Consider the following 72,089-nt stretch of genomic DNA (forward strand, 5'->3'; position numbering starts at 1 on the left):
TCCCATGATCTGCTGTCTGAAGATGGGGAACCAGGAAAGCTGAGGGTGAAATTCAGTCCAAAGGCCTGAGAATCAGGAGTTCCGATGCCAAAGGGCAGATGAAGATGGATGTTCCCGCTCAAGAAGAGAAAATAGAGTTTGCCCTTCCCCCATCTTTTTGTTCTATTCAGGTCCTCAATGGATTGGATGATGCCCTCCTGCGTTGGTAAGGGCTATCTTCTATACTCAGTCTACTGATTCAAATGCAAATCTCTTTCAGAAACATCCTCGGAGACACACCTAGAAACAATGTTTTACCAGCTTTTTGGACATCCCTGAACTCAGTCAAGTTTACACATAAAATTAATCATCATACCACCCCATTTGCCAACACACCAAAACACATGCACATATGCATATATACACAAATGATGAAGAAAAATCAACTTAAATGCAATAAATTAATATTTTAACAGATAAATGTTTATTAAAATTAATTTAAACTTTTCTCATGTAAGAGTTGTTGATCAAAAATGTAAGAAATTTTTAAGGCAATACAATATCAAAAGAAAAGCTTTCAAAAAAAGTATGAAACATTCCAGATGATTTCGGTTACTCCAGATGAGGCTTAGAGAATCTAACCTTTTTTTTTTTTTTTTTTTTTTCAGATTCTTGAGGATGATGTTGACATTTAGAATAGACAATAGAATTATTAATAAGAAGAATCATGGAGACAGATTGTGGAAGTCCAGGTGGACTGATCAGTTGAGTTTCCCTGAATATTTCTCAGTAGAACCCATAGGACCAGTATCTTCTGTAGCAAGATGGGTGGCAGCCATATCCATACCCGCCGTAGCCACAGCCTAGGCCACCATAGCCACAGCCATAACTGTAGCCCAGGCCACCATAACCATAACCCAGACCTCCATAGTAGTTGCCGTAGTAGCACATGGTTTCAGGAGTAGAGGATTTGATTGAGGTGCAGGGAATCTGTTTCCTCAGTTTGAACATCACCATCTGCACATGCCCTTTTATATGCTTCTCAGTGGTGGGTGGGACACATCACAGGACTTGTTGATCACATATTTTCTACTAATTTACACTAGCATACTTCCTGAATCTTTGTTTCATTAGACAATGTGAGACTCTTGTAAGCAAAATGACTTTGTTTTTGAGTGAGCATTCCTATGATCAAATCATGTGCCTTTCATGTGCTTTAGTTATTCTTATTTTAAAACCTTTACTCAGCCTTCATTTATTTAGCTTAAAATATCTGACTAGTTTTTATCTAGTTAACCATTTACTAGCTTCTAGAATGTTGACATTCAAAAGCCTATCATTAATTCCACATATATTATGTGCAGATCTTCTACAGAGTGAAAAATAACTTTCTTAACAATAGGGCTTACTCAGTAGAATAGATAAACTTTTCCATATTTGTTATTTACTTTAATAAGTAAATTTCATGCAGCCATAAAAGCATATAGAATTGTATTTTGAAACTTCATAAACACATCTTCAGGATTTAATAACTGTCAATATTCCACCATCAGTTCCTTCTCTTCCTGTATACTTTTCATAGTTGTTATTTTTGATGAATATTTTAAAACAAATCCAAGACAAATATCACTTTTCTGCAGTGTGTATCTCGGTCACAAAATCAGTTTAAAAACATTTCCATATCTACAATATCATTATCAACAGATGAAATTTTTTAAAAGTTTTCTTAGCATCCTCTAATCTTAATCATGCTCAAATTTCCTTGATTGATTCACAAATATATTTTTAAAGTCATTTTTTTTTTGCACTGGGACTCATTACATTTAGACATAATGTCTCTAAACTCTTTAAAAATATGTAATAGTCTCCAGTGATTTTTTTAAAACATACTTTTGAATAAACAATATTATTATTCTGTAGAATTCTTAAATTTTGGATATGGCTGATGTCTTCCTGGTTTTTCTTTTCATATATTCCTCTGTTCATTATACCATTTGTGTCCTGGCAGGTAGATATAAAGGGTTGATGTAATTCTGGTCATTCTCCTTATTTTTGACAAGAAAAATACTTTATAGGTGCTTTGTGTACTTTCTTTATTATAATATTAGGAGGCATATGGTATTTGATTGTCTTATTGCTTCACATTTAGTAATGCTGGGATTGTTAATTGGGTTCATGTTACAATTTTCCTCATCAGTTTTCATTTACTAATTTCTGCCCCTGATGATGCTACTTAGACCCATTATTACTAGTAGTTCTAAAATATTGATTTTTGAACGTCTGTCATTACATCTCAGACCACCATACCTGTCGCCCAGGCCACCACAGTAGCTGCTGCAGTAGCATGTTGTTAGAAGGGGGGAAGGTTCAATTGAGGACCAGGAAATAAGTTTCTTGAGTCTGAGTGTCACCACCTGCAAAAGATTTATACAAAGTAAATAGCAGATGGGACTAACCACAAACAATATTGACCTCGTATTTCAGATTAATTTACAGTAGAGCTTCTCTTGAATCTTATTTCTTCATTATGTGAAGTGAGTTCCTCAAGCTATGATTACTTAGTTACGATGCCTGGACTCTTAAGATTAGGAAGGTTCTATTCTATTTTGAACAGTCTTTTCCACTCTATGTGAACTACATAAAATATATATTTAATATCTTGGATCAGGCTTCATGTAATTCCACGAATATATAAGACCTCATTGGATTTTTTCCTTGTTTTTATTTGAGGAATATTAACTTTCACTACATAATCAGATATGCAGTGGATGGTTGGAAGAAGAAGGTTACTTGAAGCCACATGTCTATAAATTTTAAGAATTGTTTTCAGCTGGAGCAAAAGATTCTTCACCCCAAAATAATGTTTCTCACTGATTAATGGCATTGACTGTTTGGTTAACTACAAATACACTTCTATCCTATTATAAAGACACCTCCTCTTTCATTATATTTATATTAATTTTCAATGTCTGTGTTTGATCATATTTTGTGAAGTTGACCATTTACCCATGACTCTGACCATTTAACATTTATTTTATATTATTTTCCATTAATGTATCATGGTTCCACATTCAGAGATTTTTTGATCTATTTATTTTAGAAACTGATGGCATTTTATGCATTCATCTGTCATAGTGTGATCAAATCTTACTGACATAGATGTGGAAAATGAGGAAAGCTCAGTTTAATGGTGTTGGTGAAGTTGTTTTCTCTTCTGTCCTCCTTCCTCATCACTTTTAGTTGCTTAGGGTTTCTTTTGCTCTGTTTATTTTGCTGGAGAGCCTCTGAAAAATGCATATACAGATTAACTGAACAGTAGCAAGGGGGCACTTGTATCATAGTACAGATGTTGTTATGCTTGGCAATCAAATGGTTGTTGTTCTTAGTGCATATAGAAAAACATTTCCTGTTTATAGAAGAACATGCTCCAGGTTTTTGTGTTTAAATGAATGTTTAATTTTTATAACTGAGTTGAAGCTTTTTTTTTGTCTACATTGGTTGGATCCAAGTGTGAACCAAAAAGGGGCATGGTGGTGGGGGTATAACTCAGGGGTAGAGTTCATGCTTAACATGCATGAGGTCCTGGGTTCAATTCTCAGTACCTCCATTAAAAACAAACCACCACTACCACCACCACCACCACCAAGACATTGTATGTGTCTACTTGGCTGAAATCTACTGAAGCAATGGTGGGCACACAGTATCACTTAAGAAGGGTATCATGAATATATGAGAGAATTGATGACTTTTTCTAATTATGCATAAAAACCTAGTTTTGTCTTATTTTGTTAGACAATTTTAAGCACACAATCCAGTTCTCCTTTCAGAACCATCAGAGGGTGATCTGATATCATTTTGTCTTCCAGGTATTCATGTCCATAGGAAAGTAAGATAAAGGATGGAGGAGTACAAACCTTCTACTGCTACTAACTTCATTTTCCCCTCTGAGCTTGCTCTTGGATAAGTATGAACAATACCAGTTGGACAAAACAGAATTATTTGGGAATTGAGGCTCTGGAGAGAGACAGGTGTGTATACATCTGAATAGCTATGCTTTTTAATATGCTCTTAATTTTAAAGCTTTTAAAAAGTCATATAAAATATTAACAAATAATTGTCAGCCTTATTCATGAATTAACTTATTTTCTGTTTATTCATTTAAAAAACCCTGGAAACAAAAATAAGAATTTGAATTCTTACTACTGCCAGGCACTTTTGTAGGTACTGGAAGCTACATGTAAATTCTATCACTGGTGCTATGTGTCCTTAGCATTATTTGATTTTTCTCTCATAACATAGGCTATGGTATTTTTAGGAAGCCTTTTGAGAAAATTCCATTAAACCAGAGGGGTATATAGATGAAAATATTTTACATATTGAGAAAATGTGACATGGCTTTTAATACTTTATGATAAACCATAAATGTCCTTATTTAATCTTATAACCCAGCTTTAAAATTAATTAATATAAATTTGCAATTCTCAAAGAATTGCTTAGCCATGCATATTATTTTTAAAGAATAATAATACCTGCAAAATGCAGCATGTTGATATTTCATATTGATTAAGTGGCTGGCCTTTAAAATAATTGGGGGGGGGGAAGTTTATAATTTCAAATGAAGGTCAAAATGACACAAAATGTTAAGTCAAAATGACTCTGCAACAGACTGATGTTGAAATTACATTATTTTGATTTTTTTTTTTGATTTTTTTCTGATAGAGTCTGGAGGAAAGTTGTACTCAATACAAAAATAAATTTGATATCTTCAAAAGAGACATTGAAAATATAAAATTCGAAATTACTGTTCCACAAAAGCAGTGGTCTAATTCCTTTCCTTTCCTCTCCTCTCCTCCCTCCCTCTCTCCCTTCCTTCCTTCCTTCCTCTCTCCCTCTCTCCCTTCCTTCCTTCCTCCCTTCTCTTCCTTCCTTCCTTCCTCTTGCTCTTTCTTTCTTCCTTTCTCTTTCTTTCTTTCTTCCTTTCTCTTTCTTTCTTTCTTTCTTTCTTTCTTTCTTTCTTTCTTTCTTTCTTTCTTTCTTTCTCTCTTTCTCTCTTTCTCTCTTTCTCTCTTTCTCTCTTTCTCTCTCTCTTTCTTTCTCTCTTTCTTTCTCTCTTTCTTTCTTTTTTAATGGAGATACAGGAGATTGAGCCCAGGACCTCGTGCATGCTAAGCATGTGCTCTACCACTGAGCTATACCCAGCCCGGTTAGTTATATCCACTCCCAATTTCTAATGCCTGACACACAGAAGTGGTAATGGGATGGCACTTTCTAGAGATTCTCAAAGACAAAAATGATGTGCAGACTAACTGTGTGTGCTACCATCACCCAGATATGGGATATGGAGGGTAATTTAAAGAATGTAAAGCAGAATATCCAAGTACAACCACCAAAAAGCGCAATCCTAAATATCCAAATGTGTGATCTAAAGAAATAGCCAAAGTACATAGAATATGATGATGAGAAATAAGAATACTGTTGAAGGGTTTTATTCATTAATGAAACTCAGTGTATGGGCTGCTCTTTTAGTATGATTAGGGGTAGATGAGTGCAGTGAGTACAGATTCATCAAAAGCAAGTTACATTTAGAAATAACTTATTCTTAGGCTTAGAATTTTTTGCACAGGAAGAAAGGCAGTGTTTCTGTCACAACAGTACTCTCACACAGGTGCGTGCAACAGACACAACAAAAGTAATGATAGACATGCAATATTGTCAGTACAGAAGATTTTATTCAAAATTGAAATGAATTTTTTCTCACATGAAGGATGTTGAACTAATACATATGCAGAGTAATAATTGTAATGCAGCCACAGGAGACACATTTTCTGTTATAAAGGAAGACATTCCAGGTGATTTTACTGAACTGAGATGATGGATGTAGAATTTAGACCAGTCTTTCCTTCCCAAGTAGCCCAGAATGAGACAATCACTATTTCATAACAAGGAGGACTCAGAAACTGGAGTCAGGACACATGAGAGTCCTGGAGTGTCTCCAGAAATTTCTCAGTAGAATCCATAGAGCCAATATCTGACACAGCAAGTTGGGTGACAGCAGCCAAACCTGCACCCGCCATAGCCATGGCTGTAGCCACAGCCATAGCCACAGCCCAGGCCTCCATAATAGCTGCCTTAGCAGTACATAGTGTCAGGAGTTGAAGGTTCAATTGAGAGTCAGGAAGCCAGTGTCCTCATTCAAGTCTGAATGTCACCCTTCCCAGGGCCTTTTATACACCTTCAGTGGTGGGTGGGGCAAGCCACAGGGAGGTGCTGAACTCATTAATTCATGCTAATTTACATAAGAAAAATTCTTTAAGTCTTTTTTTTTGTTTTTTTTTTTTAAGGCAAAGAGACTCTCACAGGCTAGATTTTTTTTTTTTTAATCTTTCAGGTCAGGATTCTCACAATAGAACCATATGACTCAAATAATAAATAATTGCTATATTTTCAAATCTGTATCAAACTAGTGAAAATTCCTTGACCAGGTTTTATGCAATTTCTAAAGAATGCTGACTCCTCATGTGGGTTTATAGGTTCATGGGCAGATACTTTAACTAAAGTAAGAATTCTGTCAAAATGCTTATGTATTTTTTATATGATTTCTCTCCCCAAGAAAAAATATTCTTTCAATGCTTCATAATGGATAGACTGACACATTTTATATTCAAATGCCATAAAGGCACCCGTACTTTAATGTGAAATTTTGTTACTTTGTTATTTCTAGGGAAATTGCAGTCTTGTTATAGAATGAAACATTGACTTAACATGTTCATTTTTCTTACTAGGTATTAAAAGGACGTGGAGAAATTGGAACAGTTGTCCACTGTTGGTGGAAATGTAAAATCATGTAGCCACTATGGGAAAAAAGGTATGGCAATTATTCAAAAACTTAAACATAGAACTAACATAAGAACCAATTCCACTTCTGGGCATATATTTAGGTATATAGTCACAAGAATTGAATCAGGATCTGAAAGAGATGCCTGCACTCCCATGTTCAATGCAGCATTGTGATAGCCAAGACATGGAAGCAATCCAAATGTCTACTGCTGGATGAGTGGATTAAAAAAATGTGGCCTAGACATACAATGGAATATATTATTCAGCCCTAAAAAAGAAGTCAATTCTGCCTTTGTGACAACATAGATGAATCTGGAGGACATTTTGCTAAGTGCAATAAGTCAGTCACAGAAGGAAAAATAGTGCATAATTTTTCTTACACAAGGCATTTAAAATAGTCAAACTCAGGAAACAGAGAGTAGAATGGTGTTAGACAAGGGCTGGGGGAAAGGGAAATGAGGAGTCGCTGTTCAAATTGTATAAAGTTTCAGTTGCACAAGGTGAGTAAGTTCCAGAGATCTGCTGTACTGCATTGTGTCTATAGTTAACAATACGGTATTGTGCACTTAACAATTTGTTAGAAGTGGAGCTCTCATGCGAATTGTTCTTACCTCCATAACAGTAAGAAAAAAAACAAAAGGGCAGGAGGAATCTTTTGGGGTGACATATACACTTATTACCTTGATTGTGGTGACAGTGTCACAAGTACAGTCGTATGTCAAAACGCATCAAACTGTATATAGTGCTTTAAATATGTGCAATTTTTTGCTTATCAGTTGCACCTCAATAAAACTATTAAAATTTGATCTTTCTACAGAGAATGGGCAGATTGGATTTTTTGCTTTTCTTTGTCACATGTGTCAAATTTGTTTGTTTCAAAGTAGGGTTCCTCTTTCATCAGTTCCAGCAGAGGTCTGGAGACTTCTCCATCCATTCACCACCACCCACCACAAAGTTCCTCAGTGTTCCATTGATCTTACAGTAGCCCTGGGAATCTGGAGTGAAGTAGCCCCACAAAGCAGCTGGATGTCAGCAAAGGGGACATATAATGGCTTGTAAGAGTTTTGAATTCTGCTCTGCAGCCAAATAGAAAGGGAGTGAGTCATGCAGACAGAGAACACTTCTCACTTAAGAAAAAGCTTAGATTGTTTCTTAGCAGAGTCTATGTACCAAGTTAGACTTGAAAATGAACATTTGCATTCAGTGTATGAAGTGTTCTTACTAACTTTGGCTGGAAACTAGATGGAGGAACTACATGGAGGAAGCTGATTTGGAAAAAGCTGAAGGGGGAAGGCACAATGACTACAAGATGGAAACCTAGCTATATGATGATGTTCAAATAGAATCTTTTGAAAAGTAGCACAGATAAACATGACTGAATTAATACATTTAATCCATTATATAGTAAAAGGTGGTTTTGATCTACCCTACTGGAATACTCAAACACTGGTTCATGTAATTCACAGGTCTTCAGTCTCTAGAGTCATAATACAGTTGAGTGAGGACTGAGAGTGTCTCTTTTCTTCTTATGATAAGACTGCCCTCCACTCTAAGGACATACAAAGAGATCATCAATACTCTGGGTGAAATAGCATTATTTGTACATCAAGACCCTGGAGATACTTTACAGTTCTACTTTGCCATCTTCTGCTAAAGTAAGATATGAAATTCCAGGGAGATATTTTCGGCATCATTCATGGTCATTAGTTTATTCAAAAATACGTATTAGGCACAATCATGTGCCAGCAACTCTTCTAGCTGCAGGGCTTTGATGCTTTATCAATGATATTGTGTGGAATAATATCTTTTCTATTATTCATTAATTGAAGATGAGTCAGCTGTGCGAAGGCCTTTGAGAAGAATTCACCATCCCAGAAGAAAAATTGGAGGAGAAATTTTTGAATCAGTTGTTGAGACAATGAAATAGGACTTCTTAAAGTGTAAACACATTTCCTGCATTTTCCTATTGAAGGTGCCTCAAATAACAATGTATTTTTGAAATATCCAGAGTGCTTCCAACCACGTAGATTGATATCTGGAAATAGTGTCTAGACAATGAGTGGGATGTTCAGAGATACTGTTCATTGATGTTGTATTAATGGAGGTTCCTTTCTCTCATTTGCTTAGGGGAGGAAAGCTGGAATGATTGAGAAAGCCAGTTTTGTTTTATTCAAATTTGAAGTGGAAGAACAAGATGAATATCCCTAATGTGAGTGAAAGGTGATCCGGCTTGCTGAAACATTGTTTATCAAGAAAGGAGCCAGAGGCTTTTTCTGGTAGATCTCATTACTAAAATGATAACAAACTCAACAAGGATGCAGGTATGTGTTGTACTCTTCTGCTGCTGAACTCAGAGGAATAGCAAGAACTATGAGAGGCAGAATAAACCACTTACATACACCCTAAGGCACAAACCTGAATGATACAACCTAACTGCAGAATTGTAGAAAAACAAGCCAAGGACAGATACCTCCAGCACATGTCATAGAAAACAAGGCTAGTATTGTGTGAAATGGTACTTAACTTGTTTATGTATGAATAATAGTGCTGCCTAGAGTGTATATAGGAATCCATTTTTAGATACATGTTGTCATAAAGGAACTGATGGTCATATCCTTACCTTCTTTAGAAAATGATCATCTCAGACTAACAAAAAAGGCAATGTCCAAAGGCAGATTCCCCACAGCGACATACAGATTAATGTAAACAAAGTAAAATAAAAGTGAATATGAAAAAGCAAGTTCATTGAAAAATTAGCTTACTGTTCACTAGAAATTGACACATTGTGACTGACTATACCCCAATTTAAAAAATTAGCTTAAAATTTTCCCACATGAAAGATAATTGATCAACAATAGAAAAGAAGTAAATTGGTAACATGATAGCAAAGATAAAGCTTATCTATAATTTTTGGCACATTCCTGGGTATTTTCATCAGTTGAGAAGTATATCAGACTTGCATGTGATGTTTTGCAAGTTACCCTGGATAAACTTGTCACAGTTCGTGTAGAGACTAGAATTATTCTTGTGATTAATTAACCATGGAAGCAGAGTCAAGAAAACACAGATGAAGGAGTGCATCAGATTGAGTCACTCTGGATGCCCCCCAGTAGAATCCACAGCAAGATGGGCAGTAGCAGCCATGACACCACCATACCCGCAGCCAGAGACAGACAGACATCATCTGCTTGTGGAAGTTCACGCGATTTCTGTAGCGTATTTCAAAGTTGAGTAATACAACTTCGTGAAACACTTGTTTAAGTAAGTAAGGAGAGGGCCTCCAGCAAATATTATTAACTGTTTTTCCTGGAATCCAATAATCCTGTCACATATCCTTAGTTAGATATTCTTCTTGTATTTTGGAGATCTTCTCACTCTGAGTTTTATTATTAAAGTCTATTTTCAGGTTCCTTGAAATGTCAAATTTCAAGTCCTTCGACCAAATTTTTCTTATTTTTTTCTCACAGTAATAATTTCCCTTTCATATTCAGATATGCAATCAAGGAACTGAGAGCATATCTATTTGAGTGAGGAAGGGATAAAAGTGAGGAGTTACCTGAAGTAAATTATCTTTTGAATTATGTAATTCTTTTCTTTCAGGCAAATGACTCTTCAGAACAAATAATATTTTCTACTGATTATTGTCAATGAACTGACTACATTCACTCACATTAAAATGCTAATATAAAAACCTATATCTTTTTTTATTCCTCTTGGGAATTTTATTTATTCATCAACCATGACTTTGAATCATATTATATATTTGAATCATACTCATATATTATCTGAGTATACCATTATATTATGCAATTAAGCATTTATTTAGAAATCCAAGCATTAGTATCAGGTCTCCTTCTACATCTCAACTTTTGAGTTCCCATATCCTCAACTTGGTTTTAAAGTCATCCCTGAGTTTCTCCAGAAACGTTTTCTTGAAATAATGGAGAAAGAAATGTGTGATACAAGTTTCTTATATATGCTGCTGTGTTTAATCTGTTGTGGTAGCACATCATATATAGTATATATCTGGAAAACTCCACTGTATATTCATGAGTTTATTAGGTTAAAAACACAAATAAATATGTTATGAAAATAGTTTGATGCTTATGGACTCCTTGAAAGAGCCTCAGGTTCCCACAGGTGTCAACAGATCACTCTGAGAAGTCCTGGTCTATAGCAGTGTTCTTTAAAATTTTAGGTAAGAAAACCATACCAGTAAGTATTTTGAGCTTGTATCCACAATTTGAATGTAACAATTTATTTACAGTTTTTATATGCATTAATTAATAATAAATAATCATTAAATATAAAACATACAGAATTATTGATTAGTCAGAATTTACATTATAATAGATTATGCTTTAATACATTAGAAAATTTTTGTTTAAAATTTCTGTGATACCCAGATTTGAAGTTTTGGTCCCCAAGTCAGTTTATTTTAATTATTGGAAAAATACATTATTTGCTGCACCCAGCAAATCATTTTTTTTAAATTTTTTAAATAAATTTTAATCCCACTATTTATTTTGCAATTTGTTTTTGAAATTTGGCTAATAAATTTGTATCTTTTTACATTTTGACAGATTGTTTTTACAAATTAAGTGAGAGATTTTTTTAAAATACAAAGGGAGTCAAAACCTCTAAAACTCTTCATTTAGAAAAATTTAAAAACAGATTAAAATATACTATATTCACACTTAAATATTACACAGATGTTAGAGTTTTATAGAGAGTATACATAAAATTTAATAATGTCACAATGGAAACTATCTCAATCTTTTACAAAATGCTCTTTCCCAACACAGCAGCATGCCTGGCAAATTTTAGGAGCTGAGTATTGATGAATGAATGAATGATTGAGTACACGAAATTGACTTCATAATCAAAATGGTCTATGATAAAGAGAGTTACTAAAAACACAGCCAGGTTCCTAGGGCTGGCATAGGGTTCCCTATGTTCACTTTCAGGCTCGACACAAATTCTCTATGAAAGACATCAGGCAACTGGAAGGCTTTCTAGTGATGAAGTTACCAGCAAGCAGTCAGAAAGCAGATGCCTGAAAAACTCACAGAAGCACCACTTAAAATGTGGGTGTGTACCATGGTGTTCTAGGGAAACAAGGACAGTCAGCCTCATGCAGCTACCAGACTTCAGGTATGTTGTTAACCATTTTGCTCGTGAATTAAAGGGAAGCCAGATTTATTGAGGAGGAAGCAATCAACTATGTCACAGGGAAGCTCAGCTTTACAGTATGAGATATATGTAAAGGGACAAAAACTAGAGGGAAAAAGGTGGAGGAAAGCAGTGTCAGTCCCTTGGAATAGTAACTACAGACAAGCTTTTACCTTACAATCATCCATATGCAATGATGGTGAAAGTAAATAAACATGAACACATACCATATTTGCAAAGAGATTAAATTTATTGAAAAATATACTTAGAGATTAAAAGGAAACTTCTGTTGCATTTAAGAAAAAATATTCTTTATGATCTTGCACAATGGAACCAAGGAAAGATGACTTCCCTAGTTCTTTCATCATAGTCTGGATTTAGATTTTTGCTATTTCAAAGAGACAAGATGAATAATACCAACAGCAGAATCCATGTTTCACAAGAGGACGAATCTGGTGGGTTCATGGCTCTAGAATTTTTCAGTAGAACCCATATGACCAATATCTTCCATAGCAAGATGGGCGGCAGCAGCCATATCTATAGCCACCATATCCATGATAGCCACAGCCAAGCCCACCGTAACCACAGCCAAGCCCACCATAGCCACAATTCCCATAGTAGTTGCTGTAATAGGTCATGGTGTCAAGAGTAGACAGTGTAGAAGAGAACGATGGTTTCCTGAGTTTGAATATCACCATCTTCACAACGTCTTTTATACTTCCTCAATGTTAGGTGTGGCAAGTCATATGTAATGTTGCCCTCAAAACAAATTGTTTTGCATTAACCACAAACAACACCAACAGTGAAGTTCTCATAAATCTCTTATTTCATTAGGCATAGTGAAGCTTCCACAGCCAAGATGACTCCACTGTTGTGTCAAGATTTTCACAATCAAATCATATGCTTTGAATGACATATATTGGACTTAGTTTTGAAACTCTTTCTTATTGAAGGCTTAAATTTAAATTCCACCATGAGATTCTATGAAATCAGAAATTATGCAAACTGCAATTAATTAAAATTGTTTTGAGGTTATTAATACCCTCAAATTCATCTGCCCACTGCAGTTGAGGAAGTCACTCTCTTTAGTTTTGGGGAAATAGAAGTGCTAAGAGGAAAAGTTTACTGAAAGTACGAGATGTGTATTATTGCCCAGTATTTCTTTACAGAAAAAAATACACTTTTAAAATACATAATTCAAGTAACATTTTTACAGGATACAACTTTACAAGTATTTCTCATATTTTACCAAATTTTATCTTGACTCATCATTTCCACTAGAAGCCAAAGCATTTATTCTTGTTCCTTCCAGCTAAACTCAACAAAATTCAATGGCATTCTAGTTGTTAGGATTACATTTTCATTTTATTAAAGGTTTTGCCACTCTTTTTTCACATCCTGAAGCAGACTTTAATGTGCAATAGAATGCTGTTAATTGGGAGGGAGCACCTCCATCTGTCCTGTGCTGAAATCTTTGGCTGGTATAGCTCATATTGCCATTTTCCATTGACATAACACAAAACCTATTCTGGTCAGTCGATTACCTACCATTCAGTGCTACATCTTTGTGGGTCAACAGCCAGAAAAGTCTTTCACTGGTCTAGGAAAATCAATGAGTCTGCATTCAGATTCCTTTGAGTGGGCACCAATTGTTGCATCCTCTACTTGCTTGTGTTAAGTTTGTTGGGTAACTCATGGGGCTTGCTCATTCCTAGGAAAACCAGAGTGTGACTTTTTCTACTTTTAGATGCATAGTCTTAGTATAGAGCTTCTCTTCCTTCAGCTTCAATGACACAAGGCCCTTAAATAGAACTTAAAAAATTTTTGAGTTCTCTTGTTCAACTCATCAGCATACCTATGAAAACAATTATAGGATGAAATAAATAATTATAGCCAATGTTATTCTAGTACCTATTATTTGTTACACACTGTTTTAGGTGCTTGACACATATCAGCTAATTTGGCTTTCAAAATTATCTTGCAGGATAGGTATTATTATTCACCATCTCGTTTGAAGGTGGGATAACTGAAGCACACAGTTATAGTGGTCATACAGCTATAAGTGGCAGAGGTGAGATTTGAACTCAAAGAACAGATTCCGGAAGTTTTCCCTTTTTCCTATTATGCTCTACTGACAGCTATGAAGTCATCTTTTTAAGAAAACAAGTTTAGCTGGCTATTTCACTTAATTATTGAATTAAGAATAATCTAAGCTTCATTGCATAAGAAGATAATAGGTCCATAAGTAATATGTTCTCATAGCCCAAGAAATTTAACCAAGAGTTCATGGTCTACTAGTGTCATGAGAGATACCCCTGTTAGTATTATCATTTAAAAAAATGAAATATCTATATTCACCTTTGAGTCAAAACAGAAATATTACAAATATGTTGAAATTTGAAGAAAATTCTTTCATGAAAATGCAGCTTTAGAAATGAAATCTCATAATTTTTATTCTGTGGCTATCGATTCAGAATATTAATTTAAAACTATGGAAATATTTTTTTAACATTTTTGACTGATTTATAATCGTTTTACAATGTTATGTCAAATTCCAGTGTAGAGCACAATTTTTCAGTTATACATGAACATATATATATTCATTGTCACATTTTTTTCTCTGTGAGCTACCATAAGATCTTGTATATATTTCCTTGTGCTATACAGTATAATCTTGTTCATCTATTCCACAATTTTGAAATCCCAGTCTATCCCTTTCCACCCTCTGCCCCCTTGGCAACCACAAGTTTGTATTCTATATCTATGAGTCTATTTCTGTTTTGTATTTATACTTTTTTTTTTTTTTTTTTTTTTTAGATTCCACATATGAGCGATCTTATATGGTATTTTTCTTTCTCTTTCTGACTTACTTCACTTAGAATGACATTCTCCAGGAGCATCCATGTTGCTGCAAATGGTGTTATGTTTTCAGTTTTTATGGCTGAGTAGTATTCCATTGTATAATTATACCACTTCTTCTTTATCTAGTCATCCGTTGATGGACATTTAGGATGTCTCCATGTCTTGGCTATTGTAAATAGTGCTGCTATGAACATTGGGGCAGAGGTGTCATTTTGAAGTAGGGTTCCTTCTGGATATATGCCCAGGAGCAGGATTCCTGGGTCATATGGTAAATCTATTCCTAGTCTTTTGAGGAATCTCCATACTGTTTTCCACAGTGGCTGTACCAAACTGCATTCTCACCAGCAGTATAGGAGGGTTCCACTTTCTCCACAGCCTCTCCAGCATTTGTTTTAAAAACAGAATCATAAAAGGAAGTATTAATGTAAGTAAGAAATAGAAGTCAATTTTTCTCAGGCCTGGTGTTCCAGAATTTCAAGTTATTGGGTTTTTGTCAATCATCTCATGAAGCTGAGTGGTACTTTTTGGCTTTTCATAGTAAACCATCTCTCCTGTGAAAATAAGGGGGATCCTTAAAGGAAAAAAAACAAAACAAAACAAAACATGGGTTTGGAACAGCAGAGAAGAGATAGAAAAGCTCAAGGTAAAGGTAGGTTATCATAATTTGCTGAATGTCAGCCAAAATAACATATTATCATTGGTTGTCTTGGGTAGTTTAGAATGTCTACTAAAAATGCTATCTTGCCATAATGGTTGGTTAGAAATGGATAATTTGAAGATCTTATATAAATAGAGTTTTGAATATGAGACAATTGATTCTTACTAATGACTCAAAAATGATTCAGATGTGACTCAACATTAGCAACTGTCCTCAATACCCCTGAGGCCATGATTTAAAACCAGGAGTCAACAATTTACTCAGATTGGTCCTGCGAATTAGCCAATGGTATGACTTCTGTGATGGTTCCCATTCACACTGAGGGTATATAAAAGGCTCTCTGTAGGGAAATTGTCCAGACTGAAGTTGCCTATCCTCCTTCTTTACCCAGAGACAATCCCAAAACCAACACCAACACCATGTGCGGCTACTATGGAAACTACTATGGGGGCCGTGGCTGTAGCTGCTGTGGCTACGGAGGCCTGGGCTGCGGCTATGGGTCCTGCTATGGCTGTGGCTTCCGCAGACTGGGCTGTGGCTATGGCTGTGGCTATGGCTTTGGCTCCCGCTCTCTGTGTGGCTGTGGCTATGGCTGTGGATCTGGCTTTGGCTACGGCTCTGGCTTTGGCTACTACTACTGAGGATGTCATGGAAGACTCTCATCCTCTGCACCTGGACCTCAGGATTCTCCAAGGTAGTAGTTATCTTTTGTGCCTTTTCCTCGGTAGTAGTTATCCTGCATCATGGAGGTCTAGTGTGGCCTGTTGTTGATTTATCATCTAACCTACAAATTTCCTGAATTTACCTCAAGAAGTGCGAAATGGTGAAATTCACCTGTGACCTCAGAGTTCTGCTTTCATCAGGGTGATGGTGTCAAGTAACTGCCTTGACTTTCATGCTGGAGCTTGTTTCTCTGTTGACCTAATAAACTTATTCAATCTAAACAGAAACCCTGGTTTTTATGTCAGTTATTTGATGTTCAGTGTTACCTACAGTTTTTTTGTCTGTTTGTTTCAGTTTTCAAGAAAGCTAACAATTATGTTCTTTGTGAGATATTCTCTCTTACGATTTTTAGGCTGGTTTCTTTACCAATTCAAATATCAATTGTCTTAGGAAAGTATCTTTTTTTTTTTATGTAGACTTCAGTTTGCTCTTCTGCTACTCAGGTAATAAGATATGTTATGCTGGATAACTCTTAACACTAACCCAAGTATTTCTTATATCCATTTTAAAGATATGAGAGATATAACCTAAAGAATAGTTTAACAATGTATTAGATCTCAAGCTAGTAATAGACTATACAATCATTTGGCATGCATAGTGGGCCATAATATTCAGATAAAAACACTATTTCATATACAGGCTGAGAAGCTTCAGCATCCCACAAGTTTTCAGTTCAAGATGTTGTATGGGGCTGTGGTCACATCTGAGGTTTAATTGGGGAAGGATCCACTTCCAAGCACATGCTATTGTTGGCACATCCCAGTTCATTTTAGCTGTAGGAATAAAAGGATTTTTTTCTTGCTGACTATTAGCCAGAGGCCCTTGCAGACTAGAAACCATTGTCAGATGCCAAAGGCTGCCCACAATTCCTTGCCAAGTAAATTCCCAAACATGGATATTTGTTTACTCAAATCAAGGAGGGAGACAGACTCTGGCAAGATGAGTGCAACAATCTTGTGTAAAATAATCACATAAGCACATATAATCACATACACTGCCCTATTTTATTGGTTACAAAGCAAATCACAGCTCTCATACCAGGAGGAGATCACATAAGGGCATTTGCATCAAAGGGCAGGAATCAGGGGGGCATGTTTAACGTCTACATACCTCAGACTCAATGCTGTACTTTTTTAATAGGAATTAGGAAGTTGTTCACCATTTTCAGTGCTCTTTAACAATTTTTACAATATTAGGATTATCTTGTCCTTGAAGATTTGATAGAATTCTGAGAAATCATCTGGGACTGGGCTTTTATGTGAGGTATTTTGTTAATAATTTTCTCTATTACTTTCAAGGAAATTGGTCTGTTTCTGATCTCTAAGACTAATAGTGTCCATCTTGGTAATCTGTATTTCTTTAGGAAATTACCCATTTCATCTAGATTTTCAAATTTATATACACAGAGCTCTGAAAAGTAGTCTCATATGATGATTCAAATTTCTTCTATTTCAATGTCCATTTTTCTCGTTATATATTTTGCATATGGCTTCTTTATTTATTTTTGTCTTCATCAAGTTAGCAAGTAGTTTATAATTTAATAATTTTGTTAATTATTTCAAATAATGGCATTTTGGCTCATTATTTAAGTCACTTTTTCATATTCTCATTAATTTTTGCTTTTTGATGTATTTCTGTCTTTGTGCTTTCTTTGGTTTTCTTAGTTTTCCTTTATGAATTGTTTTGAGCTGAAATATTAATTTACTTTTATTTTTACTTATAAATGTTTTCAGCACTATGAATTTTCTCTAAATAATTTAAATTTTTCTCAAAGACTTTGTTATAGACTATTTTCATTACCACTAATTACTTAAAAATTTATAATTTTATTTTTATGTCCTCTTTTATCCCAACAATTTCTTTAATAAAAGACTTTTTACTTTCTAGGATAAAGGTGTGTTTTTTTTCCACCACTTGATTTTATTTTTAAATAAATTTTCTATTCTTTTTTTTCCTAGTAATTATCAGTTTTGTTGCATGACAATAGCGAGTATTTGTTTTCAGTATTTTTACTTTACAAAACATAGTAATATTTTCTGTATGACATAATATATAATAAATTATAGTGGATGTTCTGTGGGTGCTTGAAAAGAAGTTTTATTTTTTATTATTGGAATATAAAAGTCAATATATAACCATAAAAGCTATCTTATTGATTATATTGTTTAGGTCTTCTCTCTGATTACCTATTTTTTCTACTTGACCTGTCTTATTCTGAGATCAGTACATTAAAGTCTTCCATTATTAGTGTATTCCTATCTACTTCTCCTTGACGTAGATGATAGATAGATAGAGAGATAATGATTCTTCATGAAGACAGTTTCTGTGTTTTTCATGTAAATAAAATACCTAGAACTTCAATGTATCTCTTGTTTACTAGAGCTTTTGGACAAAAATATTGGGAGTCAAGTTCCTAGGCTCTACAATTTTCTTAAGGTACCTATAAGCATGCTGTATAAATATTTAATAAAATTTACCACTGAAGACAATGGAGCCTAAAGTTTATTTTGTGGAAAGTTGTGTTTAATTATGAATTTTTTAAACTTTTTTATTGATTTATAATCATTTTACAATGTTGTGTCAAATTCCAGTGTAGAGCACAATTTTTCAGTTATACATGAACATATAATTATTCATTGTCACATTTTTTCTCTGTGAGCTCCCATAAGATCTTGTGTATATTTCCCTGTGCTATACAGTGTAATCTTGTTTATCTATTCAAGAACAGTCTACTCAAGCAATAGAAATAAAAGCAAGAATAAACAAATGGGACCTAATGATACTTACAAGCTTCTGCACAGCAAAGGAAACCATAAGTTAAACAAAAAGACAACCTACGGAATGGGAGAAAATTTTTGCAAATGAAACCAACAAAGGCTTGATCTCTAGAATATATAAGCAGCTCATGCAACTTAATAAGAAACACCAAACAATCCAATCCAAAAATGGGCAAAAGACCTAAACAAGCAATTCTCCAAGGAAGACATACAAATGATCAATAAGCACATGAAAAAATGCTCATTATCACTAATTATCAGAGAAATGCAAATCAAAACTACAATGAGGTATCACCTCACACCAGCCAGAATGGCCATCATTCAAAAATCCACAAAAGACAAATGCTGGAGAGGCTGTGGAGAAAGGAGAACCCTCCTACACTGCTGGTGGGAATGCAGTTTGATGCAGCCACTGTGGAAAACAGTGTGGAGATTCCTCAAAAGACTAGAAATGGACTTACCGTATGACCCAGGAATCCTGCTCCTGGACATATACCCAGAAGGAACACTACTCCAGGATGGCACTTGCACCCCAATGTTCATAGCAGCACTATTTACAGTAGCCAAGACATGGAGACAGCCTAGATGTCCATCAACTGATGACTGGATAAAGAAGAAGTAGTGTATTTATACAATGGAATACTACTCAGCCATAAAAACCGACAACATAATGCCATTTGCAGCAACATGGATGCTCCTGGAGAATATCATTCTAAGTGAAGTAAGCCAGAAAGAGAAAGAAAAATACCATATGAGGTCGCTTATATGTGGAATCTAAAAAACCAAAAAAACCAAAAAAAAAGCATAAATACAAAACAGAAATAGACTTATAGACATAGAATACAAACTTGTGGTTGCCAAGGGGGCAGAGGGTGGGAAGGGATAGATGGGATTACAAAACTGTAAGAATTTATTTTTTTATTAGATACAGTGTTATTCAAATTTACTGGAGTCAGTTTTGGCAATTGGTGTATTTAAAGGAAAATTTTCATTTCATCCACGTTCTGGAAATTATTGGCTAACATCCTTCATATTATCCACTTATGTTTTGAGCCTGTGGGATTTTAAAAGATGTTGATCCTTTCATTCTTCACACTAGTAATTTATATTCTTTCTCCTGTATTTTTGATTTATATCTAGAACTTGTCGATTTGATTGATCTGTCCAAATTACCAATTTAGGTAATTATCGATTTTCTTTATAGCTTGTCCATTTTCTATTGAATTAATTGCATTCATATCTCCATTTTTCCTTCATTCTTCTTACTTTATATTTAACTTTCTCTTCCTATTTTGCTTTTGAAAGAAGCTTAGAGAATTGATTTTTAAAATGTCCTTCTTTCCTAACAAATATTTAAAGCTGTAAATCTCAGTTTAATCAATTCTTTGGTGGTAAGCCATATATTTGGTTATTTAAAGGGAATTATTTCCAAATCAAGGAATACTGTTCTCATGTACTTTACACTCTTCTGTTCTCTTCAAACACATCTTGGCACTGAGGAGCAAAGGTGGGGAATCTTACTGTAACATCATTCCACCAAAAGACACACAGCAGGTGGGCTGGTGAAATTATTTCTGCACTTTCAGGCAGCAATGGACCAGTGGGACAGCCAGTGGTGCAAGATAAACCAAACAGACCAAAAGACTACTGCAACAACTCTAAAAATTATGAATCACAGCCCACAACATACCTCAACCTAAACAGGGTGACTTCTTGCTTTTAAAAGAGCTTTAAATAGAACCAAGAAGCTTTTGATACACATAATTTCTCCACATTATTATAGCAAGAAACATAAAAATTACAAATTGAATGAGAGAAAATAATCATTTGACCTTAACAATAAGTTAACCAAATGTTCAAATTATCTGATACAGATTTTAAAGTAGCTATCATAAAATGTTTTAGGAATCAGAATCTCTAGAAAAAAAATAGGTTGAAAGCAAAAGGATATTGTGTGTGTGTGTGTGTGTGTGTGTGTGTGTGTGTGTGTGTGTGTATTAACAGAAACATTAAAAAGCTTGAGTGGGTTTAACAATACCAACTAAATGGATTTTGAAATAAGGAATTTTAAAACAGTAAGAGAGAGACATTTTGCAATAATAAATGTGCCAATTTATCAAGAAGATAACAAATTTTAAATTCAAATATATTAAAACAACAGAGCTTCAAAATCCAAAAATCAAAAATTGACAGAATGGAAAGGGACAAAAACTGCAACAATAATAGTTGAAGATTTCAATATCCCACTAGAATAATGGATAGAACAACTATGCAGATGATTATAATATAAATAGTTGAAGAACACTATAAACCAACTAGACCTAACAGACGTCTAGTAAATACCCAATTACAAGAGACCACAAATTTCTCTCAAGTACACATGTGGAATGTTCTCCGAGATAGACCATATGCTAGGTCAAAAAGAATGAATTAATTAACACATTTGGGGCAAGTTGAGATCTTGGTCAATCTCACAATTTGATCTGTATTCAGAAAGTCATTGTGTATGAACTCAGTTTCAGTCTTGGCATCCACAAACTCTAGCATTAGTTACTAAAAAATTAATAGATATTGTTGATTTATATCTCATCATTGTTCAAATTATTACTAATGCTTAATAATAATAAATTGAGTGAATTAGGTAAAGTTACTGTAAACAACTTTACTGAACATTACCCAGACTACTAGGATTGGGGATGCACTTTACAGACTCTCTTCTGGATCAGACTTGCGTTTGCATTATTTCAGTCTACCCAAGCCACTGCCTTGTTATGAGACATAACAGATAGCTTTCCAAAAAGAAAGCAGATTGACCCATTGAAAATTTCACTGAAAAACACCTCAAATTCTGTCTTCCTGACAGAAAGCCCCCTGTGCAGCTACAATGCACCAGATGAGTTCAAGTACATACTGTCAGTAGGAAAGGAATCAGCAGTAATATAAAATTTAGAAGAAAAAAGTTACATCTTCCCAAAGGCATATTCAAATACCAAGTATAGAGAAAGAATGAGATGCTAAAGAGACAGCATGAAGTAGTGAGCAGGGAGGTACCACTTTGCCAATATCAAAGTTTGAATGTTCCAAAGATAAGGCTTTGATGAGATCAAGGCAGATAATAGTAGCCTCTGGATATACTTACAAAAAACACATAGTAGAAAAGCAGTGGTTGAATATGACTTTTCAACCACACAAATAAATTGTCAATAAAGAGAGTGTATATAGAGGCCAACAACTTCTAAACAAACACACACACAGTCGGAATAAATCTACATAAATGATATACATGAAAACATTGTATGTGTGAAAAACAGAGTACCTTTAATGAAAATTTAGACATTTTCCCAAATGGAAATGGTTAAGATTGTATTCAATTATAACAGTAACATAGATCAAATGAATATTTTTCTAAATGGTTGGACACTCAGGCAATTCCATTAAAAAAGGTCTGCTGATGCATGGTAGTCTAAGATTCAGTAGCCATTACTGAACAGACAAGGACATTCTTATTATGGATTAATGCAGGAGGTACATGTGGTGCCTCATCAGAGAATATCCTGAACAGATGAGCATCTAGAACTTCTCAGTAGAAGCCAGAAGACCAGTATCTTCCATAGCAGCATGGGCGGTAGCAGGCATAGTCATAGCCACTGTAGCCACAGCCACCGTAGCCACATCCATAGCCACATCCCAGGCCACCATAGCCATAGCCCAGGCCACCACAGTAGTTGTTGTAGAAGCTCATGATGTGAGAAGGCTCAGTCGAAGGGCAGAGTCAGTTTCTAGGGTTTTATGTTTATAATCTGCCCAGGGCCTTATATACTTATGGAGTAGTATATGGGGCAAACCACAGGCTCTCTTGTATTCATGTTTCAAACTAATTGTTGTTAAAATTATCTCAAGTATTCCTCCTAACCAGTATATCCAAGCCAAAACAACTCTGTTTTGTGTCATGATGCTTATCATGAAATCATATGCCTTTAATAAAAGATCCATTTCCTAATTTGGTGGCTTGTTTATCCCAGATTCCAAATTTAAACTGTGTTACTAGCTACCATGAGATTGTATAACCCATACAGATTCTACCTGTTGAAAATCTTATTTTCATTTAATATCTACCTTCTATGTGTATATATGAAGCCTTAGGAATAAAAGGGTTGCTTTAACAGGAAAGAGAAGAATGGAAATTTTGTGGGACAGAAGACATGGTCAGCAGGATTCACTTGTAAAACATTGAATAATTCAGTCTTATCACTTTTTGAGGAGTAATATATTTACTTCCCTTTGGGTTAGACCTTACATAAACATGTATCTATAATTCTACATATGACACAAAACTAGGGAAAGACCCTGAAGTTTAACCCCATTAGTTAATCCTGGATGTATAGGAAAGGAAGGAGTCATTCTATCAGAAATCTAAGTTTAAAAATGATCCCAGAAACTCTCAGTGTTTTATTGATGTGATGTACCCTCTGATATGTCATGCTCAAAAAGGCACATCTCTTTTGGCTTTCTGCTGAAATGTATAACCTCAGCATGCATATGAGAAAACTTCAAACAAACCCAAATTGAGAATATTCTGCTAAATATCTGATCAATATCTTTAAAATTGTCAAGGCCATGACACTCAAGGAAAGAAGTGTAAAAGAGAAACTGGCACTAATTGGAAGAGAAAAAATAATACGCAACCAAAGGCAATGTGATTGGATCCTGAAACAACAACAACAAAAAGATAAAAAGGAAAAAAAATAAAATAAGAATTCATAGTTAAGAGTGTGGTACAAGGTTGACTTTATTGGTTTGATAAAAGTACTATGAAAGATGTTAAGGTTGGGGATATTGAGTAATGAGTTTATGAGAGTTTTTTTTAATATTTTCATAACTTTATGCAAATCTAAAATCATTTTAAAATATGAGATTCAAAAGGAAAACATAACTACTCTTCCATTTATTGAGCTGAATATCTATGATGTCTTTCATACATCAAACTTTTTAAAGAACCAACTGTACACTGGGCACTATTATAAGCACTGGGAATGGAGCAGTGAATATGACAGATGAAGTCACTATTTTTATGGAGCATATATTCTGGATCACGCTGGGTCAGGCAATTCAAGACAGACAAAGATTTAAAAATGAATATTTTCTGATACTGATGTGGGTATATAAATATTTAATGAAGGTGAATTAGGGGAAATTAAAAGAGTTATTGATGAGGGATTACATAACACTGTGTGGTCAAGAAAAGGCTGTCTGAGAGAACTAAGAGAGAAGGTGAGATATTTTTGTTATTACTTCAAGAGCTCAAGGGCGGAGAGTTTATGGCGGAAACAACAAGGTCATTTTGAGGCGCTGAAATGCGACTAAGTTCTGTGAATCATAATGGAGAGGAAGGGCTGGGCCATGTGGCTATGTTTTCTAAACCTTGGGTTGACAGATGTAACAAATGAAAATGCAAGACATCTAGTTAAATCTAAATGGTCGATAAACAAACTATTTTAGCTTAAATATTCCCCTTGCAAGCTTTTGGAAATTCAATATTCTGAATTTTGAAATTCAACATTCTGAAATTGAAGTTTAATGGCATGCTTGGTGTCTACTCTAGCCATTCTAATGTGGGAAGACTTTGAAGGATTTTCAAAAGGAAGGTCACAACCTGATTTATGCCAAGCATGCTTTGAGATGTAGAAAAAATAATGAAGCAGGCTGAGTAGTATAGAGAGCCTTGAATGCAATTTGTCTTGTTAAATTTCTAATGACTATTAATCCATGGAGATAAGGGTTAATTTGAAGACACACACACACACACATATATGTAATATATAATATATATGAAAAATATAATATATGAAAATATGTAATATACATGAAAAATATATGAAAATGAGATATATAATATATATTAAATATATGTGGAAAAAATAAGATTGAAATTAACACTGATTGAGAAAAAGAATGTATCCAAGTGCGATCCATCTACAGGTTTAGCTAGAGACTATATGTGTAGCAAACACATAGCTGGGCACTCTATCAGTTGAGGGAAAAATCTGAGAAGAGAAAAGAGAAGATACTCAAAAGAAGCAGCTGCTGAGGTTGGAACTGAACCAAAGCTGTGTTTGTAAGGTGATGCTAAAGATTGGAGTCTTTTAGGAATGAAAAGAGTTTGGTGGATCTAAAAGTACTCAGAGGCTGAGTAAATTGAACATTTGACTTCTTAGATAGGGCAAGACTGAAGTCTTGATCTCTGCAAGGGCATCTCAGTTAGAGCAGTGGAGGCCAGAGAACAAAAAATAAGAACAGAGAGGTAAAGGAATATCAAAATGCCTCCATGGGTATAAATACACTTGTGATGTTTTGCTATGAAGTAGAATATGACAATGGGGATTACTTTGAAGGTCATGAAGAGTGAAATTAGGCTTGTTTTACCCTTGATTTTGGAATATACTTGAGAATCAAGTATATTCAGAATAACACACCAGATAGAATAGGGGGAAAAATGATGCAGTGCAAAGCTCTCACTGCTATGATCAGAGAGGGTAACTCAGTTTTCAAAAGAACCAAATTAATTCCTGGATGTAACCTTAAGGAGAAAAAGTATAATGAATGTTGAAATTAGGAAAATTGAGCTGCATAGAAACAATGTATTCTATTTTTTAATCAAATACATAAAAAGCCTAGGTTAGTAATAGTATTAAAAAAACTGATAGAGTTATGGCTTACCAAATTTAGCCATGTTATAACAACTTACATATCCTTGAAGGAGAAGAATTATTATATCAACTAGTTTTTACTAAAAACTTGTGATTGATTGACTTGGCACTGTGGGAGATGAAGCTACTGCTAATTTCTATATGAGAAATTTGAAGATGTCCTCTGCTTATCGCATCTCAATTCAGTAATGAATTAAATGTTACAATAAGATATTTACTTTAAAAAAATGCACCAACCAAGAACACATGGAAATATATTCAAAAACACATGTCGTTGAACAGATGAGTGTGTTGATCTGATCTTTAGCATGAAGACATTTTTATGTATCATTAAGATGTTATTTCCTCTTGATTCATTTGAAATGGTTACCATATTAGATGAATTAGTAATTGAAAATATCAATGTCCATGTTTTGATGATCTACAGAGACAGTTGGTTAAAATGCAGAGGATGTCTAATTTCTTAAACCATCTTCACTGCAATGTAAACCAGCCCCAAATTCCACTCTCTAAATCCAGCCTAAGGTTACCCTGAGAGACATATAAAAATAATATTTTGACTAAGAACTATCATTGTATATCAGAAATCCTTGTTCTATTTGAATAATGCTGCTTTCCACATTCATTTTCTTAAAGATAGAGAAATATTCTTCCTGATTATAACACTACCAACATTTTTCTTTGGCTGCCCAAAATGATGAGTTATCACATTGATTTCAAGGAAGGTAGTTGTAATTCAAGGGTTATGCAAGAAAGTTCAGCATGCCAGGTTATAGAGTGTACTGACTGGATATACTGAGAAAGGAATAGTTCTCTGTCTAATTCATTGTTAACACAAGTACATAATGTTAATGCAGTTGAATAGTTACCTAGAATATTAACTAATAATTATATATACAATTAGGGAAAAAAGAAATACGGAAATTGGATTCCAAAGAATGAATTCTATTTTCATGTCCTTTAGTAGAAGCTGAACATAAATGAAAATTCCACACATTGGTGAAAGTAGGAAAGTAGAAGGCATTTTGTTCAGAACTGATTCTCTTGAAATTTTAATGAGTAAAAATATTATCAAGACTATGGGCATGAAAGATACATAGAAAAGACACTAAATCCCTGGAGAAAGCAATAATTTAGATCAAGAGAGAAGAAAAATTTATCATTCAAAAGGAATTTTTTTAAATGTTATAAAATAGTAACATTCTTGAGGGACAAAAGTCTAAAAAATACCACCTTTCTTGATATAAAAGATGGTACCAGGAGGTTAAAATGAACGTGTAATTTTGGACATGTCTGCGTAGCTGTGAGTGGATGCCTCCTTCATTCAAAACCTCAATTGTATAAGAGGAGTCCAAACTGAGAAACCAAGACAGCAAGCTCCCTGAATTTCTCTCAAGCTTTATCTTATGGCTGAGGAACAACAAACTAATTAGATTAGTCATAAAGTTTGGCAACGTCATGAAGGTGTGGTGGGTCATACCCACACTGAGGACATATAAAAGGCCCTCTGCAGGGAGACATGTCCACCCTGAAGTGACACTTCTACTCTCCATCTCTACCCAAGGACAACCTCAACCCAACACCAACACCATGTGCGGCTACTACGGAAACTACTATGGGGGCCGTGGCTATGGCTGCTGTGGCTACAGAGGCCTGGGCTGCGGCTATGGGTCCTGCTATGGCTGTGGCTTCCGCAGACTGGGCTGTGGTTATGACTGTGGCTATGGGTGTGGCTCTGGCTACGGCTCTGGCTTTGGTTACTACTATTGAGGACGCCATGGAAGACTCTCATCCTCTACACCTGGACCTCAGGATTCCCCATTCTGAACCTCTCATGTTCTGTGCCTCTCCCTTGGGTGATGATTACCCTGCATCATGGAAGTCTAATATGGTCTGTTGTTGACCTACCGTTCAACCTACAAATTCCCTGAATTTACCTCAAGAAGTATGAGATGGTGAAATTCACCTGTGACCTCAGAGTTCTGCTTTTGTCAGGATGATGGTGTCAAGCAACTGCCTTGACTTTCATGTTGGAGCTTGTTTCTCTGTTGACCTAATAAACTTGTTCAATCTAAACAGAAACCCTGGTTTTACGTCAGTTATTTGATGTCCAACATCACTTACAAACAGTGTTTTGGCAGAATTTCGTTCCTTGTGGTTGTATAACTGAGGGCCTCAGTGTTGACTGTTGGTGGGATGCCTCTGCAGGCTGTCTGCTGTAGGCCACCTTCAGCTCCAGGAGGCTGCCTGTAGTTCCTTACCATGTTGGTTCTCAGATACAGTTGTTTGCTTTCTCTAAGCCAGGAAGGGAGAGGAAGCTACTCCAGCAAGATGGGAGCTACAATCCCATGCAATTTTATGTAACAGAATCACATACATACAATCACATATATTTTATTACTTTTGTCATATTTTGTTGTTAGAAGTAAATAACAAATCTTGTCCACACTCAAGATGAGGGCATCACTAGGGTGTTGATATCAAGAGGCAGAAATCATGAAGACACTTTAATAATCTGCCCGACACATGCATTGATAGCAATACAAGTTTCCCTCATTTGCAGTGCTAGGGAACCATCTATAGAACATCAAATTATTCTACATCTGAAGATTTGGTAGAACTTCCCTGAAAAATTATCTGGACCTGGAATATTTTGTGTTGTATTTCTAAGGTTTTTTGTTGCTGTTGCTTGTTGTAAGGAAATCGGTCTGTTTATATTTTCTAAATGTAACGGTGTCAAGTTTGGTAATCTGTATTCCTTTATGAAATTATCCTCTTCATCTAGGTTTCCAAATGTATTACCTTAAAGATCTGCAAATTTGATTCATATGAATTTTAAAACATCTTGTTTCCATATTTATTTTCCTTTTATTATTTCTTACTTAGTTTATGCTTCTTTTTCTTTGATTATGGTCAAATTGATTAAATTAATTAGCAAGTGATTTATAAATGTCAAACTTTGGAAATAGTAGCATTTTGAATCATTTTAAAAGTCTAACTTTTAGTAGCTTCTACTTTATTAATTTATGCTTATGTCTATTTATTACTTCCTTCCTTGCCGTTTCTTTGGTTTGCACTTCACTGTTGTTTATGAATTTTTTTTTAACCTGGGGTACTAACTTATTTGTGTTATTTCTTTCATTTTCACTGACAGAAGTGTTCAGTGCTATGCATTTTTCTCTAATTACTGCTTGAAGTTTTCTTGCAGATTCTAAGTACTATTATCATTACCATTATTTATCTGAAATTCTACAATCTCATCTTGTATTTTCTCTTTCAGCTGAGAATTGTTTAATCAAAGATTTACTCTCCAGGTGAACAGGATTCTCTGTCTTTTGATTTTGTTAGCAATTTCTAGTTTTAAAGCATAACAGAAAATGTGTTCAGCAGTATTTAAACACTACCAATTTAAAAACTCCCAATAATTTTTCTGACCTAATATATGATAAAGTTTTGTGTACTATCTATGAAAGCTTGAGAAGAAGGGTTGTTCTCTACTAATTCTATAGAGGTGAGTATACATCCTTGAAAACTAATTAAACTAATTAATTAAATTTTTAAATTTTCTCTCTTTTTACTTATTTTTTTCTTTTTGATTTGTTTTTTATGAGAGTGAATATTAAAATTGTACATTATTACTAGTGTGTTTCTATGTTTACTTGATATATATATATGCATTCTTCATAAGATTAGTTTCAGTTTTTAGTACATTAATAAAATATGCAGAAGTGTAATATATCTATTGTCAGTATGGCTTTGGAGAAAAATATTGGTGTTAAATTCCTAGCCTACTGCCATTTCCTTCCATTACGCATAAGTATGGTTTATGAAAATTTAATAGAATTTACAACTGAAGACCTCTTAGTCCATATTGTTCCTTTTGCATTTGTAATTTTAATTATAAATTCATTTTCTTTATCAGTTACAGTGCTATTCTGATTTATTTGATTCAGTGTTGGTAATTTGTGTATTTAAAAGAAAATTTCCATTTAATTTATGTTGTGGAATTTATAGGCAAAATATTCTTCATAATATCCACTAATTTTTGGAGCCAATAGGATCTAAAAGATGCTGCTTCTTTTATTTCTCAGATTGATAATTTGTATTGTCTCTTCAAAATTCTTTATCCATTTTTCTAGATTTTATCAGTTTGATCTGTTCAAAGAGCCTTCTTTGAGTATTATTGATATTCCTATAGTTTATTCTTTTTCTATTGAATTGATTCCACTCATGTCTTTATTTTTCCTTCATTCTTTTTATTTTATATTTAAATTTCTTTTCCTTTATAGATTTTTAACAAAGCTTAGAGCACTGATTTTTAAAATGTCCTTTTTCTCCTAACATAACTAAAGGTATAAATTTACGTCTAATTCTTTATTGATAAGTCGACATTTGTTAAATTGCATTTCTTTAGTAGTTACTAAAATATTTTTCAATGCCTCATGTGATTTCTTCTTTACTTCATATGTTATTTAGAGGCAGTTATGTCCAAATTCAGGAAGTCTCTGCCTTATGTAAGTAAGACTCTCCTATCCCATCCAAGAGCCATCTTGGCAGTGAGAGAGACAGGTGGGAAATCTTACTGTCCCACTACTCCATCAAAAGACATAGAGGACATGGGCTGGTGAAATTCTTTCTGTTCTTTCAGGCAGCAATGGCAGGGACCAGTGGGACAACCAGTGGTCAGGATAAACCAAACAGACCAAAAGAACACTGCAACAACTCTGAAAATTATGAATCATAGCTCACAAGAACCATGTGTTAAATCTAAACATGGTGACTTCCTGCTTTAAAAATAAAAAAAGATTTAAGTAGAACCAAGATGCCTTTAATACACAACATTTCTCTTATACTATCATGCCAAGAAATAAGAAAATTAAAACCCAATGAGAAATATAATCAACTGCAATTAACACAAAGTTTATCGAATATTCAAATTATTGACACAGATTTTAGAGTAGCCATCAGAAAAATATTTCAATAATCTAATTCGCTTGAAAAAATTTATTTATTTGCAAACAGTAACCATTAGAAAGCTAGAGTGGATATAAGAATACCAGATTAAATAGACATTGTAATACAAAAAAATTTAATAAAGAAAGAAGAATATATTGTAATGATAAATGTGGCAATCTATCAGGAAGAAACAATAATTTTAAATTCAAATGTACTTAACAACAGAGCTCCACTATACACAAATCAAAAAATTGACAGAATGAAAAGGGAAAGATTGCAATAATAAAAGTTGTAGGTTTCAATATTCCACTTTGAATAATGAATAGAACAACTATACAGAAAATTGTAATATAAATAGTTGAAGAACTCTATAAACCACCTAGGCCTAGCACAGTCTAGTGTATAGCCAGCAACAAGAGAACACAAATTTCTCTCAAGTACACGTGTAGAATGTTCTCCAAGATAGACCATACGTTAGGTCAGAAATAATGAATTAATTTTAAAAAACTGAAATCATACATAGTCCCATGTATAGTCTGTCTTCAACTGATGAGGGAAGACATCTACATAATTATCCCCCATAGATCCTTCCAGAAAACATGCATTTTGGCCTGTCTCATAATCTGACCCCTGTTCAGAAAGTAATTGTGTATGGACTTACTTTCAGTCTTAGGTACTCTAAATTCTAACATTAATTACTAAAAATTCACAGATACTATTGATTTCTATTTTATCATCGTTGAGATTATTACTAATACTTAATGATAATAAATAGAGTGAAATAAGTAAAGTTACTATGAACAGCTTTTTGAACATTACTCAGACTACCAGAATCAGAGATACAATTTGCAGCCTATATTCTACGTCAGATTTATGTTTGCATGATTTTAGTCTACCAGAGCCACTGCCTTGTTATGAAGCATAACAGATCTCTTTCCAAAAGACAAGCAGAGACTGACCCTTGAAAATTTCATTGAAAATGGCCTTGATTCTGTAGCTTCCTGTGACAATGTGAGAATGACAAAAAGCCCCCTGTGCAGCTACAATGCATGAGATGGATTCAAGTGCATATTGTCAGTGAGGAAGGGAACAGGCAGTAATATAAAATTGAGAAGGAAAAATTATATCCTCCCAGAGGCATATTCAAATATCAAGTAACAGGAAAGGATGAGATAATAAAAAATAGCATTACATGGTGAGAAGAAAGGTGACATCTTGCTGATGTCCTTAATCAAAGTTTGGAGGTTTCAAAGATAAGCCTTCTTGAGATTGAGGCAGACAATAGTAGACCTTGTATATCCTCACAGAAAACACAAACAGAAAATCACCTGTTGAATATAACCTTTCATCCACACATATAAATTGTCAGCTTAGAGAGTGAAAGACCAGCCATCTCACACACAACTCACACACACTCATACAATCACAAGAAATCTACATAAATAAATATTCATGAAAATATTATAGATGTGAAAAATGAAGTATCTTTAGTGAAAAATCAATTTAGACAGTTTCCCAAATGGAAATGGTTAAGATTGTATTCAATTAGTAACATAGATCTAATGAATATTTTTCTAAGTGGTTGGACACTCAGGCAATTCTGTCAAAAAAGGTCTGCTGTTGCATGGTACTCTAAGCTTCAGTAGTCATTACTGAACAGACAAGGACATCCTTATTACAATTAGTGAACGAGGTACACATGGTGCCTCATCAGAGAACATCCTGAACAGATAAGCATCTAGAATTTCTCAGTAGAAGCCAGAAGACCAGTATCTTCCATAGCAGCATGGGCGGTAGGTAGCAGGCATAGCCATAGCCACCGTAGCCACATCCATAGCCACATCCCAGGCCACCATAGCCATAGCCCAGGCCACCACAGTAGTTGTTGTAGAAGCTCATGATGTGAGAAGAAGGCTCAGTCAAAGGGCAGAGTCAGTTTCTAGAGTCTTAAATTTATAATCTGCACAGGGCCCTATATACCAACAGAGTGTTATGTGGGGCAAACCTAAATTACTGTTGGACTCATATTTTAAACTCATTAGCATGAAGACCATCTCAGGAATTCTTCAAAACCAATATATCCAAGCCAAGACAACTCTGTTGTGTGTCACGATGCCTATCATGAGATCATGTGCCTTTAATGAGAGAGTCTTCTCCTAATTTGGTGGCTTGTTTATTCTAGATTCCAAATTTAAACTATATTCTAGCTGCCATGTGACCATATAACTCATGTAGAGTTTTCTTGTTGAAAATCTTAGTTTCATTCAATAATCTCCTCCTTCTATCTGCATATATGCAGCCTTGGGAATAAAAGTGTGGCTTCAAAGTAGAAAAGGACAGTGGAAATTTATGGAGAAGACATGGTAGAAGATATGTGGAAGACAGAGATGACATGGCAGGGTTCAGTTGTAAATACTTGAGTGATTAGTTTATTTTATTAATTTTGTAGAGCAGTATTATTCACTTCCATTTATACTGTGTATATATATATGTGTGTGTATATATATATATATATATATATATATATATATATATATATGATGTTGTAAATGAACAAAAACCATGATACAGTCCCTGTAGTTTAAATCCATGAACTATGATTATAACAGAAGTAGAAGGATTTATCCTATTAGTAAGTTGAACTTAATCTATTTCAGAGACTGTCAAAGATTTACTGACATTGTCTACCCACTGTTACAACACTGTAAATAGATACGTCTCTTTTGGCACTTTGCACAAAATGCATAACCTCAACATTGTTATGAGAAAACAGACATGACAAAATAGAGGAACATACTACAAAACTTTCAACTCTTTGAAATTGTTAATGCCATAAAAGTTAAAGACTGACAAACTGTCACTAATTGATGGAGGCTAAAGGTATGACAACCAAAAGCCATGTGGGATCTTGCATTGGACACTGGAATAGAAAAACGGAAATTCGTGGAAAAATACGGAATTCAAATAATGTGTATAGATTACTTAAGAATATTGTACCAGGCTAATTTCTTAATTTATTCTTGGTCTTGGAAGATGCTAACATAGAAATAATTGATTAAATGGTATAAGAGTATATGCTATATATTCTTGGAACTTTTGACAATTCTAACATCACTTCAGAATAAGAAAGTTAGAATTATTTTTATATAATCCTTGATTGCATTTATTTGGTCAGTTATTAAATTCTTTCATACATCAAACTTTCAGAATCAATTGTATGTTCGGCAATGTTATCTGCATGGAGGATGGAGCCGTGAACAGGACAGAAAAGGTTTCTATTGTCATGAAGCTTATCATCTGAAATGTGCAAGTGCAGAAAATGCAGGCAAAGATCTGAAAGCAAATTCTCAAAGTGAATGATATAATTAATTTCTGATAGAGTTGAGTCTATTTAAATGTTAAATTAAGGCAAAATAAGGCAATTTTAAGAAGTATTGGTGAGAGTTTACTTCAGAAGGGATGGTCAGGGAAATTCTCTGAGAGATCCAAGGAAACAGAGAATTCTAGCCGTTGTGCTGTTACTTGCAAGGGTCAGTAACTCAAATGTAGCAGCTTTAAGTTGGAAACAAACTTGGCACATCTGAAGAGCAGAGAGGCCATTGACTTTTGTGTACCATAAGGAGACGAATAGTGTTACAAGACGTACTCATAGAGGTGATCAAGGCTATAACGGGGTAAACCATAAAGGCTGTGCTTCCTATGGTGTGCGTTGCCAGACACAGCGAATACAAATACTGAACACTCAGATACACTTGATTTTCAGAGAAACATTTTTTGTACAGGTGTAGCCTATGAAATGTTTGGAAAATTGGATATTCTGAGTTTCAGAGTTTTGAAATTGAAATTTAACTGGTGTCTTGTGTAGTCTAGGACCCTTAATGTGGAAAGTAACGGACAATCACTAGGAGGGTCCATCTCTGATTTATATCTTGCATGCTTTACGATGTAGGAAAAAAGATGGGGGAAATGTTTGGGGATGTGAAGAGTCACGAACTCAGTTTCAGTTTGTAAAATTTTTGATGAAAACTAACAATCTAAGAAGACATCAGCAGATCATTTGGGTAAATATCAGACTTTGTTTTGCACAAAATAATGTTTTATGGCTACTTGAATCAAATACTAACCCCTGAAAAGAAACCCGTCAGTTATAGTCTTTTATATACTGAGTGAGGCAAATTAGTCACACCAATTTCAGGTGATATTTTAAGAACTTAAATAATCTTGAGGAAGCTGGATCATCATGTTATTGAGTGATTTTTCTTTTTTTACTGGAAACTTATTCTAAGTTATCACTTGATTGACTTGATTTTGTGATAGTTGAGGCTACCTTTATTTTCTGTATGGGAAATTTGAAAATGATAGAGTGATGATTTGTAGTTCTAATAATGAAATTTTAATGAAAATGATTTAAAGGTTTTTTGTAATTCTAATATTTGAATTCAGCAAATGGTGAATAAAAGTCACAAGACTGTATCTATTGTACAAACAAACAAACAAAAAAACCCCTACTGAATATACACATGGAAAAAGCATTCAAAAACACATACTGAATGAACAGATGAATGTGTTTGGTCAGATCCTCAGTATGAAAACATTCTGCTTTACTAAGAAGGATGTTTTGAGTTATTAGATATACTTCTCAGGAGAGATGAACTGGAAAATTTTAAAAGTCTTGTAGCTTCATTCTTTTGATCTCCAGAGGAGAATTGGCTAAAATATAGGGGGTGTCCTACATCTGCTATTCTCTGTCCCTTTCTAAGGTTACGAGAAGATGTAAAGATAACATTTTGACTCAGAAATATCAATAGTATAACAGAAACCTACTGATAGATTACACATGTATTTGTGGATAATGCCACCTCACCACATGCATTCTCTTAAAGACACAAAGTACATTTTAACTAATATGAACTAGTCTCACTTTTCTAGTGCCTCACAATGGGAGGGGTTATAACACAAATTTGAAAAAAGACAGGAATAATGCTAGGACTATGCAAGAGAACTCACTGTAGGACTATGGAACAGCACTCAGTGTGACTGGTACAATGTGAGTCATGACTGAACATACTGATTAAAACACAGACCTCTGTTTAGTACGTTGATAAATGTAGATATGTGATGTTACCCTATTGGCCATTTAGAATATAGTTCTAATATTAATGTGAAAACTAACTAATTTGCATGAAGGTATACTCAATTTAGAAAAACAAGTGGAAAGTGGAGAAACTGGATTTCAAAGACTCACTTCTGTTTTGCCGTCCACCAGCAGAAATTGAACAATAAGTGTTTGGACTCATCAGCATAAGTAAAAAAGTACAATACATCTTGCTCACACTGGTTTTTTGGGGGAAATTTTAATTAGTTGGATTATTATCAACATCATGATGATGAGACATACACTATGGTGTCAATATCAAAACGTAATTGAATCCTTGAAGGAGGTACTCAGTTTGGATCAAAAAGAAAATTCCACAACTCAGAAGGACTATTAGTCTGATGAAGAAAAATTTAATGAAACTTGGGCCAAGAGCAAATAAGAGTATGGTTAAAAAATGTCATCTCTGTGATATAAAGAATGGTTCCAGGAAGTTAAAATGAACGTGTAATTTTGGGCCTGAATGCATAGATGTGAGTGGGTAGCTCCTTTATTCAAACCTCAGTGGCATAAGAGGAGACCAAACTGAGAAACCAAGACAGCAAGCTCCCTGAATTTCTCTGAAGCTTTATCTTATGGTTTAGGAACAACAAACTAATTAGATTAGTCATAAAGTTTGGCAACGTCATGAAGGTGTGGTGGGTCACACCCACACTGAGGACATATAAAAGGCCCTCTGCAGGGAGACATGTCCACCCTGAAGTGACACTTCTACTCTCCTTCTCTACCCAAGGACAACCTCAACCCAACACCAACACCATGTGTGGCTACTACGGAAACTACTATGGGGGCCGTGGCTATGGCTGCTGTGGCTACAGAGGCCTGGGCTGCGGCTATGGGTCCTGCTATGGCTGTGGCTTCCGCAGACTGGGCTGTGGCTATGGCTTTGGCTCCCACTCTCTCTGTGGCTGTGGCTATGGGTGTGGCTCTGCCTATGGCTCTGGCTTTGGCTACTACTATTGAGGACGCCAAGGAAGACTCTCATCCTCTACACCTGGACCTCAGTATTCCCCAGTTCTGAACCAATAAATTCGGAGCCTTTTGAGGACTTGCCTTCTGATGTCCTCTGCATCTGATACACCAACTCTTTCTTTTCTGTATTTAACTCCTAAAACATGGGAGAATTGAAATTTTCATGAGAACTCCCACATGATCTCTTATTAAAACAATACTGTCACAGATTCTGCCTTTAGATTTTCATGCACGACTCATTTCTCTATCTTCTCAATAAACCTTTTCAATTTGGAAGAATAAGCCTATTTTTTTCATTTAATGTGCAGTATTTATATTTTTGGTTTCTTTTTTTTCCTGTTTTTAATTCAAGGAAGCAATTGTCTTATCTATGGGATATCTTCTTTTTATTTTTCTATTTCAGTTGCTCTGTCAAATCCTGAGTTCTGACATTAAGATAGCAACAATCTTTATAGATGTCTGTTTTACAATCTGCATTTTTTAAAAGGTTTGAGTATTGAAGCATAATTCCTGCTTCTAATTTTTGGGTTTGGCATACCTAAGCAAGAAATGTTTCTCATGCTCGTCCAGCTCAAGAAGTTGAGAATGTCAAATCTACCCTGGCCGGTCCCCTCCTAACCTTAATATGCCTTGCTATGTTTTAAAATTTTGTTTTTTAAAGGTGACATTATTTTTGAAACTCATTACATGTTTATGGTTAGAGCTGTTTCATAGCATTCTATATTCATGTTTGTCCTGAGTTAATTCTTTCCTGTTATTTGTGTGGTTTCACAGTTTCAGCTACAATTATTCACCTTTCCATATTTTTTTTGTTACTTACATGTTGGTAACCTGTCAATTATCTTTTCTTGAAAGAAGATTTCCAGATCTTGGACATGAGTGAGCTTAAGTGCTGTATTTAGTTTAACGTAATGGATATGCCCCCATTCATGTTGACAGGTTCACAGCTTGAAATTACTTACCTCACAAGAAGGAGTTAAGATCCCTAGAAGGATCAAATCTCCAAAGAGAACATTTTTTTTTTCTAAAAGTGTGCCTGTATGATGACTTGTCTTTCCTATACATTTATTCTTGAAGTTTAAAATGTTTGTCTAATATTAGGTAGAAATTAGATGATTTATGCTTTCACATGTCAAGGAATAGTGTATTTTACAGCTATTTTGGCTTGCTTAGTAAGCCATGATTGCTGGACCCCAGCAGTACCTTAGGTATAGAGGCATAAGCCAAGACTGTTGATCACGATTTCCCAAATCTGCCCCCAACACATATCTTAATATCACCTAAAACTGGTTAATATTCTTAGCAGCTCTATCATATTGAATTTGATGTTAAATGCCACCATTATCATCCTCAAATAAACAACCATTTGTATTCACATGGGTTTGTCCAAACTTCTTTATGGTCTTCAAATTATTAATATCTCCAGTTAAAACTGAAATACACAGGTCTCTTTTACACTTTATTCCTTATTTGTGTCTCCCTTTTATGCAAAACCTCTACCTCGACATCACTGTATTTACTCTGTCCAACAATATACACAGAATACCTCCTGAATTACCACAATAAAAGAGGAAACTTTTTTTAGTCCTGCCTTTTATTGGTTTGTGACATTTGGCAAACTATGTAACCTCTTGGGAATTGGTATTCTTATTTAAAAATTAAGTATAATGATTGAACCAACTTTCTAATGTTGCTTTGAAAGCGAAGTGTGTTAAAATATGTAAAGCACTTGGAACACTGTTTGGTATTTAATAATAGCTTTTGCTATTACATGCCTGGTTTATTTTCTGATTTTTTAAATATAAAATAATATTTTTCTGTCAAATTTGTATGATGCTTATGTAACTCATATGAAAAAGCAGTGTATAAAATTTATAAGCTAAATATTAATAATATTTAAATAGCATTTATTAGCTACTTACCAATCCCTTGCTGAGTCCTTTACATACATTATCTCACATAAGCCTGAGAATAACCCTATGCTGTATTAAAATTATTCTTATTATATAGTTTAATATGGCAAGGAGATGTCTAATAACCACTTGTTTGGTGTCTCTGTGTTGGTTTCTTGCCTAGATAATTAGATGGATTTTTCCCCTACTAAATGCAAAGGAATTTCCCAGGATAAGTTTAATTACCAGTATCATTTATTATTGGCTAATATTAAATGAATATACAATCTGAAGATGGTCAAGTTTATTATTAACCCTTCCCCCTGAACGACAAGTCTTCTGTGACATTCTTCCTTCCTCCTTTGTTCTTTACCTGCCACATCATCTATGAAATTCCAACTCTCCTAAATTAGGTACCCAGAATCTTTTGTGCACATCTGTTACTGTGCCATAATTTTTGCGTTCTTATGCTTTTGCTCCAAATTCCAGGACAACTTCTCAATCCCTTTCCCCCATCTCACCTCATGTTAATTTCTTTGCCTTCAATAAATTGAATACATTTTAACCACAAATACATATTTATTCTTTTTACATTTTGCTGTTCGCTTGTGTGCTTGCTGTAGGTTTATCCATTCCACAGCTCTGAAACACTAGGAATTTTAAACATAAAAAAACATGTTAAAAGTTTCTTCCTTCTTTTGTAAAAGCACTATTCCTATAGATGGGTACATGTTGAATCCTTAGGTTATTTTGACTTTGATATCTAGTCCTTTTTATATATTTTTCCTTAAGTAAAATGATCTACATACTGAGTACTTAGGCAACAGATTTGTTCCATCAGAATTTATATGTCATCATATGCAGATATTCCATACACAGATGATTATAGAGAAATATATTTAGATTTATAATTTTATTTTGTTTGCTTAGCAATATTAATTAATTATCAGGTCTCCTTATAGTATGGGCAAGTGGAAGAGTCATTCCCACCATTAAATAAAATACTGTATTGTTCGTGTTTATGGTGGCTGTCCGGCTGATCTGTGTTAGCCTGTTAGTGATGGTCTACTTCAGATTCCTTCTATCTGCTTCCTAGGTGAGTTTTTCTTTCTTATAAATAGAATCCTAAACTATTTACTTTTTCTTTCATCCAGTCTTGTCAAAATACCATGAAGTGATACTCTCAAGATTCTTGCAAAGGGATGGCATATTTGCATATGTACAGTACTCTGTATCAGTTTCTTGTAGAATTATATATTTTTTAAAATTATTATTACCTTCCTTTCTTTTCTGAAGACATTTGGAAACTGTGAATTAGAATTATCTGAGATTACATTTTGGGTCCTAAAGTCAATATAAATCCTATATTCCTTTTTAAATATATACTTTATTTAAATATTTAAATATGCACTTTATAGCAATGTTGAATCAGTCAAGATTCCTCATAGTCAAAAGCAGAATGCATATCAGGTATTAAATAAATAAAGGAATTAGCCCTCCCAGATTTTCTGGGAAGGCTATGTAGTCAGGAATAATGAAACTGTAATTTAAAAAATTCCACTATGGTTGTTCTGGAAATGTACCACTGTTCCTCTTCCTGTGTGCAGATATAGGCTGTAGGGATGAGGTTTAGAAATAATTATCAGAAATTCCATGATTCCCCTTCTGAAATGTTATGTACTTGACAACATATTCAATATATGAAGATTATTCCCATCACCTACTTGCTCATAGTCCTCTCTCCTGAATTTGGAATTCACTGAGTAAGAGTGCTACAATGTCACAGAAAATAACTATTATCTATCTATCTATCTATCTATCTATCTATCTATCTATCTATCTATCTATCTATCTACCTACCTACCTATCTACCTGTCTTTATATCTATCTATCCATCTACCTATCTTTCTATATGTATATCCGTATCTATCCACTTAAATTTTTTCTAAGGGGTCTATATCCAATTTCTTTTTTAAAGAGACCTTGAGAATTTATCAGAGCAACTGAATTCTAGGAAAGGAGAATACTCAAAAGTTTTCAGGTGCTGTCAGTCACAAAGTCGGAGCTCATGTTTATCTAGAAACCCCAAATACAAAAATTACTTCTTATTAAGTTGAAGTCACACAGAGACCAGATGCCAATCAACTGGAGTCCTGGTCCAAATATGTCTCATAGCAGGATTAATGTTTCCATGAATCTATAGTGATTCCTGCTGCTCTCTTAGCATAAATAACATGGATATACAGAGAAGTCCAAAAAGTCCTTGTATGTTTTCTTGACCAATATAGTGGGGAGATTCAAGTGGAAGACCCTGAAAATGGTCAGTAGTCAAGATAGTATACTAGAATCAATGTCAGACTGTATGTGCATTAGTCAGGGTTCTCCAAGAAGGTTCACAGTCTGCTGTCTGTAACCTGGAGAACCAGGAAAGTCAGTGGTATAACTCAGCCCAAGTCCAAAGGCCTGATAACCAGGGGAGCCAATGGTGTTAAGCCCCAGTCTGAATCCCAAGTCCCAAGAAGCAGCCACACCAATGTATGAGGATGGGAGAAGGTGGATGTCCTGCTCCGGCTGAGAGAAAATTCACCTCTCTTCTGCGCTTTTTGTTCTCTCCAGGCCTTCAATGGTTTAGAAGTTGCCCCTGCTGCATCAGTGAAGGTGATCTTAGTTTATAGATTCAAATGCTAATTTCATCTCGAAACACCCTCACAGTCACACTCAGAAATAAAGTTTTACCAGCTATCTGGGCATCCTTTAGGCCAGTGAAGTTGACACATAAAATTAACCATAACAGCATGGAATGTCAGAGATTGCTGCTACCCATGAAGACTTAAAAGACACATGAATTGTGGTACTCATTTAATTCATTTGTGTTTCTTCTGCAAAATTCAGAGTCTTTGGCAAACCCTCACATGAGAATTGCAGCACAGATGTCTCAGTTCTGAGGAAAGACCGAATGGTATCAGAATATATTCATAGGTCAAAAAGGAGTCCCTGGTATATTAATGGACTGAACATCTCTCAGCGCATGACGTCAAATGACAATATGAGCTGACGATTATGACTGGGTACCTCAGATCCACCAAACCATATATTTTGGTGGACTTATCAGCAGGCATTTAATGTTAAGTGTTAATGAAACTGTGTACAAGCCCTGGTGTTCCTGTCTTTTGAAGTAAATCTTTTGCTGTAGTTTCCCTGGCCTCCCCTGAGTCTCAAAGCCTAGCTCAAATGTTAATTATTAGGAAATGTGAAGAGGTAGAAACAAAGAATAGCTTTTGGGCAGGGATACTGGTAACAATTTAGGCTATAAATCAGCCACACAGCAGAGTCATTGAACTCCCAGTTCCCTGAAAAATAAAGGTCTGACATACATTCCCATTTGTTGTTTTTATAAGAAGCAGACCCCCACCAGATCAAAACTGCTGACCACAAGCACATAGACCCCAGACCAGTTGAATGCAGAGACTGGTGATGCTCAAAACTTAACCTTGATGCCAAACAATCTGAGAATTGTGCATGAGCTGCTCCCACACCCTGCCTCACACTGTCTTTAAAAGCCATTTGCCTGCTCGGAGATGTTTAGATAGTCCGTTTTCTTAGCCAGGTTTTCTAATGAAATCCCTTTCCTTGCCTCAACACCTTGTCACTTGACTTATTGACCTGCATATGGTGAGTAGCTGAACCTGAGTTCAGTAGCATATATATATATATTGCTAATAAAATACATATTGAATTGAATGTTGAATATAGATTCAAGATCAGTTAAAGCAGGTGCAAAGGTTATGAGTAAGTTACCCTTGTTATTGATCTATGTAGCACTAAAGCCTTTCTGTAAGTTGACTTCTGCGGCCCCACTGAAGCTTTAATATGACCAAATGGCAGAGTAAGAATATACTCATGCCTGTTTCGTAAATGGGTCATCTCAAGATGTTGACATCAGCTGAAAATGGACTGCTGATGCACTATAGCCCCCTAAGAATGGCTCTGGCAGAGAATAGTAAGGGAAAATGTTCCCAGTGGACAAAGATTTTAAGCAGACCTGATCACCAATTTCATGCAGAGGGAGATGTCATCTGAGGTAAGAACATACAAGGACATCTGGACATTTATTAATGTCTTGGCTTGTTAATGATTTGACTGAAGTTCAAGGATCTGGAAGGAGTACAGTTAAAGAGATCTTGGGAAGAATTGTGTAGTTGGACATATCAGAGTGGATAAAATCATACAGATGTTTGTGTTGATGTTAATTCCCACCAGAGTGTATCTGCAACAGAGCAAGTAGTAAACAACCAGGTAGACAGTGACTCAGCCAATGAATGTCAGTTCCGGCACATGCAACCCCAGGGCTTATGTAGTAGTAGCCATAGTGTAGCCATAGTGGCAGAAATGGACTTTCACAAAGCTGATCTAGCTAATATTGGAGCTGAATTTCCAATCTGGAAACATCAGAGAATTTCACAGAGCCCATAATCGGGTGCCACACTTAGAGGATATCAAACAGCTCTTGATGGCAAGTTGATTACAGCAGACTTCTTTCACAGAGAAGGAATCTGATATTACTGAGAATGTAGACATATGGGGTATGGGTTTGGTTTTCCTCCCCACAGTGACACGGCCAGAGCCAATATCTGAGATGTGCAGGGTCTTATTTATCATCATAGAATCCTGTATGACATTGCTTTGTCTGAGGCATTCTCTGAGAAGATGAAATAATGACCTACTGCTATGGAATCTGTTAGTCTTAGCACACACCACATCAACTGGTTGAAATGGCCCCTTAAATTGCATCTAATGAATGAGTTAAAAAATTACTCTTTGGGGTTTGGTACTATTTCTACAATGTGGAATATTTTTTAAGCACTGTAATTTACCCCTGATAGCTAAAATATATAAACCTGAAAAAAAAAGTGTGCAAGTAAAATTACTCCCTTTCACCATAAGTTTCTAGAAACCACTTAGTGAATTGACATATAATTTTTGCCTACCTTGTACACTGATAATAGTGGGCTCCACATGGCAGTTGGTCAGCAGGGAAATAAATAACTATATTGATTATTATGAGAAGATACAAGTTCTATATACTGTGGGTATGAAATATATGTCAAAAATTCACAGGATCTACTGGGGCAGTTTCTGCTTGCTTCCCATTCCTAGAGGACGGTAGCCAGATAAGCATACAGGAACTGGGGGCTCAGACGTCCCAGAGATAGTTTTAGGTTATCCCACCCGGCAAGCTACCCAGACCAGTGGAGGTGTTAGCCAAATCTGAGGACAACCGAGAATGGGTGGTGAAATACAGAGATGATGAATGTCAGTTACTGGTTAGGAACCAACTTTACCTGAAAAGGGACTTTAGCTTGCCTCACTAATAACCCTTTTGTTGTTGTTATTTGATTTTGTTTTGCTTTTGAGAATTCATGCCAGCTTTTGTCTTTAAGAAGTAATGACAGGATGAAGTGAACCCAACATGAGATAGGACTGCATCTGCGTGATGCAATGTGTGATCTCTAGGAGGTTCTATTTGGTGCCTTATCAGCGCGCACTCTGCACTCATCAGTTCAGCCATGCGAATGGCTTCCTATTGTAGGCCACTCAGATTCTCAGAATGAAGTCTTTCTCCCTTCAAATGCCAATGAATTCATGTCCCTGGAGCAGATCTTAGCTGATAGAAATGCAGCAGCTATGCAGCTAAACTCACATACACACACACACACAGACACACATACACTGCATACACATATTCTTACACTCAGGAATGATGGAGCAAAATGAATATAGAATATAAGTACATCATATCCTTGCAAATAAACTTATGTATAATGAAAAATGAAATTAGATTTTCCCAAAGAAATGCTGAGATTGGATTTATGCAAACATTGAAAGAAGAATGAAATTTTTTCCTCACAAAATCATGGATATTCCAGATAGTTAATGAATTGGAAACACTTTTATCATGGGTAGCCTAGGATTTAGATGTTAATGTAAGAATAGAAGATAAATCTTAGATAATAAATAATTCTTATACAATAGCAAGAAATATATAAGGGATCAGCATTCTAGAATATCTTAATACCAGCCAGAACCCCAGTATCTTCTGGAGTAACATGGGTAGTAGCAGGCACGTCCAGAGTTACCATAGCCACAGCCATGGTCATAGCCATAGTCCAGGACATCCTAGTAGTTGTCTTGGTAGCCATGATGTCAAGAGTGGAGGGTTCAGTTGAGGAGCAGAATCAGTTTCTTGAATTTGACTATCATCTGTCTACCAGGTGATGCAGGTCAAAGGGTACAAATACTCAGTTATAGGAACAAATTTTGAGGATCTATTTTCTATGTGGGAAGACCATAGGCAGGATTGACTCATTTCCAAACTAACTGACATTTAAAAAATTCTCAAGAATTCCTCATAGTGACTATATTTAACAATCTTAGCCTTCTAATTATGTATTTACATATTTACACATTATTTAAATATTGACATGTTTGAAATTAGTTCTACCATTTGATATTTGTTTCTGTTTTCTGTTTCTTAGTTTCCACTTCTCTGCCTTGTTTTGTATTATTTAAATATATTTAGTATTAGATTTTAATTATCTAGTGGCTTTTTGGCTATACTTCTGTAATTTTAGTGGTTAATCTAGGGATTACAATATATACATATACACAACTAATCTTTGACAGTGTTCTCAAAGCTGATACGTTACTACTTTAACTAAAAGGCATAAGCCCTATGAACTTACAGGTTTCTTTACCATTGCCTCTTCTTGTTACATTTGTCATATTCATATTTTATCAACACACCTTCAAATCCCCAATATAAATTTTTACAGTCATATGTATTTTTAAAAAACTAAAAGGAAAAAATAACTTTTATTTACCCAAATGTTTACAATTTTCTATTGTTTTTTCTTTATTTCTGAAATACTAAGTATCTCTATAGTATTATTTTCCTTTGATCTGAAAAACTTCCTTTACCATTTCTTTCAGAAAAGTTCTCCCCGGCACAGATTCTCTTAGTTTTCCTCATCTGAGAAAGTTTCTATTCCTGAAAGGTATTGTTGGGATGTTAGATTCTTTCCTATCAGCACTTTAGGTGCATTTGCTACTGTATTCTGAACTCTATTGTATCTGGTGAGAAATCCATACTAATTTGAATCATTGTTACCTACATGTAATACGTTGTTTACCTAGTTTCATGAATTTTTCTTTTCTCCTCCTCCTCTTTCTCCTTCTTCTTTTTATTTGGTTAACAGAAGCTTGAGTATGATGTATTTGGACATGACTTCTTTGAGCTTATTGATTGAGAGTTACAACTTTTTGATTATAAATGTATGAGTTTTACCAATTCTGGGAAATTTTCAATCATTATTTCTTCAAATGTGATTTCTGCACCAATCTATTTTCCCCATCCTTTGGAAGTTCCAATGCCATGAATGTTAGAATTTTTGGTATGTCCCATATATTTCTGAGACTCTATTTATATTTAAAGTTGTATTTCCTTGGTTTTTCAGATTCAATAATTTCTGTTGTTTATCTTCAAGTTGTCCAACTCTCCTCTGGCATATCAATTCTGCTATTGAGCCAATCCAATATATTTTTTTTTAATTTAGATGTGGTAATTTTTTGTTACAAAATTACCATTTGGTACTTTTTATATTTCCATTTCTCTGTTGATGATATCTTTTTTTTTCCATTTAATTCAAGAGTGTTTATCTTTATCTTATGGATCATGACTGTAAAGCTGCTTAAATGTCCTTGTCCAATAATTTTGGGATTGGTATTTGTAATCATTAACTGTTTTTATTGCCAAAAATTTAACAGCTTAAAAACACACGTGTTATGATAACGTATCTTGTTGGTCTTTATTCCAGGCACAACTTAGCTGAGCCTTCTATTAAAGATTTTTCTAGAAGCTACAATCGGAGAGTCAGCTGCATCTCTGGTTCATCTCAAGGATTTCCTGGGGAAGGATTCATTTTTAATCCCACATGGTTGTTGCTGCAATTTAGTTACCTGCAGATTGCTGGACTGAGGGCCTCAGTTTCTCACTGGCTATTGACCAAAGGCCACTTTCAATTCCTTCCCAAATGGGCCCCTTCATTGGACAGCCCACAACATAGCCATTTGCAAGATCAATGCCTGCAAAAAAGAAAGTATGTGAAGAAATGGGCACTATGATCTATGTAACTTAATCATGGAAGTAATTTCTATTATTTTTCTATACTCTGTTGGTTAGAAGCATGTCACAGCTTCTGTCAGACTCAATAGGAGAGGATAATACAAGGATGTAAATATAAGTAGGTAATAAAATTTGGAGGCCATTTTAGTCTATACACCACAGCATCTCTCAGTTGTCTTTTCCCTTGAGAATTACTCACAATTTCCAGGACTTTGTATTTCATAGAATTTGTATTGTATCCTGGACATTGTGAATATTATGTTGCAATTCCTGGATCTTGTTAAAAATCTTGAGAGTTGTCACTTGTTGTGGTGGTGGTTGTTTTAGCAGTAGATTAGTTCAGTAAGGTTCATACCACTACAATTTCTGTCTCAGATTCATGATTGAATATGATATATATGACAAAGCCAAAGAAGAAAGCTGAAGCTTGAAGGTAAGATTTTATCCTTTCAGCTTTGCTCATATAGGAAGTTCTTAGGCTGCAATATCCTCTTTCCATGATGAACTCATAAAATTAGTGCCAAAAAATTTGCTGGAACATTGACATTAACCTATACTTATGGAAGAGTCTACATCTTTTAAATAGGGCAACTGGACATCCTGAACCATATTACTTTCCCTTCCACTCCTAAATAACAATTTTCCTTTCCTGATTTTAATGATTGATATGGCCTGTGAGCAACTAGGTGTAAATGAAGACTGGGGCTTCATTTGGATTCCACTGGAGAGAATTAGTATAGAACTTACTACCCTGTGGGTTTGATGAATGCCTGAAAAAAAATCATCCTATATATATATCCTATCTAAGCACTGTAAATGAAAATCCTGGGAATTATCAGAACTCAGAGACCTCTGGCAACATAAGGGAAAGTCAACCTCAGCCCGACCTGTCAGGTTTCTGTTGATACTAGAGGGACCCTGAAACACAAACTGAAAGACTGTATCAATCTATAGAGAAAAAAATACAAAAACCTAAAATTATCATAAAATATTTTTCCCTTTACCAGACAAGAAATTGAGATTTTCAAAACTCACATACTTTTCTGAAGTCATAAATGTAGGAATCAGTACAGCAATATCAGTAAACACATAAACATTGAGGAAAATTGTTTCCCAAAGTAAAGCAATTATTATCCTAATGCCCCACCAAAAAGCCCAATTAAAGGCAAACTCTGTATAATAAATGAATAGAAAAAAAATCAGATTTTCTTCCACATGTATTAAAAAGTTCAAATTTTATTAAGAAAAAAGAAAAGCAAATTTAGCAAAACATTACAAAAATGCAACCCATACCAACATCATCTTGATGAAAAGAAAAACATGAGTTCACAAGATGAATTTCATATTCTTCCAGCATCAAAGTGGCATTAGATCCGGATATCAGGTCTTCGGCAAATCATATCTGAAGTTTGTAGTATAGACGAAGTTGGTAGTAAAAATCATCAGAGGGTGAGGCAGAGACCTTGTGGGGTTCAGAACTGATGAATAATTAAATGAAGATGAGGATGAGAGTCTTCCATGGCGTCCTCAATAGTAGTAGCCAAAGCCAGAGCCATAGCCAGAGCCATAGCCACAGCCCAGTCTGCGGAAGCCACAGCCATAGCAGGACCCATAGCCGCAGCCCAGGCCTCCGTAGCCACAGCAGCCATAGCCACGGCCCCCATAGTAGTTTCCGCAGGAGCCACACATGGTGTTGGTGTTGGGTTGAGGTTGTCCTTGGGTAGAGAAGGAGAGTAGAAGTGTCACTTCAGGGTGGACATGTCTCCCTGCAGAGAGCCTTTTATAAGTCCTCAGTGTGGGTGTGACCCACCACACCTTCATGACGTTGCCAAACTTTATGACTAATGTAATTTGTTGTTCCTCAGCCATATGATAAAGCTTGAGAGAAATTCAGGGAGCTTGCTGTCTTGGTTTCTCAGTTTGGTCTCCTCTTATCCAACTGAGGGTTTGAATGAGACAGCTACTCACACCTACACAGTCCTGCGCAAAATTACACGTTCATTTTAACCTCTGGGAACCATCCTTTTTATCAAGAGAGATGATATTTTTTAGTCTCACTCTTATTTGATATGGGCCCCAGTTTCACTATTTTTTTTTCATAAGACTAACAGTCCTTTGACTTCTGCATTTTTCTCTTTTTGATCCAAACTGAGTATCCTCTTCAAGGATTCAATTATTTTCTATAGTGAAACCATAATGTATCTCTAATACACATGATGTTGATAATAATCTGACTAATCAAAATTTCTAGAAAAAACAAGTCTGAGCAAAATGTATGTTTTTTTACTTACGCCAATGAGTCTAAAACTCATGTTCAGTTTCTACTGGAGGACTGCTTACAGAAGTTATTCTTCAAAATCTGATTTCTCCAATTTCCACTTGTTTTTTCTCTAAATTGACTATACATTCATACAAATTAGTTTTCTCATTAATATTAGAATTATATTCTGAATTTCCAATAGAGTAACATCACATATCTACATTTATCAATGTACTAAACACAGGTCTGGTTCTTTACCAATATGTTTAATCACGATTCACATTGTACCAGTCACTCTGAGTTCTCTTGCATAGTCCTAGCATTATTACTGTCTTTTTTCAAATCAGTATTATAACTCCTCCCATTGGGAGGCACCAGAAAGGTGAGACTAGTTCATATCACAGATAAAATATACTTTGTGTCTTTAAGAGAATGTATGTGGTGAGGTGGCATTATCCACAAATATATGTGTAATCTATCAGTAGATTTCTGTTATTCCAATGATATTTCTGAGTCAAAATATTATTTTTACATTTTCTCATAACCTTAAAGAGGGACAGAGAGTAGCAGATGTAGGACACCCCCTATATTTTAGCCAGTTCCCCTCTGGAGATCATAAGAATGAAGCCAGATTTTTTAAATTTTCCAATTCATCTGTCCTGAGAAGTATATCTGATGACTCAGAAAAATCCTTCTTAGCAAAGCAGAATGTTTTCATACTAAAGATCTGATCAAACACATTCATTTATTCATCCAGCGTATGTTTTTGAATTTTTTTCCATGTGGGTATTTTGTAGGAGTTTTTGTGTAAAATAGAATAAGCAGATATAATATTGTGAATGTTATTTACCAAATGCTGAGTTGAAGTATTAGAATTATAAAGCATCTGTAAATCATTTTCATTAGAATCTCATTATTAGAATTACAAAACATTATTCTATCATTTTCAAATTTCCCATACAGAAAATTAAAGTAGCCTCAACTATCACAAAATGAAGTCAATCAAGTAATAACTTAGAACAAGTTTCCAATAACAACTCAATAAATAACATGATGATCCATTTTCCTCAAGGTTATCTAAGTTCTTAGAATATCACCTGAAATTGGTGTGGCTAAATTGCCTCACTCGATTTATAAAAGACTATAACTGACTTGGTTTTTTCTTTGTTTGTTTTTTTTTTTGTTTTTGGTTGGAGAGGGGAAGTATTTGATTAAAGTAACCATAAGAGATATTACTATTTTGTGCAAAACAAAGTCTGATATTTACCCAAATGATCACTTGACATCTTCTTAAATTGTTAATTTTTATCAAAAATATTACAAAATGAAACCGAGTTCATGACTCTTCATACCCCCGGACATTTCCCCCACCTTTTTTTCTACATGATAAAGCATGCAAGACATAAATCAGAGATGGACCCTCCTAGTGATTGTCCATTAATGACTTTCCACATTAAGGATCCTAGAATATACAAGGCACCCAGTTAAATTTCAGAATATCTAATTTTCCAAACATTTCATAGGGTATGCCAGTACAAAATATTGTTTTCTCTGAAAATCAAATGTATCTGGGTGTTCAGCATTTATATTATATTAATATCTTTCATAACCAAGGAAAAATTAAGAAATTAACCTTGCACCATATTCTTAAGTAATTTACACACTTTTTTGAGTTTCATATTTTTCCTCTGATGTCTATTTTTCTATTCCAGGATCCAATCCAAGATCCGATATGGCTTTTGCCTCCACAAATTAGTGGGTTTCTCAGCCCTTAAGTTGTATGGCTTTAACAATTTCAAAGAGCTGAAAGTTTTGTAGTATGTTCCTCAATTTGAGTATGTCTGTTTTCTTATAGCAATGTTGAGGTAATGCCTTTTGGGCAAAATACTAGAAGAGACATGCCTATTTTATTTTTTTATAACAGAGGTTCGCGATGTCAGTAAATCTTTAACAGTCTCTAAAGTATATTTTTAAGCTCAAATTACTAATAGAATAAATCCTTCTACCTCTATTATAATCATGGTTCATGGATATAAACTAAAGGGACTATATCATGGTTTTTGATCATTTATAAAATCATAGATGCATGAATACATGCAGTATAAATGGAAGTGAATAATGTTGCTCCATAAAAGTAACAAAACAAATTAATCACTCAAGGATTTACAATTGAACCTTGTCATGTCTTCTCCATAAATTTTCCACTGTCCTTCTCCACTTTGAAGCCACACGTTCATTCCCAAGGCTGCATATATGCAGATAGAAGGAGGAAATTATTGAATGAAACTAAGATTTTCAATAGGTAGACTCTACTGGGGTTATATGGTCACATGGCAGATAGAATATAGTTTAAATTTGGAATCTAGAATAAACAAGCCACCAAATTAGGAGAAGACTCTCTCATTAAAGGCACATGATTTCACGATAGGCATCGTGACACAAAACAGAGTTGTCTTGGCTTGGATATATTGGTTTTGAAGAATTCCTGAGATGGTCTTCATGCTAATGAGTTTAAAATGTGAGTCCAACAGTGACTTAGGTTTGCCCTACATACCACTCTGTTGGTATATAAGGCCCTGGGCAGACTATAAATTTAAGACTCTAGAAAGTAACTCTGCCCTTCAACTGAGCCTCCTTATCCTCACATCATGAGCTTCTACAACAACTACTATGGTGGCCTGGGCTATGGCTATGGTGGCCTGGGATGTGGCTATGGATGTGGCTACGGTGGCTATGGCTATGCCTGCTACCGCCCATGCTGCTATGGAAGATACTGGTCTTCTGGCTTCTACTGAGAAGTTCTAGATGCTCATCTGTTCAGGATGTTCTCTGATGAGGCACCATGGGTACCTCCTGCACTAATTGTAATAAGGATGTTCTTGTCTGTTCAGTAATGACTACTGAAGCTTAGAGTACCATGCAACAGCAGACCTTTTTTGATGGAATTGCCTGAGTGTCCAACCATTTAGAAAAATATTCATTTGATCTATGTTACTAACTGAATACAATCTTAACCATTTACATTTTGGGAAAATGTCAAAATTGATTTTTCATTAAAGTTATTCTGTTTTTCACATGTATAATAATTTCGTGCATATTTATTTATGTAGGTTTCTTGTGATTGTATGTGTATGTGTGTTTGTGAGTTGTGTGTGAGAAGGTTGGTCTTTCACTCTCTATAGTTGATAATTTATATGTGCGGATGAAAAGTTATATTCAACCAGTGCTTTTCTATTATGTGTTTGTTGTGAACATATCCAAGGTCTACAACTGTCTACCTTGATCTCATCAAAGCCTTATCTTGGAGACATCCAAAATTGAACTAAAGGCATTAGCAAGATGGTACTTTTTTTTCTCACCACTTAATACTATTTTTTAATGTCTCATCCTTTCTTGATACTTAGTATTTGAATAAGGCTTTGGGAGGATGTAATTTTTCCTTCTCAATTTTATATTACTGCCTGTTCCTTTCCTCATTGACAATATGCACTTGAATCCATCTCATGCATTGTAGCTGCACAGGGAGCTTTCTGTAATTTTCACATTGTCACAGGAAGTTATAGAATTGAGACCATTTTCAGTGAAATTTTTAAGGGTCAATCTTTTCTTGCCTTTTGGAAAGAGATCTGTTATGCTTCATAACATGGCAATGGCTTTGGTAGACTACAATCATGCAAACATAAATCTGATGTAGAATATAGGCTGCAAATTGTATCCCTGATTCTGGTAGGTAGTCTGGGTAATGTTCAATAAACCTGTTTAATTTGCTTAATTTACTCCATTTATTATTAAGTATTAGTAACAATATCAACAATGATAAAATATAAATCAATAATATCTGTGAATTTTTAGTAACTAATGTTAGAGTTTAGAGTACCTCCAAGACTCTACTCAAAGTAAGCCCAAACACAATTACTTTCTGAATAAGGATCAGAGTATGAGGCTGGCCAAAATGCATGTTTTCTGAAACCATCAATGGGGAATAATTATGTAGATATGTCTTCTCTCGTCAGTTTAAGACAGACTATACATGGGACTATGTATGATTTCAATTTTTAAAAATTAATTTGTTCTTTTTGACCTAGCATACAGTCTATCTTGGAGAATATTCTACATGCATACTTGAGAGAAATTTGTGTTCTCTTGTAGTTGGGTATTCACTAGATGTGTGTTAGGTCTAGTTGGTTTATAGAGTTCTTCAACTATTTATATTACAATTTTCTGTGTAGTTGTTCTATCCATTATTCAAAGTGGGATATGGAAACCTCCAACTATTATTATTGCCTACTATTATTGCATTGCCTATTATTATTGCAATCTCTTCCCCTTTTCATCCTGTTAATTTTTTGATTTGTGTATAATGGAGCTCTTTTTTTTTTTAATTTAATTTTATTTATTTTAAACATTTTTGGGGGGAGCACTAATAATTTATTTATTTCTGGAGGAGGTGCTGGGATGGAACCCAGAGTCCCCTGCAAGCTAAGCACGCAGCTCTACCACTTGAGCTACACCCTCCCACTACAATGGAGCTCTGTTGTTAGGTACATATGAATTTAAAGTCATTGTATCTTCCTGATAAATAGCCACACTTGTGATTACAATATATTCTTCCCTCTCTATTAAAATTTTTTCTTTCAATATCTATTTAATCTGGTACTATTATATCCACTTTAGCTTTCTAGTGGTTACTGTTTGAGAACAAGTATGTTTTTTCAAGAGAATTTGATTATTGAAACATTCTTATGATGGCTACTCTAAAATTTGTTTCAATAATTTGAATATTTGGTTAACTTTGTGTTAATTGCAGTTGATTATCTTTCTCATTGAGTTTTAATTTTCTTATTTCTTGGCATGATGGTATGAGAGAAATGTTGTGTATTAAAAGCATCTTGGTTCTATTTAAATCTTTTTTTTAAGAAAGCAGTAAGTCACTATGTGTAGATTTAACACATTGGTTTTGTGAGCTATGGTTCATAGTTTCCAGAGTTGTTGCAGTGTTATTTTGATCTATTTGGTTTTTCCTGACCACTGGTTCTCCCACTGCTCCCTGCCATTGCTGTCTGAAAGTACAGAAATAGTTTCAATGGCCCATGTCCTCTATGTCTTTTGGTGGAGTAGTGGCATAGTGAGATTTCCCACCTGTCTCCCTCACTGCCAGGATGTCTCTTGGATGGGATAAGAGAGTCTTACATACAAAAAGACAGAGACTTCCTGAATTTGGACATAACTCCCTCTAAAAAACATATAGAGTAAAATAGAAATCACATGGGACATTGAAAAATATTTTAAAGTGATTAATAAAGAAATGCAACATAACAAATGTAGACTTAACCAATGCAGAAGTGATTAGAGGAAAATTTGTGCCTTTAATTATATTAGAAAAGAAAGGACATTTTAAAAGTCAATGCTCTAAGTATTGTTAAAAATCTATGAAGGAAGAGAAATTTAAGTATACAATAAGAAGAATGAAAGAAAAATAAAGACATGAGTGGAATCAATTCGATAGAAAAGAATAAATGATAGAAAAATCAGCAATACTCAAAGAAGGAACTTTGAACAGATCAAATTGATAAAATCTAGAAAAATGAATAAAGAATATTGAAGAGAGAATACAAATTATCAATCTTAAAAATGAAAGAAGCAACACCTTATAGATTCTACTGGCTCCAAAAATAAGTGGATCTTATGAAGAATGTTTTGCCCATAAATTTCGCAACATAAATGAAATAAAAAGTTTTTTTTAAAACACACAAATTACCAACACTAATTCAAATAAATCAGAATAGTACCATAACTGATAAATAAAGTGAATTTATAATTAAAATTACCTTTGCAAAAGGAAAAACCTGGGCTCAGAGGTCTTCAGTGTTAAATTCTGTTAAATATTCATACAGCATAATTATGGGTAATATAAGAAAATAGCAGTAGTTTAGGAATTTAATGCCAATATTTTTCTGCAAAGCAATAACTAGTGATACATGTATTACACTTCTGAGTATTTTATTTATATACTAAAAGCAAGCTATTTTTATGAAAAATACATATAAGTAGATCTATCAAGAAGAATTAGATAGAAATACACTAGTAACAAGGGAGAATTTTACTGTATCACTCTGATCAAATATATCACATCAAAAAGAAAATAGTAAGTAAAAAGAGAGACCTAAAAATGTAATTATTTAGTTTAATTAGTTTTCAGTGATGTAAATTCACCTCTATTCAGACAGTAGAGAGCATACCTTCTTCTCAAGCTTTCATAGAAAACACACAAAAAATTAATCATATATTAGGTCACAAACTATTTGTTGGGTTTTCTGCAAATACTGTCGAAAAGATTTTCTGATTGTTATGATTTAAAGGTAAAAATTGCTAACAAAAGACAGAAAATCTTGTTCACCTGGAGAGTAAATCTTTCATTAAAAAATTCCCAGCTGAAGGAGAAAATAATGAGATAATAGAATTTCACATAAATAATGGTAATGATAAATTTTACTTGGAATTTGCAAGAAAACTTCAGGCAGTAATTAGAGAAAAATTCACAGCACTGAACACTTCTGTCAGTGAAAATGAAAGGAAGAACATAAATAGTTAAGGTTCCAGGTTAAAACAAAACTTCATTAACAACAATGAAGTGGAAACCAAAGAAACTGCAAAGGAGGAAGTAATATATAGACAAGCATAAATTAATAAATTAGAAAAGAGTTTATAGTAATAGATTTTTTAAATGATTCAAAATGCTCCTTTTTGAAAAGTTTAACATTTATATATCACTTACAAATCTGATCATGGGAAAAAAAGAAAAAGAAGCATAAGCAAAATAAGAAATAAAAAAAGAAACATAAACATGGAAACAAGAAGTTTTAAAAATGATATGAATCAATTTGCAGATCTTTAAGGATATAAATTACAAAACCTAGATGCAATGGATAATTTTCTAAAGGAATACAGATTACCAAACTTGACACCATTACATGGAGGAATTGTAGAGACTGATCCCTTAGAAGAAACAACAATAAAAAAATTCCACACAAAATATTTCAAATCCATTTAACTTCTCAGAGACATTCTAACAAATCTTCAGAGGTAGAATAATTTGATGTTCTATAAATGGTTCCCCAGCACCACAAAAGAGGGAAACTTGTGATGTTATGAATAGAAGTGGTGGGCAGATTATTAAGGTATCTTCATGATTTATGCCTCTTGGTATCAATGCCCTAGTGATGCCCTTGTCTTCAGTGTGGACAAGAGTTTTTATTTACTTTTAATAATGAAATATGACAAAAGTAATAAAATACATGTGATTGTGTGTACGTGATTCGGTTGCATAAAATTGTATGGGATTGTAGCTCCCATCTTGCTGGAGTAGCTTTCCCTCCCTTCCTGGCTTGGAGAAAGCAAATAACCATATTTGAGAACCAACATGGCAAGGAACTACAGGTAGCCTTCTGGAGCTGAGAGTGGCCTCCAGCAGGCAGCCTGCAGAGACATCCCACCAACAGTAAATGTTGAGGCCCTCAGTTATACAACCACAAGGAACAAAACTCTGCCAAAACACTTTTTGTAAGTGATGCTAGACATCAAACCACTGATGTAAAACCAGTGTTTCTGTTTAGATTGCACAAGTTTATTAGGTCAACAGAGAAGCTCCAGCATGAAAGTCAAGGCAGTTGCTTGACACCCTCATCCTGAAAAAAGCAGAACTCTGAGGTCACAGGTGAATTTCACCATCTCCCACTTCATGAGGCAAATTCAGAGAATTTGCAGGTTCGATGGTAGGTCAACGACAGACCATACTAGACTTCCATGATGAGGGTAATCATCACCCAATTGAGAGGCACAGAACGTGAGAGGTTCAGAATGGAGAATCCTGAGGTCCAAGTGTAGGGGATGAGAGTCTTCCATGGCATCCTCAATAGTAGTAGCCAAAGCCAGAGCCATAGCCAGAGCCACACCCATAGCCACAGCCCAGTCTGCGGAAGCCACAGCCATAGCAGGACCCATAGCCGCAGCCCAGGCCTCTGTAGCCACAGCAGCCATAGCCACGGCCCCCATAGTAGTTTCCGTAGTAGCCACACATGGTGTTGGTGTTGGGTTGAGGTTGTCCTTGGGTAGAGATGGAGAGTAGAAGTGTCACTTCAGGGTGGACATGTCTCCCTGCAGAGGGCCTTTTATATGTCCTCAGTGTGGGTGTGACCCACCACACCTTCATGACGTTGCCAAACTTTATGACTAATCTAATTAGTTTGTTGTTCCTAAACCATAAGATAAAGCTTCAGAGAAATTCAGGGAGCTTGCTGTCTTGGTTTCTCAGTTTGGTCTCCTCTTATGCCACTGAGGTTTGAATAAAGGAGCTACCCACTCACATCTATGCATTCAGGCCCAAAATTACACGTTCATTTTAACTTCCTGGAACCATTCTTTATATCACAGAGATGACATTTTTTAACCATACTCTTATTTGCTCTTGGCCCAAGTTTCATTAAATTTTTCTTCATCAGACTAACAGTCCTTCTGAGTTGTGGAATTTTCTTTTTGATCCAAACTGAGTACCTCCTTCAAGGATTCAATTACGTTTTGATATTGACACCATAGTGTATGTCTCATCATCATGATGTTGATAATAATCCAACTAATTAAAATTTCCCCCAAAAAACCAGTGTGAGCAAGATGTATTGTACTTTTTTACTTATGCTGATGAGTCCAAACACTTATTGTTCAATTTCTGCTGGTGGACGGCAAAACAGAAGTGAGTCTTTGAAATCCAGTTTCTCCACTTTCCACTTGTTTTTCTAAATTGAGTATACCTTCATGCAAATTAGTTAGTTTTCACATTAATATTAGAACTATATTCTAAATGGCCAATAGGGTAACATCACATATCTACATTTATCAACGTACTAAACAGAGGTCTGTGTTTTAATCAGTATGTTCAGTCATGACTCACATTGTACCAGTCACACTGAGTGCTGTTCCATAGTCCTACAGTGAGTTCTCTTGCATAGTCCTAGCATTATTCCTGTCTTTTTTCAAATTTGTGTTATAACCCCTCCCATTGTGAGGCACCAGAAAAGTGAGACTAGTTCATATTAGTTAAAATGTACTTTGTGTCTTTAAGAGAATGCATGTGGTGAGGTGGCATTATCCACAAATACATGTGTAATCTATCAGTAGGTTTCTGTTATACTATTGATATTTCTGAGTCAAAATGTTATCTTTACATCTTCTCATAACCTTAGAAAGGGACAGAGAGTAGCAATGTACGACACCCCCTATATTTTAGCCAATTCTCCTCTGGAGATCATAAGAATGAAGCTACAAGACTTTTAAAATTTTCCAGTTCATCTCTCCTGAGAAGTATATCTAATAACTCAAAACATCCTTCTTAGTAAAGCAGAATGTTTTCATACTGAGGATCTGACCAAACACATTCATCTGTTCATTCAGTATGTGTTTTTGAATGCTTTTTCCATGTGTATATTCAGTAGGGTTTTTTTTGTTTGTTTGTTTGTACAATAGATACAGTCTTGTGACTTTTATTCACCATTTGCTGAAGTCAAATATTAGAATTACAAAAAATCCTGTAAATCATTTTCATTAAAATTTCATTATTAGAACTACAAATCATCACTCTATCATTTTCAAATTTCCCATACAGAAAATAAAAGTAGCCTCAACTATCACAAAATCAAGTCAATCAAGTGATAACTTAGAATAAGTTTCCAGTAAAAAAAGAAAAAACCACTAAATAACATGATGATCCATCTTCCTCAAGATTATTTATGTTCTTAAAATATCACCTGAAATTGGTGTGACTAATTTGCCTCACTCAGTATATAAAAGACTATAACTGACTTGGGTTTCTTTTCAGGGGTTAGTATTTGATTAAAGTAGCCATAAAATATATTATTTTGTGCAAAACAAAGTCTGATATTTACCCAAATGATAACTTGACACCCTCTTAGATTGTTAATTTCTTCAAAAATTTTACAAAATGAAACTGAGTTCGTGACTCTTCATATCCCCAAACATTTCCCCCACCTTTTTTCCTACATCGTAAAGCATGCAAGACATAAATCAGAAGTGGACCCTCCTAGTGATAGTCCATTGCTTTCCACATTAAGGGTCCTAGATTACACAAAACACCAGCTAAATTTCAATTTCAAAATACTGAAATTCAGAATATCCAATTTTCCAAACATTTCATAGGCTACACCTGTACAAAAAATGATTCTCTGAAAATCAAATGTATCTGAGTGTTCAGTATTTGTATTCGCTGTGTCTGGCAACGCACACCATAGGAAGCACAGCCTTTATGGTTTACCCCGTTATAGCCTTGACCACCTCTATGAGTACGTCTTGTAACACTATTCGTCTCCTTATGGTACACAAAAGTCAATGGCCTCTCTGCTCTTCAGATGTGCCAAGTTTGTTTCCAACTTAAAGCTGCTACATTTGAGTTACTGACCCTTGCAAGTAACAGCACAACGGCTAGAATTCTCTGTTTCCTTGGATCTCTCAGAGAATTTCCCTGACCATCCCTTCTGAAGTAAACTCTCACCAATACTTCTTAAAATTGCCTTATTTTGCCTTAATTTAACATTTAAATAGACTCAACTCTATCAGAAATTAATTATATCATTCACTTTGAGAATTTGCTTTCAGATCTTTGCCTGCATTTTCTGCACTTGCACATTTCAGATTATAAGCTTCATGACAATAGGAACCTTGTCTGTCCTGTTCACGGCTCCATCCCCAATGCAGATAACATTGCCGAACATACAATTGATTCTGAAAGTTTTGATGTATGAAAGAATTTAATAAGTGACTGAATCAATGCAATCAAGGATTATCTAAAAATTATTCTGACTTTCTTATTCTGAAATAATTTTGGAATTGTCAAAAGTTGCAAAAATATATAGCATGTATGCATATACCATTTAATCAGTTATATCTGTTAATATCCTTCATAACCAAGTAAAAATTAAGAAATTAGCCTTGTACAATATTCTTAAGCAATTTAGAGACTTTATTTGACTTTCATATTTTTTCCACAAATGGTCATTTTTCTATTCCAGGATCCAGTCCAAGATCCCACAAGGGTTTTGCTTGTCTTTAGCTTCTCCAGTTAGTGACAATTTCTCAGTCTTTAAGTTTTATGGCATTGACAATTTCAAAGAGCCGAAAGTTTTGTAGTATGTTCCTCAGTTTGAGTATGTCTGTTTTCTCATAACAATGTTGAAGTAATGCATTTTGGGCAAAATACAGAAGAGTCGTGCCTATTTCATTGTGTTATAACAGGAGGTTCAAGATGTCACTAAATCTTTGACAGTTTCTGAAATAGATTGTTAAGCTCAAATTACTAATAGAATAAATCCTTTTACTTCTACTATAATCATGGTTCATGGATATAAACTAAAGGAACTATATCATGGTTTTTAATCATTTATCAAATCACAGATGCATGAATACATGCACTGTAAGTCGAAGTCAATAATATTGCTCCAGAAAATTAACAAACAAATTCATCACTCAAAGATCTACAACTGAACCTTGTCAAGTCATCTCTGTGCCTTCCACGCATCTTCATTCCTGTCTTCTCCATAAATTTTCCACTGTCCTTTTGTACTTTGAAGCCACACATTCATTCCCAAGGCTGCATATATGCAGATAGAAGGAGGAAATTATTGAATGAAACTAAGATTTTCAATAGGTAGACTCTACTGGAGTTATATGGACACATGGCAGATAGAATATAGTTTAAATTTGGAATCTAGAATAAACAAGCCACCAAATTAGGAGAAGAATCTCTCATTAAAGGCACATGATTTCACGATAGGCATCGTGACACACAACAGAGTTGTCTTGGCTTGGATATATTGGTTTTGAAGAATTCCTGAGATGGTCTTCATGCTAATGAGTTTAAAATATGAGTCCAATAGTGACTTAGGTTTGCCCCACATACCACTCTGTTGGTATATAAGGCCCTGGGCAGACTATAAATTTAAGACTCTAGAAAGTGACTCTGCCCTTCAACTGAGCCTCCTTATCCTCACATCATGAGCTTCTACAACAACTACTATGGTGGCCTGGGCTATGGCTATGGTGGCCTGGGATGTGGCTATGGATGTGGCTATGGTGGCTATGGCTATGCCTGCTACCGCCCATGCTGCTATGGAAGATACTGGTCTTCTGGCTTCTACTGAGAAGTTCTAGATGCTCATCTGTTCAGGATGTTCTCTGATGAGGCACCATGGGTACCTCCTGCACAAATTGTAATAAGGATGTTCTTGTCTGTTCAGTAATGACTACTGAAGCTTAGAGTACCATGCAACAGCAGACCTTTTTTGATGGAATTGCCTGAGTGTCCAACCATTTAGAAAAATATTCATTTGATCTATGTTACTAACTGAATACAATCTTAACCATTTACATTTTGGGAAAATGTCAAAATTGATTTTTCATTAAAGTTATTCTGTTTTTCACATGTATAATAATTTCATGCATATTTATTTATGTAGATTTCTTGTGATTGTATGTGTATGTGTGTTTGTGAGTTGTGTGTGAGATGGCTGGATCTTTCACTCTCTATAGTCGACAATTTATATGTGCGGATGAAAAGTTATATTTAACTAGTGCTTTTCTATTATGTGTTTTTTGTGAACATATCCAAGATCTACTGTTGTCTGCCTTGATTTCATCAAATCTTTATGTTTGAAACAGCCAAAGTTTGACTAAAGAGATCAGGAAGGTGGTAGCTCTTTTCACCACTTAATGCTGTTTTTTTAAATATCTCATCCTTTCCTGATACTTAGTATTTGAATACGCTCTGGAAGGATGTAACTTTTCCTTCTCAGTTTTATATTACTGCCTGTTCCTTTCCTCCTTGATAATAAGTACTTGAACTCATCTTATGCACTGTAGCTGCACAGAGGGCTTTCTTTTATTCTCTCATTGTCACAGGAAGCAGTAGAATCGAGGCCATTTTCAGTGAAATTTTCAAGAGTCAGTCTTCACTTGCCTTTTGGAAAGAGATCTATTATGCTTCATAACAAGGCAGTGGCTTTCGTCGACTAAAATCATGCTAGCATAAATCTGACCCAGAATATAGGCTGCAAATTGTGTCCCTGATTCTAGTAGTCTGAGTAATGTTCAATAAAGCTGTTCATAGTAACTTTACTTACTTCAGTCCATTTACTATTATTAAGTATTAGTAATACTGTCAACAGTGATAAAATACACCTCAATATCTATTATTTTTTAGTAAGTAATGTTAGAATTAATGGGACCTAAGACTCAAAGCAAGTCCATACACAATTACTTTCTGAAAAAGGATCAGAGTATGAGGGAGGCCAAATGCATGTTTTCTGGAACCATCAATGGGGAATAATTATGTAGACATGTCTTCCCTCGTCAGCTTAAGGCAGACTATACATGGACTAGGTGTGATTTCAACTTTTAAAAATTACTTTGTTCTTTCTGACCTAGCATATGGTCTATCTTGGAGAACGTTCTACACGTGCACTTGAGAGAAATTTGCGCTCTCTTTTTGCTGGGTGTTCACTAGAGGAGTGCCAGGTCCAGCTGCTTTATAGAGTTCTTCAACTATTTATATTAGAATTTTCTGTATAGTTGTTCTATCCGTTATTCAAAGGGGGATATTGAAACCTCCAACTATTATTATTGCAATCTCTTTCCCTTTTCATTCTGTCAATTTTTTGATTATTGTGTAATGGAGCTCTGTTTTTAGGTATATAGGAATTTAAAATCATTGTAACTTCCTGATAGATTGCCACATTTATCATTACAATATATTCTTCCCTCTCTGTTAAAATATTTTGTTTCTATGTTTATTTAATCTAGTATTATTATATCCACTCTAGCTTTCTAATGGTTACTGATTGCAAACAAATATATATTTTTAAGAAAATTTGATTAATGAAATATTTTTCGGATGGCTAGTCTAAAATCTTTGTCAGATAATTTGAATATTTGATTAACTTTGTGTTAACTGCAGTTGACTGTCTTTCTCATTCTGTTGTAATTTTCTTATTTGGTGATATGATGATATGAAAGTAATTTTGTGTGTTCAAGGCATCTTGATTCTATTTAAATCTTTTAAAAAAAACAGTAAGTCACCTCATTTAGATTTAGCATATGGGCATTGTGAGCTGTGACTCATAATTTTCAGAGTTGTTGCAGTGTTCTTTTGGTCTGTTTGGTTGATCCTGACCACTGGTTGTCCCACTGCTCCCTGTCATGGCTCCTGAAAGTACAGAAAGAATTTCAATGGTCCATGTCTTTTTGGTGGAGGACTGACATGGCGAGATTTCCCACCTGTCTCCCTCACTGCCAGGATATCCCTGGATGGGATAGGAGAATGTTAATTACAAAAGGACAGAGACTTCTTGAATTTGGATATAACTCCCTCTAAATAACACGTGAAATAAAAAAGAAATCATATGGGGCATTGAAAACTATCTTAAAGTGATTCATAATGAAATGCAACATAACAAATGTAGATTTACCAATGCAGAAGTGATTAGAGGAAAATTTGTACCTTTAATTATGTTAGATAAAAAGGACATTTAAAAAATCAATGCTCTAAGATTTGTTAAAAATCTATAAAGAAGAGAAATTTAAACATAATGTAAGAAGGATGAAGGAAAAATAAAGACATGAGTGGAGTCAATTCAATAGAAAAAGAATAAATGATAGGAAAATCAGCAATACTCACAGAAGGCACTTTGGTCAGATAAAATTGATAAAACCTAGAAAAACTGATAAAGAATCGAGAATAGAGAATACAAATTATCAATCTGAAAAATGAAAGAAGCAACACCTTTTAGATTCAACTGGCTCCAAAATAAGTGGATCTTTTGAAGAATGTTTTGCCTATAAATTTCACAACATAAATGAAATGAAAAGTTTCTTTTAAATATAAAAATTATCAGCAGGAATTCAAATAGATCAGAATAGTACCATAACTGGTAAAGAAAGTGAATTTATAATTAAAATTACCTTTGCAAAATGAAAAATCTGGGCTCAGAAATATTTACTGGTAAATTCTATTAAATGTTCATACAGCATAAACATGGGTAATGGAAGTAAATGGCAGTAGCCTAGTAATTTAACCCCCAATATTTTTCTCCAAAGCAATATCTAGCAATTGATATATTACACTTCTGAGTATTTTATTTATTTACTAAAAACAGACCCCATTTTTATGAAGAACACATACATATAGCTCTATCTGTCAAGGAAAATTAGATAGAAACACAGTAGTAATAATGGACAAATTTAATATATCACTCAGAACAAACATATCAAAAAAGAAAAAAAATAAGTAAAAAGAGGGAAGACCTAAAAATGTAATTAATTAGTATAATTAGTTTTCAGGGATGTATATTCACCTCTATACAGGTAGTAGAGAACAAACTTCTCAACCTTTCATAGAAAATACATAAAAAATTGATCATATATTAGGTCACAAACACATTATTGGTAGGGTTTACAATTAATACTGCTGAAAACATTTTCTGATTGTTATGCTTTAAAGCTAAAAATTGTTAACAAAAACTAAAGATAAAAAATCCTGTTCACCTGGAGATTAAATCTTTGATTAAAGAACTCTCATCTGAAAGAGAACATATAATATGAGATTATAGATTTTCAAATAAATAGTGGTAATAATAATAGTACTTAACAGAATCTACAAGAAAACTTCAAGCAGTAATTAGTGCAAAATTCATAGCACTGAATACTTCTGTTAATAAAAATGAAAGAAATAACATAAATAAGTTAATATCCCAGGTTAAAAAAATTTTCATAAAGAAAAATGAAGTGGAAACCAAAGAATTTGCAAAGTAATAAACAGAGAAGCATAAATTAATAAATTAGAAGAGAAAAAAGTAATAGACTTTTTAAATGATTCAAAATGCTACTATTTGAAAAATTTAGCATTTTAAATCTTGCTAATTTGATCATGAGAAAAAAAAAAGGAAGCATTAACAAAATAAGAAATAACAAAAGTAGAATAAACATGGAAACAAGGAGTTTTAAAAATGATATGAATCAATTTGCAGATCTTTAAGGATATAAATTTGAAAAGCTAGATGCAACAGATGATTTCCTAAAGGAATCAGATTACCAAACTTCACACCATTATACTGAGAATTTATAAAGAGACTGATTCCTTAGAAGAAACAACAACAACAAAAAGCCATTACAGAAATATCATACAAAATATTTCAGATGCAGATAATTTCTCAAGGAAATTCTACCAAATCTTCAGATGTAGAATAATTTGATGTTCTATAAATGGTTCCCCAGCACTGCAAATGAGCGTAACTTGTATTGCTATCAATACATGTGGTGGGCAAATTATTAAGGTGCTTTCATGATTTCTGCCTCTTGATATCAATGCCCTAGTAATGCCCTTGTCTTGAGTGTGGACAAGAGTTTCTATTCACTTCTAAAACAGAATATGACAAAAGTAATAAAATACATGTGATTGTGTGTATGTGATTCTGTTACACAAAATTATATAGGATTGTAGCTCCCATCTTGCTGTAGTAGCTTTCCCTCCCTTCCTGGCTTGGAGAAAGCAAACAACTGTATTTGAGAACCAACATGGCAAGGAACTACAGGCCGCCTCCTGGAGCTGAGAGTGGCCTCCAGCAGGCAGCCTGCAGAGGCATCCTGCCAACAGTCAATGCTGACGCCCTCAGTTATACAACCACAAGGAACGAAATTCTGCCAAAACACTGTTTGTAAGTGATGTTGGACATCAAATAACTGCCATAAAACCAGTTTTTCTGTTTAGATTGAAGAAGTTTATTAGGTCAACAGAGAGACAAGCTCCAACGTGAAAGTCAAGGCAGTTGCTTGACACCATCACCCTGATGAAAGCAGAACTCTGAGGCCACAGGTGAATTTCGCCATCTCCCACTTCATGAGGTAAATTCAGGAAATTAGTAGGTTCATTGGTAGGTCAACAGCAGACCATACTAGACTTCCACGATGAGGGTAATCATCACCCAAGAGAGAGGCACAGAACATGAGAGGTTCAGAATGGGGAATCCTGAGGTCCAGATGGAGAGAATGAGAGTCTTCCATGGCGTCCTCAATAGTAGTAGCCAAAGCCAGAGCCACAGCCAGAGCCACACCCATAGCCACAGCCACAGAGAGAGCGGGAGCCAAAGCCATAGCCACAGCCATAGCCACAGCCCAGTCTGCGGAAGCCACAGCCATAGCAGGACCCGTAGCCGCAGCCCAGGCCTCCGTAGCCACAGCAGCCATAGCCACGGCCCCCGTAGTAGTTTCCGTAGTAGCCGCACATGGTGTTGGTGTTGGATTGAGGTTGTCCTTGGGTAGAGAAGGAGAGTAGAAGTGTCACTTCAGGGTGGACATGTCTCCCTGCAGAGGGCCTTTTATATGTCCTCAGTGTGAGTGGAATCCACATGTGGTCATGTCATGGGCTGATTTTCCGGACTGATGTGAGTAATTTGTTGACACAGGTTTAATCATAGCTTCAAAGGCAATGAGGAAATAATGCTTTGTTTTAGCATATCTGAACCAGTCTGTGGGCCATTAAGAGAATCAATTGTCTCATCCTGAAAGCCTTATTCATGAGATCTTTAAATTATCCTTCTGTAATTAATCTTTATGTCAATAAATAGCATTTTTATTGACAAATTCTGAGCTGCTCCAGACAAACAATAAATTTACCTTCTTTTTATTGACATTCAACAGATTATAGTATTCAATCCTAACTTTGAACTTTTCCTTCTATTACCTTCTCTCCAAATCTATTATTTTTCTATAGGATTTTTTCTTTTTTTCTCATGAGAGATGGTTTACTACTAAAAGCCATATAGTTATCACTCAGCTTCATGAAGCTTTTGACAAAAAAAGCAAATAGTTTGATAATCTGGAACACCAGCCCTGAAAAAACGGGACTTTTCTTTCTCATTTACATTTATATTTTGTAAATTTTTACCATTCCATCTTTATAATATGACATGTTTTCCCCCATGGTTTCAAGTTTATACCCTGAATCCACATTTAGAAATAAATAGAATGATGAGATTTTGATTTATGAAATCACCTTTTCATGAAATAATTTTTTCAAAATTTACATATTTGTATCCTTTGTGATCTGGCTGAAAGGTGACTGTGGCATTTCTTTATTTAAAACAATAATACTGGCAGAGACATCTTTCATGGAACCTGCTAGATTTTGCCTACCAAACATGCTCTTGGTAATGTATCCCATAATGTGAAAGATATAAAAATACAGATGATGATGGTGATGATGATAATGATCACTGCAATGAAGGTTATAGTTGAATTTAAATGTTAAGTCAAATAACACTCTGAAATTTTATGTTCCAAGAAAAATCAACCCCTAGGAATCAGTAGAGTGTAGTAGCTAAGGATAAAATGAGTACTACTCTTTGTCTGCACATAGTCACCATGAATTTTCCTTTAGAAAACTACTCTAATTTTATCTTTCCTTTAGAAGCATAGTTCTAAATGTGCATTCCTTTATTTACATCATTTATTTGTGTGAATGTATGTGTGCTGTATGAATATTTGTGGGTACTTCTTGTGCTTGTGTGTGTGTGTTTCTGTGTGTGTGTGTGTGCACCTGCTGCTCTTCTACTGAGAGCTGGGGAGGTGCACTTCCAGGACCATCAAATCTTGCTACTTTCAGGGAGAAAACCCTCATTCACAATGTCTTAAGGACTTGCAGTAGGGGAACACCACCATGACTGAAATGATTAACACAGAGGAATATGGCTGAGGCACCAACTAGTATCTCCTACAAGAATCTTAAAATGTTGCTTGCTGACGTACCTACAAAAAGGTTGGATGAAAGAAAAAAATAGTAGCTTAAGCTTCCTTTTAGAATAAAGAAAAGATCACCTATGGAGAAGATGAAAGGGAAGTGAGTAAAATACATACACAAAGTCTTTTATATGGTGTTATAAACAGTGAGCTCTTTCTGATGAACTGATGTCTCCCTCAAGAATAATGGATACTCCTAATTAGGCAAACTGAAACCAAAAAAATCTAAATATCTTTCTTTAAAGTTGTCTCTGTATGAGAGCTTTACATATGAACATGCATAAATTTTAGTAGAATAAATCTTTAGTCTCACTACTGGGTTTGCTTGGGACAATCTTTTTAAGAATAGAACTACAGGAAAATAACCAGCTATTCAAAATTAGGAGATCAATCAGAGGACTCAGAATGAGCCCAGTTTTTGAAATAGTGCTGTTAGAAAGAATATTTTGACATATTTTTTCATTTTAGATTTTATAATATTTAAGAGCCATGTAATTATAAATGTCTAACAGATCTACAGGCAAATCGCAAAATACGGAAAAAGGAAATATTTGTTTGTCATGAAAGAGCTAATTTCCCAAAGTAAATATCCATTCCAATGCTAAGCCAGTAATATGAGGTGAGACAGGGTACGGTGCAAAATTCAGAAATTCTCTTAGAATTTGGAGTAAAATTGTAAATAGATAAAAATTATACAAAAATGTGAGCTATGCAGAATAAATTCTAGGTATTCAATATAGGAGAGTAAGAATTTCACAAAAAAAGTGACAGAGGGAAAAGGAGCAGGAGAACATTTAATGAAAGATTTTTAGGAAGGGAAGTTCCAAAACATAAATTTGATCTTCCCAAATATTTAGTTTAGACATTATGAGAAACATTAATAATTTATATTTCTATACAAAGAGGCAAAAAAGCATGTGGTTTTGAGACTTGTGCCTTGAGTAAGTTACTTCATACCCTTACTTTTTTGACGTAGTAAAATGGAGAGAATTTTATCACATCTTAAGGTTGGTCTGAGGATTATGTGAGATAGTGCACATAAGCTACTTCACACAGCAGTTGCCCCATGATATACAACTAATAATTGGTTTTTAATTATTACTGCAACTGTTAAAATAACCATTATAAAGTTACACAAAGTTTTGACATAGAATTCTATGAACAGCACCAGGCAAGATAAACAGAGGATTGTCTTACGTAGTCAAAGACACAGAAAAAACAATGCATAACACATATGAAATGATATGTGTTAATGATAACACATATGAAATGATAACACATATGAAACATTTATTAAACCCCAGGCATGTTCTAAATGCTTTGCATATTTTAACATGTTTAATTCTCATAAAAATCTGAGAATAGTTTGTAAATTTTATGTAAGAATGCCAAGGTCAAAGGAGTTACACAATTCGCCCAACATCATAGGCGTGACCTAAATCTTAGTGCACTATAATTATATACACATTCCAGCTGATGAGAGAGTCTGAGAGTTGCTACCCCTATTATAATGATAATGGATTATTTATAATAGAAATCCATGAATTTAGACTGGTATAAATAAATGAAAAATCAAGTGGAAAGTAAAACTTGCTTGAGGTAGAATGCCAGTTAATATATTTGAGAAAAAATAATGAAAATCGGAAAAGTCAATATTTGCAATTCATCATCGTAATAAATAATTGAGGCAAGAAAGAAAAATAAATGGTAGGAGTAGGGGTAAGCTTTGGAATATGAGTGGAATACTTATATATTCACAAAATATCTCTACGAAAATACTTTTTAATTGCTAAAAGAATAATAAAAGTAACTTTCAAGCAGAGAAATCTGGTTCTCAACATATTGATCAAGTGACAACATTAACTATCACTGATGGAAGACATCACCTGCAAGTGCCTACCTGAAGGATACAATAAAACCAAACATAATTACTTCCTTTATTTACTTGATAAAATGCCTAACTTTGTTCTAATTAGTAGGAAACTTTTGACAAGTCCAAACTGTGGAATATTCTAACAGAAAAAATCTCCTATAATCTACAAAAATATTAAGGTTATGGAAAAGACTAGACAGCATGACAAGTGGATCCATAGCATGATCCTGGATTAAATTGTTTTTCTATGAAAGCTTTATAGGAGTAATTGATTCATGGATGAGTATTATGAAAACAAAGGGAAGAAAGCAGACTCAGACAGAGGGGAAAGTTTAGTTGGCTGTAGGCTCAGTGGAGACCTCAGAGAATTGTCTGGAGACTCTGAAGTTGAGATGTCCCAAGAGTTGCTGGGTTCGAGCAAGGTGTGTCACTATACCTTACACCAATCAGTCATCATGGGCTGGCTGCAGGAAGTGGACATGACCTCTTGAGAGAGGTGCTTTTCCACTGAGGCAGTTCCTTTGATGGGCTGTCAGCTGATGGCATTCTGCCTGGAATGCTGTCAGCAGCTGGACTGCAATTTCTTCATTGTTGAAGGGGGGACGGGTTGGATATCACAGTATTCTATGGAGTACTACTGTACAAAATAATTCCAGAAGACGGCTACCAAAGTTGAATGCACAACATTTAAATAAAATATACATGTTTTGGGATCAATCCAGTCAAAAATATAAAAAAAAATTACTATTAAAGTCTTTAAGTGATCTACCTCTTAAACAGAGCTCTCAATGATACATTGTTCATGCTTCATATGTTTAATTTTGTTCTTAGACTTTGTTGTAGAACACACAGTTACCCACTCAATGCTTGATTGAACCATCACTTTCTTAATTTTTCGCATATCTAATGATTTTAATCTTTGTCTTAAAAATATTTATTTATGAAATATACAAATATTATAGTTTATACAATCAGAAAAAAGCAGATTGTGACATATTTTAGTAAATAATTGTCTTGTAGTGTTAACATCATGAAATAATAAAAGTCTGGGGAAATGTTCTAGACTTCATGAAATGCTAGATTACAACAGACCATAACTGCAAAATGTGGTAATTCCCATTAATTTTATTCTATATCAAAAATAAATGTTATAAAAACAATTGGAGAAATATTGGACAAGGATTATGAATGAGACAATAGTATTGTATAAAAGCTATATTTATTTTTGTGATAATGGAATTGTGGTTAAGTGTGGAGCTATACTATTCATTTCAGTATGAAGTGTCATGAAGTCTGCAACGTATTTTCAAACGTTTCAGGAATAATGTTTTGAGTATCCATGTGTGTGTATAGAAATAGAGAAAGAGAGAGAGGGAGAGACAGAGAGACAGCAAGACAGAGAGGAAACAAAACTAGCAAGCTATTAATAACTGCCAAATCAATCTAGGTGAACAGTATTTATGTGTTCACAGTGCTTCTTTTGAGACTTAACTGAAGGACAGAGATTTTTCAAAAATTAAATTCTGGGAGAAATACATTTATATCTAGAAAAGTATTATTATTAGAGTACTAGAATCTACAATGATTCATTTTTTAATGTCTAAATTTAAGTGCTTCCTGTTTGAAAGAATGAATGTGAGCATAGAGGCTAAAAAGAGTAAAAAGTACAAAAAAAAAGATTAAATATTAAATGAAAGAGTGAAAAAAATACGCACCCTTTGAATAATAAAGAGGGGTAAACAAGAATACCTTAACGAATATATACAGCATAAATAAAATGTATGCTTGTTTCTGAAATAAGGAGAGAAAAATGAAAATGCTTCATATAGTGGTGAGTGGGATTGGGATGGAGGGGTAAACCATAGAGTGAGAATTCTCTGAGTATATGTTTTTATGTAATTCTGATTTTTGAACCACATAAACATTCAACATATTTAAAAAGAACTAATGTACCTATGATTGAATATAAATAGAAACAAAATAATTCTATAGATAAAATGGTTGGTATAATTAATTACTCAGGAAGAAAATTAATTCACATCAAAGTTGAGCACAATACTCTACAATCCTTGGTAAGATACGTTCTAATGCTAAAAATACTGCTAATGGGTATTGTTTTCAATGTGGCAATTCACAGTGCATTTTGGGGGTAAGGTAGACTAGAGTAAATATAGTGATGTAATTGGAGTTCAGAGTCTTCATTGTAAAGAAAAAGAGACACAATTGTGAAATAGA

The 72,089-nt window shown here is 34.6% G+C and overlaps 5 protein-coding genes across 5 annotated transcripts; 2 read left to right on the top strand and 3 right to left on the bottom strand.

Annotated features, from left to right (window-relative positions):
• Nucleotides 1-513: 513 nt before the first annotated feature.
• Nucleotides 514-1,062, bottom strand: LOC123617288 (keratin-associated protein 20-1-like). The gene has a single exon (XM_045517752.2). It carries the CDS (start codon nucleotides 994-996, stop codon nucleotides 766-768), a length of 231 nt encoding a protein of 76 aa, XP_045373708.2. The 5' UTR covers nucleotides 997-1,062; the 3' UTR covers nucleotides 514-765.
• An 11,405-nt stretch (nucleotides 1,063-12,467) lies between these two features.
• Nucleotides 12,468-12,626, bottom strand: LOC123617302 (keratin-associated protein 20-1-like). Its single transcript, XM_045517767.1, has one exon. It carries the CDS (start codon nucleotides 12,624-12,626, stop codon nucleotides 12,468-12,470), a length of 159 nt encoding a protein of 52 aa, XP_045373723.1.
• Nucleotides 12,627-30,712: 18,086 nt separating this feature from the next.
• Nucleotides 30,713-32,603, bottom strand: LOC123617289 (keratin-associated protein 22-1-like). Its single transcript, XM_045517753.2, has one exon. It carries the CDS (start codon nucleotides 32,568-32,570, stop codon nucleotides 32,382-32,384), a length of 189 nt encoding a protein of 62 aa, XP_045373709.1. The 5' UTR covers nucleotides 32,571-32,603; the 3' UTR covers nucleotides 30,713-32,381.
• A 19,150-nt stretch (nucleotides 32,604-51,753) lies between these two features.
• LOC123617291 (keratin-associated protein 22-1-like) lies at nucleotides 51,754-52,199 on the top strand. The gene has a single exon (XM_045517755.2). The coding sequence runs from the start codon at nucleotides 51,781-51,783 to the stop codon at nucleotides 51,925-51,927; it is 147 nt and encodes a 48-aa protein (XP_045373711.1). The 5' UTR covers nucleotides 51,754-51,780; the 3' UTR covers nucleotides 51,928-52,199.
• An 8,954-nt stretch (nucleotides 52,200-61,153) lies between these two features.
• On the top strand, nucleotides 61,154-61,604 carry LOC123617292 (keratin-associated protein 22-1-like). Its single transcript, XM_045517756.2, has one exon. The coding sequence runs from the start codon at nucleotides 61,189-61,191 to the stop codon at nucleotides 61,333-61,335; it is 147 nt and encodes a 48-aa protein (XP_045373712.1). The 5' UTR covers nucleotides 61,154-61,188; the 3' UTR covers nucleotides 61,336-61,604.
• The last annotated feature ends 10,485 nt before the right edge of the window (nucleotides 61,605-72,089 follow it).

This window comes from Camelus bactrianus, chromosome 1 (genome assembly GCF_048773025.1).
Source record: "Camelus bactrianus isolate YW-2024 breed Bactrian camel chromosome 1, ASM4877302v1, whole genome shotgun sequence".
Classification (NCBI taxonomy): Eukaryota; Metazoa; Chordata; class Mammalia; order Artiodactyla; family Camelidae; genus Camelus; species Camelus bactrianus.

What these genes read in the sequence shown, in the direction of transcription:
- LOC123617289 (XM_045517753.2), bottom strand. Translation starts at nt 32,570, where the DNA reads ATGAGCTTCTACAACAACTACTGTGGTGGCCTGGGCTATGGCTATGGT.
- LOC123617291 (XM_045517755.2), top strand. Translation starts at nt 51,781, where the DNA reads ATGAGCTTCTACAACAACTACTATGGTGGCCTGGGCTATGGCTATGGT.
- LOC123617302 (XM_045517767.1), bottom strand. Translation starts at nt 12,626, where the DNA reads ATGACCTATTACAGCAACTACTATGGGAATTGTGGCTATGGTGGGCTT.
- LOC123617292 (XM_045517756.2), top strand. Translation starts at nt 61,189, where the DNA reads ATGAGCTTCTACAACAACTACTATGGTGGCCTGGGCTATGGCTATGGT.
- LOC123617288 (XM_045517752.2), bottom strand. Translation starts at nt 996, where the DNA reads ATGGTGATGTTCAAACTGAGGAAACAGATTCCCTGCACCTCAATCAAA.